Source organism: Schistocerca cancellata, chromosome 9 (genome assembly GCF_023864275.1).
Source record: "Schistocerca cancellata isolate TAMUIC-IGC-003103 chromosome 9, iqSchCanc2.1, whole genome shotgun sequence".
Classification (NCBI taxonomy): Eukaryota; Metazoa; Arthropoda; class Insecta; order Orthoptera; family Acrididae; genus Schistocerca; species Schistocerca cancellata.
In genome coordinates, this window is record NC_064634.1 from 139,151,545 (window position 1) to 139,223,633 (window position 72,089).

Here is a 72,089-nt window from a genome sequence, read left to right on the forward strand (position 1 = left end):
ATGTGTAGCAGAAGCACAGAACGCGTCAGAAAACGATTCATATACACTAATTAGATCTTTACATACTTGTTTATGACATTCATATCTCTCAGAAAACATTTACTTCGTGTAAATTCGAAAAGTGATTAGAAACATGCTGTTACGAAATATCCAGTTCTGTTCTGCAACGATTCAGGCAGGTACTTATTTTTCGCTGCATCACTTTTATCGTTTATCCATAAAACACTAAAAAGAGCATTCAAATCGATAGAATGTTGTTTAAGTTAGATATTATGCAAAATGAAAATCAAAAGAGTGATCTACTTCAAACGTCATTTTTGCCACCTATATACATTTCATGACTTAAATAAGTATACACAGCTTTGTTAACTCATACCAATGTTTTGGTTTAAAATGTAAAAGTGCAGACAAAGATCGGAACTGCAATTTTAATTATCTGACGACTGCAGACTGTCAGTTTACTTCAGAATCTCTGGAGAGCTTATAAATAGCAGCACCAACAGTTATCGAGGGTTCAGCTGGGTTCAGTTCAGTAGTGTCATAGTCTACTACTATACAGTCACGACACTCTCTGGTGTGAAAGTCAGACAACTGGAGCGACACTATCGCTCCAAGTGGTGAGAAAGCGCAGTCACGTGGGTCGTAAGAATGATGTTTGTTATGCATCCCTTTTATAAGGGATTTACGAAATATTTATTTTATTTTTTTGCCTCAAAGAGTTTGTGTAATATCAGAAGACATGAATGACTGTGAAAGAAATGTAAAAGCAGCCGAATATCACTGCGTGAGTGATATAAGCTACAATTTACTCCTGAAAAAATAATTTCGCATTTGCGTGAATTGCAGCTTATTCTGCTGAAAGCACATATTTCATGCCTGAGAAGAATATATTTCTGTTGTAGCCTGTTCTTATTAAAATAGATACTTTCCTTGACATGTAACATTTTGTATATTGTCTAATAACTGGCACATTCTTACACTTCACTCGACTTTCTAATACACAAATATTTTTTTAAGTGTAATTACTGTTGCTTTAAAAGCGAATGTGTTGAAGATTCTTGCCATTTGTGGCTCTGTTGTAACAAAACTGTGGAATTCATTTCTTCTGTGTTGGGGAACTGTTTCATTGCTTTTGAAGTTTTGTTATCACCTCTGTGTGGTTTTTTCTATCAGCTACAGCTGTTATGGTCTATTTGGTGCGATACATAGTGTAGGTATTGCGTTCCATACAAGTTTCCTACGTTCCACATTCGCTGATTTTAGTGCAAGTGTAGCGAAGAAAACGTTACTTTGTTGAGTAGATGTATGATATCTTCCTGCAAAATATCGGATGTTCTGCTGTTTATTAGCCGTTTTTTTCTCTTAAAAAAAAGTCATTATTCAGTAAATATCTTTAGGCATCAAGAGAATCGTAAATAAACTGTCCTATAATGTACCGTTTCATACCTGTCAGGGTCCTTATAAAACCTAAAAAAGACAAATGTGATGTCTTCTTCTTGTTATTGCTGCAATTAATTGCGATATAGACGTTCCCGTTAGTAAAAAACATTCTACAAACTAATATAAACCATTGCGATCTGCTGTCGCTTTCACAAGTATAAGCTTCAACAGTATAATTTCCTGGCCACTTGGGGCGCTACTATCGCAGGGGGCGACAAAAACAACAGGGAGTGTAGCGACTGTTACATTAGACTGTGAGACTGTCTACAAATTGTCACAGCTGGTATATGCTAATATGTGATGGGGATCTGTCAAAGAAGCGGAGACTCTGTAAAGATGTTGTTTGGTGTATGTGAAAAAGTACATAGACAAGAAGGCAGAATGGTGTTTGCTTGGAGATAAAAAAAAAAGAAGGGAGGTGGCACTTTGCACTTACGCTGTACGTTGTTTTGAAGCCAGAGTGGGCACCATTTTAATTAGCCAAAAACATTACCAGACTACTGTTTGCGATTGCTTCTTATTCATTATTTCTGTTGGGTGCTGGCAATAACTGTTTTAAATGCTAAAAATTAAAGAGGTTACATGAATAATATTGTGTCAGGGAGGTTTTTAGAACGCTTTTCTGTTCTTGAATGCGTATTTGCTCTAGTAATACGACACAGTCAGAGTGATGTCACATGGAAGGGTCACACTACAGGGGTGTGAATGCGGTGAACCCAATGTTTTGGGCTAGTTAAGATGGCAGACATCGGCTTCAAGTTTGTGCGATATTTTCGACGTGATTGAAGTGGAATATACTGTTCATTTCCTCAAATTAGAATCTGTATTACTTCACACTTTATTAATAATCTGTAGACCTCAGATCAACCCTGAGCCAACGAGAAGCCAACAAAAACGTGCAAAAAATGCTAAGTAAAATATTATTTAATACTATTTTAGCACTCTTTGCTTCACTTGTGTAGACTGTATGGTATGGTGAGAGTCTTTTTTAATCAAATTTTTATGTTGTTCACAAATTGCAACATCTTCTAATCTTTTACACTAATGAAGGCTGTAGAAGCGTGGCCTTTTTCTAATGTACTTCTGACCAAAACGCGATTCTGGAAGCTGGAGTCGGAGGTCGTTCTTAATCCTGCACTATGAGATAATTATGGTGACATTTCCGTAGAAGCTTTCATCCCCTAACATAATTGTTTTCACAGATCTAGCTTCAAAAATGTATTAATAGAACGAAATATTTATATAAAAATTATCATCCCCTTACAGCCTCAAATTCCAAAGGAACACTGAAACGCGTTTTTTGTTATTTCCAAACCGAGAAGTCACATACCAATTTCCATAGGTGTAGCTTTAAAAATGTTTTAATAGTTCTTTAAAATGATTTATATTAAAAAATGCTTCCACCCTGTATTTTATTCCTGTAGGGATTTCGAAAAATGTTGAAACACGAATTTCTTTATTTCTGATCGAAAAACCAAATGACAATTTTCGTAGTTCTATCTTCAAAATTGCCTTAATTGCGACATATTTAAAAAAAATCTTTTATCAACTATTTCACCCATTTAGAAAGGGAATTTCGAAACATTCCTTCTTAAACGGTGTGTACAATGTAACATCAACACACCTCACAATTTCAAGTTTCTATCCTTATTGGTTTGGGCTGGGCGATGATGAATCAGTGAGTCAGGACGTTTCTTTTTGTACATACAGGGTACTTTTCTTCTTTAAGACAGGCAACAGCACAATCCGCTGCTCTTCAGCCAAGTGATACATTTAATAAAAAGTTTAAAGTGAGACATATAAAAGGTGATAAAGGAAGCATAAGAACGTAGTAGGGGAGGCAGTGGGGGTTAAAATATACACGTACACAGAAACGTTAATATGCGACAGTTAAAAAAAGAAAGTCCACATAAAGTTAAAAACCACAGTTGTAAATTGGTGCAGCACATAAAAAACACTAAAGTCAAATGCACAAGTTAAAGGTTGGCCACAGTACTAAAATACACCAGAATGACAACATTTAAAAAGCACTGCATAAGAGGGAGCACACACTACGAAGAATAAAACCTGCTGAGAGGAATCTGCCGAGCGAGGGGAGGCCGCAGAGGAGGGAAAAGAGGGGGCAAAGGGGGAGGGGATCTGGAGAGGGTGGGAGCAAAAGCAAGGGGGTCAGGGGGCGCACTAAGGCACAGGTGATGCGGGGTGGGAGATGGAGAGGGAAGGCAAGTCAGGTGGGAGCACAGGGATGCAGAAGGGGTGTGCTGGAAAGTGTAGTAGTGGGGGAGGGAGGAAAAAACAGCTTAGGGGAAGGGAGGAGGAGGAGGAGGGAAAGTGGGGTTATATTTGGTAGGATGGGTAGATATCAGTGCGAAGCTCACTATTCGGGAGAGGTAGGTGCTGGAAGTTGTGTTGGGAAAGTAGGTGGAGGGTGTGGAGATGGATAGAGGGCGGGACACAATGGTAAAGGGGCAGCAACAGACTGGGATAGAGAGGACACAAGGGGATAAGGGGATCGAGGCTGTAGACGACGTACAGGTTGTGAATGTGCATGAGGAAAAGGAGAAGATGTGGGAAGGGAATGAGGTCATAGAGTATCCATGTGGGGAATGGGATTTGGATATGGAAGTTGAGGCAGAGTGCATGGCATTATGGATTTGGAGGACTTTATAGAATCTGGGTGGGGTTGAAATTCAGGCGACCCTGGCATAACAAAGGATGGTATGGATCAAGGATTTGTAGGTGGGAAGGATGGTGGAAGGATGCAGACCCCATGTCCGGCCAGACAGGAGTTTCAGGAGCCAGAATCTATGGTGGACTTTGTCTTGAATTATAAAGAGATGGGATTCTAGGTAAGGTGAAGGTCAAGGGTGAGGTCAAGGTATTTCAGTGTAGCAGTGAGGTGGATAGGACAACCATAAATGATGATGTAAAAATCATGGAGCTGGAAGGAGTGGGTGGTATGACCTATGATGATTGCCTGGGTCTTAGAAGGGTTGATGTGAAGGAGTCACTGGTTGCACCAGGCAGTGAACTGGTTGAGGTGGATTTTTTGGGTAGAGGGGAACAGGCATGGGAGGTTTTGGACAATCTGCAGTGTACAGCGATAGAGGAGAGGGGAAACGATGAAACCTTGGGGTAGGATAGAAAGTACAAGAGTTGGTATTGTGGATAGTGACATAGGAGGGACAACGGGAGAGGAAGGAAGCAACGAGATAGACGAAATTGATGGGAAGAGCATAGGTCTGGAGTTCAAAGAGATGCCTGGGATGCCAGACACGATTATAGTCGTTCTGTAGGTCGAGGGAAAAAAATAGCTGAGTGATAGGAGTTAAGTTGGAGGAAAAGAAGATTGATAAGGTTAAGGAGCTGTTAGTCAGCTGAGAAGGAAGGCCAGAAGCCACACAGGGTAATGGGAAGGAGGTGGTGCCGGTTAAAAAGCTGATGAATATGGTGGGAGATGATGGACTTGAAGACTTTACTGAATACGGAGGTGAGGCATATGAGACAACAAGAAAGTGTCAGAGGGGGGTTTGTTGGGTTTATGGAACAGCAGGACATGGGAAGTCTTCCACACATCAGGGTAAATGCTGGTGGAGACAATGACATTATACAGGGTAGCAATGATAGCTAGGAAGGAGGGGGGATTACTTGAGGTAGCAGCAGGAGACACCGCCGTGACCAGGAGCAGTGTTGGGTTTGAAGTGGAGCATGAGTTTGATGTCGTGTGTAGTAATGGGATTGTTAATGTCTGAGTAGCTGATCCAAGCACTGGAAAGTGAGGTGAGTGGCAGGACGTGTATTGGATGGTTCAAGGACCTTGAGGAAGAGGGAGTAATCAGAGTAAGGATTCCAGGAATGGAGAAGAACTTGGGGAGGTGGGAAGAAAAATGGTTAGCCTTACTGAGGTTGCCAGGGAAGGGACAGTTGTCATGGAGAAGGGGATAATGCAGGGTGCGATGGCTACCAGTAAGGCAGTGGAAGCCAGACCAGTACCTGGAGGTTGACAGAGGTTGGTGGTGGAGGAGTGCATCCTGGTCACAACTGCAGAGGAAGGAGTGGTAGAGCCTATGGGATTTATGGAGAAGAACGACGGCCTGTGGAGGAAGAGAAGGGTGGTGTGAGGGTGGATAAGTTTGGTAGGAACTTGGGTGTCCACAGCATCTGTGTTGGTCTTCTGGAGGAAGGATGAGGCATCAGTGATGTCAGCAGGATGGAGAAAAGTAAGTGGGTGGCTTTCAACATATGAAGCAATGGATTCCTGGTAGGCATTCTAGTTGGTGCGGCAGTAGTCATGGACAGACTTCGGAGGGGCAGCAGGATGGGGGGCAGGAGGGGGACGATGGGTGGAGGAGATAGTGAGAAGGACTGGGAGGTGGTCGCTACCAATGGCTCAAGGATGACCATAGTGACATGACCAAGGAGGTTGGGGGAAGTGAGGATGACATTGGGGATGGAGTTACTTTCAGGACAGGTGTGCTGTGGGAGGGGAAAAAGGACACCAAGGAGGGTGGTGAGGAACTGATGCCACCACCAAAGGGTGGCTGTGGATGCAGCAATCACGTAGGTGGAGAAGGTGCAGTCAACATGAGAGACGAAGTCATAGGGAAGAGGAGCTGTGGGATGGACATAGATAGTGGTACTGGTGATGGTAAGGGAGGAAAAAAAGACACTGAAGATGAGGTATTCAGCTGGGTCACTGAACAGGGGTTGTGGCCAGACAGGGATATGTTTCAGGTGGCCAATGGTGACCCCACCTTGTACATGGGGCAGGGGATTGTTGGTATGGTGAAGGAGGTAGGGAGAGGTGTGGATAACATGGTGAGGTTAGAGGAAGGTTTCATTAAGGATGAAGGAGTCAACAGTGCTGGGACAAGGTATGCATGAAGAGGTACTTGTTGGCAGGGAGGGAGGGAATGTTTAGGTATAGGAGATGATTCAGTTGGCTCACCGGGGGTGCAGGGGAGAGGGCAAGGAGTGGAGAGAGGAGAGTGGCTTAGACAAGGGTGCACAGGTGGGTGAAGGTTAAGTGGGCCTGTTTGTGGGAGTATGTGGCATAGGTATTCAAATGTAAGACAGAGTGGACAGTAAGGGAGATCTTCTGGAGGGTGTGGAGGCGTTGGAAGGGGTGGATATTCTGATCAGGAACTGGTTGATGTCTTCAGCCATATGGAGAGGGTGGAGGGAATTGTTGGGGTGGATGGAACTGATCAGTGGGGTGACTGGGAACGGTCAGCCTGGAATTGGTGGCAGGGGGTTTGTCCTTGAATTTGTAGGTGTAGATGGGGTGGGGTTCATTGAAGTTTTTGCAGGAAGGAGGAGAGATGAGGTTAGGACACTGTTTGAGGAAGTGGAAGGCTCTACAGTGAGGGCAGGTGGTTTTTTTACTGTTTTGGGTGAGGTGGTTGTTGTAGAGACAGCATTGGCAGCACTAGGATTGAGGAAGGGAATGGGAGGGGTCAGTGGGTGGCGACAGTTGAAAATCAGGGCTCCCTGAGTGAGGAGTTGATCTATGGAGGAGGCAGTCTCTGCAAACACACGCATCAGGAAGATTGGGCCAGAGTTGTTATAGATATGTTGGGCACAGGGCCAAGTTTTGTCATCACGGCAGTGAGAGTTGGCAGAAAACTGGGGGGGGGGGGGGGGGAGGTGATTGATGGGGAGAGGAGCAAGTAAGGAAAGGTGTGAGAGATACATGTGGACCAAAGCTGATGTGGGGAACTGTTCAGAATAGATCAGTGTGCAAAGAGGGAGAGGGGGAGCCTGTGTGGGGGTAAGTTGAGCAGTGGGAGTACTGGGGATATACTTGCAGATTTCGAGAGTGAGGGTGTGGACATTGAGGAATTTTGAATCAGTGTTGGAAAGGATGAATGTATGCAGAGCAGGGGCTGGGGATGCGGGAGGGCGGTGGTGTCCATGGTGGGATCTGATAGAAGAGGGGCTGGTGGTGGTTTCTTGGAGGAGGTGGTGGAGGTGATGTTGTCACTCAGGCATTTGGTTTTTTTTAGGTGGGGGTGGCTTGGGAGGGGTGAGAGACTGGTTGTATTGGGAGGTGGTGGGAGGCAGGCCCCTCATGTGAGGTGAAGGCACTTTGAAGGGAGGGTGGGTGCTCTGTGGTGGCGACTGTGGTGTGGTGGGCAGTGACAGGGGTGAGGGAAGCAGGGGTGGTTGTAGCAGAGCGAGTGAGGAGTGGGAAAAAATCATCCCTACAGATGGTAGCAGTGGTAGGGGGAGCAGGAGCAGGAGCAGGAGCAGTAAGAGGAGGAGGAGGAGGAGGAGGAGGAGGAGGAGCAGGAGGAGTATACAGATGGGGTTACAGGTATAGGGAGGAGATAGAGGGGAGGAGACTGTGAGGAGGACAGCTGGAGTAGACAGGGGAATCCTTGAGGAAGGACTCCAGGAGGTAGCGTTGGCTGCAGGGGAAGGGGAGGTGTATATGATTGTGGTGGAGGGGGAGTCCATGGTGGACTGTGTAGTCTACTGGCGACTGATGTCGCCGAAGTGGGGAAAGAGAACAAAGAAGGGGTGGTGGCAGCAAGCACTGGGTGGCGGGTGGTGGTGGCAAGCATCTGGCAGCAGACAGACAGACAGACTGACGGACAGAAGCACCAGCAGATGGTGATGGGGCGGTCTTCCAAAACTTCGATTTCGCCCTGAGTGTAGCCCAGGTGGAAGAATCTTCCAATTTTGAAGGTGTGGGGCTCCAACCCACAGGATGGACAGGATATTTGGAAATTCCAATAACAAACGACTAGGACTTGTAATGGGAAGTGAGTACACCATGCTTTGAACAGAAACCTACGTACCGTTTCCGTGCTACAGCCATTTGAAAACACGTTTGCTAGATAGATGTGCAACAGGGTAGTCATGGTGGAGGGTGTTTACGTCAGATCGACTAATATCATTTATCGACTATCCTACCTCTCTGACCAGGTTCGTGCCTCATTCACGTGTCTGTGAGTGTTAGAGCAACATGGTTGAGTACACGATTGCAGAAGACATCGGCATGGTCCTTCTGAATGGCGAAACGTACGGTAATAGAAGAGCAGCTCGTCACCTTTATCAAGATCATTCTCCACAAAGTCTGACTCCATCGCATACTCTTTTTGCAACAATTACGCAGAATTTACGCACACCCGAACTGGAAGAGGTCATACTGCTTCAGGCTGTATTGTGCACTACTGGCCATTAAAATTGCTACACCACGAAGTTGACGAGCTACAGACGCGAAATTTAACCGACAGGAAGAAGATACTGTGATATGCAAATGATTAGCTTTTCAGAGCATTCACACAAGGTTGGCACCAGTGGCGACACCTACAACGTGTAGACATGAGGAAAGTTTCCAACCGATTTCTCATACACAAACAGCAGTTTCCCGGCGTTGCCTGATGAAATGTTGTTGCGATACCTCGTGTAAGGAGGAGAAATGCGTACCATCACGTTTTCGACTTTGATAAAGGTAGGATTGTAGCCTATCGCGATTGCGGTTTATCGTATGGCGACATTGCTGCTCGCGTTGGTCGAGATCCAATGACTGTTAGCAGAATATGGAATCGGTGGGTTCAGGAGGGTAATACGGAACGCCGTGCTGGATCCCAACGGCCTCGTATCACTAGCAGTCGAGATGACAGGCATCTTATCCGCATGGCTGTAACGGATCGTGCAGCCACGTCTCGATCCCTGAGTCAACATATGGGGACATTTGCCAGACAACAACCATCTGCACGAACAGTTCGACGACGTATGCTGTAGCATGGACTATCAGCTCGGAGACCACGGCTGCGGTTACCCTTGATGCTGTATCACAGACAGGAGCGCCTGTGATGTTGTACTCAACGACGAACCTGGGTGCACGAATGGCTAAACGTCATTTTTCGGATGAATCCAGCTGCTGTTTACAGCATCATGATGGTCGCATCCGTGTTTGGCGACATCGCGGTGAACGCACATTGGAAGCGTGTATTCGTCAGCGCCATACTGGCGTATTACCCGACGTGATGGTATGGGGTGCCATTGGTTACACGTCTCGGTTACCTCTTATTCGCATTGATGGCACTTTGAACAGTGGACGTTACATTTCAGATGTGTTACAACCCGTGGCTCTACCCTTCATTCGATCCCTGCGAAACCCTGCATTTCAGCAGGATAATGCACGACCGCATGTTGCAGGTCCTGTACGGGCCTTTCTGGATACAGAAAATGTCCGACTGCTGCCCTGGCCAGCACATTCTCCAGATCTCTCACCAACTGAAAACGTCTGGTCAATTGTGGGCAAGCAACTGGCTCGTCACAATACGCCAGTCACTACTCTTGATGAACTATTGGTATCGTGTTGAAGCTGCATGGGTAGCTGTACCTGTACACGCCATGCAAGCTCTGTTTGACTCAATGCCCAGACGTATTAAGGCCGTTATTACGGCGTGAGGTGGTTGTTTTGGGTACTGATTTCTCAGGATCTATGCACCCAAATTGCGTGAAAATGTAATCACATGTCAGTTCTAGTATAATATATTCGTCCAATGAATACCCATTTATCATCTGCATTTCTTCTTGGTGTAGCAGTATTAATGGCTAGTAGTTTTAATATATTTTGTATGGGATCTAAAATTTAAAAACCTCTCTCACACCGGCCTGATTTAGCTTCACTGATCAGGATAGTAAAAACATGCGTATATTAAGGGAATTTTCATTGACAAAGCAGGCTTATCACATTCACACAGTTCAATACTGTTCTATCGTGATTAAATTAAGCTTAACTTAAATTCCATAAGGCAGTGAAGCAATTTCGAAGTCTCGGTGCGACGAAAATTGTCAGTCGATCTCCTTGAAACATTTGTAATAATTATTAACTTTCGGTGATCACATGGGGAAGACCGGAGATCTGCTGGTAAGACCGTGTTAGCCTATTTATTTGATGTAACTGGATATCTTGAGCATACAAAACGGCAGGTTCGTCCAGTGTAAATCAGACGTTCCCCACTGATCCCGTACAACACAGCGTAGTAAGCAGACACTGTCAATAATAATAATCCGTTAAATAATACGCGAACACACTTACTTTAGTTTAGTTCATGTATTAAATTCCTTCTCATACAGAATCTCATCAAGATGGCGACTAGCTCAACAACACATACATATACATCCTTCTTTCACGACTCATCGGCAAGAAGTCTCTATTCTTTTTCCTAAGAGAAAACATAGATAGCAGAGAAGCTATTTCATGGAGTAAATGGACGCTCTAAGGAATAATTGGGCTTGAAACTACTTTGCATTGATAATCGGTAAGATAAGAAGAGATATTTCGAGATATGTACTGAGTTATATAATTTATAAAATTTCTGAAAATATCACGGAGAGACCGCTGCAAGAGACATTACATAGTGTATCACATTGAAGAAAATCTGGCAACGAGTACACGATCAATTTTTTTGGCTATTAATGAGTGCAAGTGTAAAACAAGTGATGTACTGGGTCACGCCTAATCAGTTACTTGTAAATGTGGTCGTATTACCAACCTGTTCTCAAATACTTATAGCACGGAAACAGGCTATTTCTGATCTTGGGTTGCAAGTCAAAATATTATCTATTCACACCCTTCTACAAGTCATAGAAATTTGTAATGGGAGTTTCCAAAACGCTGTATAGGTTGAAATCGAAGTACGTCCACTTATTGCTGACATATACTATGAGTATGATGATGACATATGTACAGTGCATGTAACGTGGTTTTGAATATCGGTTCACCAAGTACACCGAGGAAGGGACCCTCTTCAAGTGGCCAGCCTTAATGAAGTTTTTAGGTGGTTTCCCAAACTGGTTTAGGCAAATTCTGGGCAGGTCCCATCTCTCACCTCAGAAAATACGATTCAAAAACAGTTGAAATACGCTCACCCATAGGACGAAGTTAGCACAATTCACATACAAGTGGCGCACTCGACTTCCCTCCCAGGCAACTTCCCACCCAGGTACTGGCCACTGTGTCATTACGAAGGGCGACCTGCCCCAAAGGTAAAAGGAAGTAAATTACCCAAACTTTACTACAGCGGAGCCCATTCTAGATCGGATTAACGCTAACTAAAGAAGAACTGCCAAAACAGAGAGACAAATCTGACTAGCCTAAGAGGGGGCTACAAAAGAAATTAGGGAAGGCTGCCCGTAGGAATTTGAAACTGGCTCTTGCATCTATGTCTACGTCTTCATCTACATGGTTACTCTGTAAATCACACACAAGTCCGTGGCAGAGAGTTCATAGAACCACCTTCACAATAATTCTCTATTATATCACTCTCGAACAGCACGAGGAAGAAACGAACACCTATGTGCGATCTCTGATTTCTCTTATTTTATTACGATGCTCGTTTCTCCTTATGTAGGTCGGCGTGAACAAAATAGTTTTGCATTCAGAGGAGAGAGTTGGTGATTGAAAGTTCGTGAGAATATTCCGCCGCAACGAGATACTCCTTTGTTTTAATCATGTCCACCCCAAATCCTCTATCACGTCCGTGGCACTCTCTACCCTGTTTCTCGATAATACAAAACGTGCTGCTCTTTTCTGAATTTTCTCGCTGTACTCCGTTAATCCTGTTTGGTAAGCATCCCACACAGTGCAGCAGTACACTAAAAGAAGACGGACAAGTGTAGTGTAGGCAGTCTCTTTAGTAGATCTGTTGCATCTTCCAACTGTTCTGTCAGTGAATCGCAGTCTTTGGTTCGCCTTCCTCACAACATTTTCTACGCTGTTTAATATTTTTACATGTGTTTCAGATCAATCACAGAAGACTAAAGAAGAAAATTAACGGAAAAGTTGCTAGTATGGACCATTCAAAGCATCTGAAGGAACAACAAATAAGAGCTCAGCCTCCAAAGGATAACGCAGGCCAACGTTCCTGCCATGATCCTGTGAAACTCAGACGGTAGAACCACCTCATCAGGACTTACTGGAATATCAAAAAGTGTGGAAGCTGTGAAATGGACAGATAAACTAAGAAATGAGGCTGTACGGCACATGATTAATGAGAAAAGAGAAATATTGTAAAAGAAAATTAAGTGGAGAAAGAGAGATTGGCTGGACGCTGGATGAGAAGAGACTGTATAACAGAGGATGCACTGGAAGGACTAGTGACTGAGAAGAGAACTAGAGAAAGAACAAGAGACCAACTAACTGACGAGATCAAGATAAATGCATCATACACAGCTACCAAAAGGGTGATGGAAAGCTGGAATGACTGGAGAACACTCCACATGCAGTAATGGACCTGTCCTATGGGCAGACCACGACAGCATCATCATTATAATCATCCTTATCACGATCATCATCATCATTATCGCCGTTATCATCATTGATGTCATCATCATCAACACACGGCAGATGCGCAAGAATTGTTCAGAATCTATTATCAACACTTGTGGATCTGCCTCACATCCAAATACCTGTCAAAATGATAATGCAAAATAAGTATAAGCATATCTTGACAGCACCTATGACCACAGTGTACTGAAGAGATACACTGCATGACACAAAAAAAAAAAAAAAAAAAAAAAAAAAAAAAGAAATGAAGCACCAAGAAGACATGGTCGGATGTCAATGTAAGTTTACACATGTTGTTGTTGTTGTGGTCTTCATGCCTGACACTGGTTTGCTGCAGCTCTCCATGCGACTCTATCCTGTGCAAGCTTCTTCATCTCCCAGTACCTACTGCAACCTACATCCTTCTGAATCTGCTTAGTGTATTCATCTCTTGGTCTCCCTCTACGATTTTTACCCTCCACGCTGCCCCCCCCCCCCCCCCCCCCAATACTAAATTGGTGATCCCTTGATGCCTCAGAACATGTCCTACCAACCGATCCCTTCTTCTGGTCAAGTTGTGCCACAAACTTCTCTTCTCCCCAATCCTATTCAGTACTTCCTCATTAGTTATGTCATCTACCCATCTAATCTTCAGGATTCTTCTGTAGCACCACATTTTGAAAGCTTCTATTCTCTTCTTGTCCAATCTATTTATCGTCCCTGTTTCATTTCCATACATGGCTACACTCCATACAAATACTTTCAGAAATGACTTCCTGACACTTAAATCTATACTCGATATTAACAAATTTCTCTTCTTCAGAAACACTTTCCTTGCCATTGCCAGTCTACATTTTATATTCTCTCTAGTTCGACCATCATCAGTCATTTTGCTCCCCAAATAGCAAAACTCCTTTACTACTTTAAGTGTCTCATTTCCTAATCTAATTCCCTCAGCATCATCTGACTTAGTTCGACTTCATTCCATTTTCCTCGTTTTGCTTTTGTTGATGTTCATATCCTCCTTTCAAGACACTGTCCATTCCATTTAACTGCTCTTCCAAGTCCTTTGCTGTCTCTGACTGAATTACAATGTCATCGGTGAACCTCAAAGTTTTTATATCTTCTCCATGGGTTTTAATACCTACTCCGAATTTTTCTTTTGTTTCCTTTACTGCTTGCTAAATATACAGATTGAATAACATCGGGGAGAGGCTACAACCCTGTCTTACTCCCTTCCCAACCACTGCTTCCCTTTCATGCCCCTCGACAAATAGCCTTTCGCTCCCTGTATTTTACCCCTGCCACCTTTAGAATTTGAAAGAGAGTATTCCAGTCAACATTGTCAAAAGCTTTCTCTAAGTCTACAAATGCTAGAAACGTAGGTTTGCCTTTCCTTAATCTTTCTTCTAAGGTCAGTATTTCCTCACGTGTTTCAATATTTCTGCGGAATCCAAACTGATCTTCCCCTGAGGTCGGTTTCTACCAGTTTTTTCATTCGTCTGTAAATAAGTCGCGTTAGTATTTTGCAGCTGTGACTTATTAAACTGATAGTTCGGTAATTTTCACATCTGTCGACACCTGCTTTCTTTGGGATTGGAATTATTATATTCTTCTTGAAATCTGAGGGTATTTCGCCTGTTTCATACATCTTGCTCACCAGATGGTAGAGTTTTGTCAGGACTGGCTCTCCCAAGGCCGTCAGTAGTTCTAATGGAATGTTGTCTACTCCTGGGGCCTTGTTTCGACTCAGGTCTCTCAGTGCTCTGTCAAACTCTTCACGCAGTATCGTATCTCCCATTTCATCTTCATCTACATCCTCTTCCATTTCCATAATATTGTCCTCAAGTACATCGCCCTTGTATAGACCCTCTATATACTTCTTCCACCTTTCTGCTTTCCCTTCTTTGCTTAGAACTGGGTTTCCATCTGAGCTCTTGATGTTCATACAAGTGTTTCTCTTATCTCCAAAGGTCTGTTTAATTTTCCTGTAGGCAGTATCTATCTTACGCCTACTGAGGTAAGCATCTACATCCGTACATTTGTCCTGTAGCCATCCCTGCTTAGCCATTTTGCACTTCCTGTCAATCTCATTTTTGAGACGTTTGTATTCCTTTTTGCCTGCTTCATTACTGCATTCTTATATCTTCCCCTTTCATCAATTAACTTCAATATTTCTTCTGTTACCCAAGGATTTCTACTAGCCCTCGTCTTTTTACCTACTTGATCCTCTGCTGCCTTCACTACTTCATCCCTCGAAGGTACCCATTCTTCTTCTACTGTATTTCTTCCCCCCATTCCTGTCAATTGTTCCCTTATGCTCTCCCTGAAACTCTGTACAACCTCTGGTTCTTTCAGTTTGTCCAGGTCCCATCTCCTTAAATTCCCACCTTTTTGCAGTTTCTTCAGTTTTAATCTACAGGTCATAACAAACAGATTGTGGTCAGAGTCCACATCTGCCCCTGGAAATGTTTTACAATTTAAAACCTGGTTCCTAAATCTCTGTCTTACCATTATATAATCTATCTGATACCTTTTAGTATCTCCAGGGTTCTTCCATGTATACAACCTTCTTTCATGATTCTTAATCTAAGTGTTAGCTATGATTAAGTTTTGCTCTGTGCAAAATTCTACCAGGCGGCTTCCTCTTTCATTTCTTAGCCCCAATCCATATTCACCTACTACGTTTCCTTCTCTCCCTTTTCCTACACTCGAATTCCAGTCACCCATGACTATTAAATCTTCGTCTCCCTTCACGATCTGAATAATTTCTTTTATTTCATCATACATTTCTTCAATTTCTTTGTCATCTGCAGTTGGCATATAAACTTGTACTACTGTAGTAAGTGTGGGCTTTGTGTCTCTATTGGCCACTATAATGTGTTCACTATGCTGTTTGTAGTAGCTTACCCGCATTCCTATTTTCCTATTCATTATTAAACCTACTCCTGCATTACCCCTATTTGATTTTGTGTTTATAACCCTGTAGTCGCCTGACCAGAAGTCTTGTTCCTCCTGCCACCGAACTTCACTAATTCCCACTATATCTAACTTTAACCTATCCATTTCCCTTTTTAAATTTTTTAACCTACCTGCCCGATTAAGGGATCTGACATTCCATGCTCCGATCCGTAGAATGCCAGTTTTCTTTCTCCTGATAATGACATCCTCTTGAGTAGTCCCCGCCCAGAGATCCGAATGGGGGACTATTTTACCTCCAGAATATTTTACCCAAGAGGACGCCATCATCATTTAATCATACAGTAAAGCTGCATGCCCTCGGGAAAAATTACGGCCATAGTTTCCCCTTGCTTTCAGCTGTTCGCAGTACCAGCACAGCAAGGCCGTTTTGGTTAGTGTTACAATGCCAGATCAGTCAATCATCCAGACTGTTGCCCTTGCAACTACTGAAAAGGCTGCTGCCCCTCTTCAGGAACCACACGTTTGTCTGACTTCTCAACAGATACCCCTCCGTTGTGGTTGTTCCTACGGTATGGCTATCTGTATCGCTGAGGCATGCAAGCCTCCCCACCAACGGCAAGGTCCATGGTTCATGGGGGGGGGGGGGGGTCCACCCAAAATATCTCAGGAACAATAACAGCTATTGGAAAACGACTTTCACTGGTATCAATGTAGGGCTGGGGCCCATGAATGTACATATTTGGAAACATTCTAAAACGAAAGCATATGTGTTTTTAACACAAACTTATGTTTTTTTAAATGGACCTCCTATATTTTTTCTTCAGCAGTCCATAGCATGACAAAGCACATACACAATGGCATTGATTGCATTGCAATATTCCCATTACGTCCCGAGATATTGAGACGCGAAGTTGATGCTTGAAACACCAGACATGCGCTGCTAGCGCACGTCCTGAGGCTCAGGCGTGAACCCCATGCTGTCCGTAATCGCGATGTGATTGACATGTGTAATCACACCTCCATACTTATCAAGAGGTCCAAAACGAATAATATGGTCTGCTGCCATCAACTTTCATAAGCACATAATGGTTTCCCTCTTGCACGTTTTACATATCTACGTACACAATTTCAACCAGTACCAATCGGTGTACACCTGTCAGGTTATTTATCCTGCACACCCAAAATAATGTTTGTCTAATGCGTTATATGACCCATTGTGCCTGTTGCGCAGGTCCTGGCTCTACCTAGTCAAGTGTCCAACCTAGTTCCCACTACTGCCACAGTAACCACTTCGCCTTGTAATGATTTGTGACCCATGCAAACTCCTGTACTCCACCACCCTCCGAGCATCCCATTTGTTGTTGCTTTGGCGCGCAGTACACCGCTTGCCAGTGTAGTCATGCATCAGAGTAATCTAGTGACGGCACGGAGGTAGTACACATTGTGAATAAACATTGTGTTGTGGAACTTATACTGTACAGTATAATGTACACACATGAAGATATGGTAGAAATGCTGCTGATCTATGGAGAATGTATGTTGACGAGAAATATGTTATGAGATTGCTTGTTTGTTGATAGTACTGTTAGCGAACATTATGATTATTAAGTTAATATGTCTGTTTTCTACCCTACTCTTCATACCTGTACTGTACCCTGTTGTAGGTGGACGAAATGCTGTTCAGGCAGAACGACTGTACGGAAGACGATTCTCTGACAAGCCATCACCTTCGCGCCAGATGTTTGGTCATCTCACATCTCGTCTACGTGAAACAGGAAGCTTAAATCCAAGACCTCGACATTGTCCTAGAACACGCACAGATGAATGTGCTGAAGTTGCTGTGCTCGCTACCATAGCTGTGAATCCTCAAATCAGCACACATCAAATTGAACATGAAGTTAGTGTGTCAAAATCAAGTGCACAGCGTATTCTTAAACGTCATAAATTTCGTCCTTACCATGTTCATTTACACCAGGATCTTCATGGAAATGACTTCCGCAATAGGGTAACATTTTGTCGGTGGGCTCAGCAAAAACTTCTGACTAATCCAAATTTTTTGCAGATGTTCTCTTTACCGACGAGGCATCATTTTCCAACAAAGGAATTGTCAATACGAGTAAAATGCATTATTGGTCTGCAGACAATCCTAAATGGCTCCGTCAGGTAGTTCATCAATGTCCGTGGAAAGTTAATGTATGGTGTGGGATTATTGGAGGTACCTTTATCAGACCTTTCTTTATAAATGGCATCCAAAATGGCAGACAATACTCCAGATTTATATGATACAATCTTCCTGTTCTCTTGGACACCGTACCTCTGAACTGGAGAATGGTCATGTGGTATCAGCATGACGGATGCCCTGCACATAACGCCTTACGAGCACGATGACTTCTGAACCGTAAGTTCTCTGGTAGGTGGATTGGACGAGGTGGCCCAGTTAGGTGGCCTGCCCGATCTCCGGACCTTACACCACTGGATTATTTTCTTTGGGGAGCAGTGAAGGATGCTGTTTACCAACATGAACCAACAACACCAGAGGACATGAAGCAATGCATTATTGATGCTTGTACAGCCATCACAGAGGAAACAGTAGCACGAAGTAGGGCATCCTTCATCCGCAGAGTGACCCTATGTATGCAAGCCAATGGGCATCACTTTAAGCATAAGGTGTGAACGCTATGTTTAGTATGTAGTGCTGGTATCATAGTGGAAGTTTCTACAAAGGGCCATTTTACCCAGTGATGTTAAGAAACATTTGTTTGCAACAATTTGTCATTTAACGCATTAGATAAACATAACATTGATAATTATGTGATAATAAAACTAATTGGTTAAACATGTTTACATTCATCTTCTATGTCCTACCTGACCTTCCCAAATCAAAACATTTTTACCTAAACAACAGTAAAACTTTTAGTCCACTTGCTCATTTCACTAAAACCATCAACATGAATTTTACTATTACAAGTGAATGATTAACTGTCACTTGCATTAGATCTACAGTAAAGTAAAGTTTTAACATTGAATGGCATTACCTTTTTAGTAATGGATTAATGATTATTGAAGTTAACTTTGTGACTAACATTGCGGTACACAGATATGTTACAGAACTGCATCACCCCTAGCCTATGGGATAAATACCTGCTGGAATGTACGACGTTAATGCAGGATGGCAGCAGACCGTATTATTCGTTTCGGACCTCTCGATAAGTATGGAAGTGTGATTACGCATGTCAATCACATCACGATTACGGGCAGCATGGGGTTCATGCCTGAGCCTCAGGATGTGCACTAGCAGCGCATGTCGGGTGTTTCAAGCGTCAACTTCGCGTCTTAATATCTCGGGATGTAATGGGAATATTGCGATGCAATCAACGCCATTGTGTATGTGCTTTGTCATGCTATGGATTGCTGAGGAAAAAATATAGGAGGTTCATTTGAAAAAACATAAGTTTGTGTTAAAAAACACATATGCTTTCGTTTTAGAATGTTTCCAAATATGTACATTCATAGGCCCCAGCCCAACATTGATACCAGCGAAAGTCATTTTCCAATAGCTGTTATTGTTCCAGAGATATTTTGGGTGGACAAGATAGCTGGGACACCCTGTATATACACCTACACACAACTACCATTGCAGATTCATCACCATTGTCCAATCAGACAGACAGAAATCCATGCAAAGTAAAAAATGAATCATGATCAATTACTGCAGCAGAAAAAGAATCTTAACATAAATACAATAAAAACAGATCCAGGTGCTATCCCTTTTTTTTTTTTTGTGCCCTTGGAAGAGAGCTGTGGCAGTGATGTGGCTCTGTTATTGTTCCCGCATAGCAATTTGCGAAGATGGAGAAAATCGAGATTCGAGCTGTGATTAAGAACTTCGTAAAGAAGGTATGAAAGCAAAGGACATTCATGCCATTTCCTGAATACACTAGGGGACTCTGCTCCTTCATACTCAACTGTTACCAAGTGGACAAATGAATTTAAATTTTATCGTGAGAGCTTGGATGATGATATGTGAAGTGGTTGGCCAAGATGTGTCACCACTCCAGAAATCATTGCAAAGGTGCACAAAATGGTCATGAAGGACCGCCGATTGAATGTGCATGAAATTGCTCATGCTTGCCAGATGTCATCTGAAAGGGTATACCATATGGTAACTGAAGAATTAGAAATGAAAAAATTATCTGCAAGATGGGTGCCGTGACTCTTGACACTGGATCAAAAAGGCATGCCATCACCATGGCAAAATTACTCGAACTAAGGTAGGAATTGTTCCCACACACACCTTATTCACGTGATATGGCTCTGTCAGACTTCCATCTTTTCCCAAAACTGAAGATTTTTCTTAGTGGATGAAGATTCCCTTGAAATGAAGAACTGATAGCCGGACTTGACAACTATTTTGTAGGCCTGAAGGAAACTCATTTTTGAGATGAGATCAAGGTGCTGGAACATTGTTGGACCAAGTGAATTAATCTACAAGGAGACTACATTGAAAAATAAAAAATGTTTCAGTGATGCAAGTACTTTTTTCTGTTGCGTTTCGAGAACTTTTCAAATCACCCTCGTACTACTGCACATCACATTACATAATTTTAAGAGATCCTTGATGCCCCTACTGAGAGTTTAATTGAGCATAAAGATCTGATTGGATGAGTAATACTGTAAAGGAGTTCGCTACCAGAGGGATAAGAATCATCAGTGAAAGCCAAAATTTTGACAGGTTTCCTACAGTTTTTGGAACTGGAGAGCTTTATGATGTGTTCTGTATTTAGATGTCCAAATATATGAATTTCATCCACTAAAGGGAAATCCATCTTATATTGTGTTACATACTGACATAAGAAGATAGTTTGCTGTTATACCAACAATCAATGTTTTGTGTGGTTGCCTCTGACTTGTGAGAGGAATTTATGGAATGGTGCACAGTGTGTACCTATATTTCATGTGAATAATATTTGTGGTTATTATGCACCTGATTGTATTAAGATTGCAATCAAACTTCAAGACATTCTGAAGCTTTAGAGAAAAAAGTGACATATTTCAGGAAACATGTATGACTTGGAGATCAAATCGTAAGATGAAGGTAAACATGAGGCTATTTGTTCCTCCCAGTTAAGCTCCTTTTAAGATTGTTCTGTTCTAGGATATTGTTTCTGATCTCTGACAATAGTAATCCTACTAAGCAACAATACTGCTTTCTCAAAAAAATATCCCAATGTCTCAGCTTTCTGCGCATAAAGTTAAATTACATATTTGTGGATGGTGTCAAATCTTGTTCATTGGATGAGTGCTGTTGATCAATTATAAGGTTGATTGTGCAACTAAAACTGTGGTGTGTTTTGATATGCCTATAATACAGTCAAATTCTTTATGTTGAATAATTACTTACACAAGAGAACAGGCATCACTCATGATCTATATGGACTTAGAATGTCTTCATTTTCCTGTGGCTATGATGGTAGCCCCAACACTTTAGACACAACTATTACGGACTGATGTGTGCCACTTGCTGCAGTGTTTAAAGTATTTTCCTTGAGATTCAAACTGCAATCATTTCCAATTAGAGGGAGAACACTGTGAAATGGAAGCTCTCTGAGCTTAAACAACTTGCATAGGTAGTTGATGTTATTTGAAAGAACATTATTCCTCTCGTCATGCCATTAGATGATGAACTGCAGTTTGAGAAAGCAAAGTGTGTCATATTTGTGAATAGTTATTTTTTAGGACAGAAGATCAATTTAAGGTCAAAACTACAGCCATCTGACTGAAAAATATCATTGTATGTGTGCTCTAAATGTAACCAGTCCATATAGCCGCCCATCACACAAATCTGTATTACTCGACAGCCTGGATTGGTTTGATGCCAAATGCATAATTAAAGACTTTCCAAACATAGTGACCTAGTTGGAGCACAGATGGAATGTATGTTTTTCAAATAAAGGTTAGAAAAATATTTCACTCTGGTTCTAGACCCATGCAACCACCACTAGGAAACTGCTCGATATTTTGCACCAAGAGGATATTCATCTCTCTTGAGCTGAAAATTCCAATGTAAAGGGGTTTTACCCAAAACTATCTGGATTTCCATGGGAATCTCTTCAATAACCCACTGCCTGCCTTTGTTTTCCATTAAGCTCACAGATGATGCCATAAAAGTATGAACACAAGTAACAAGTGTGACTGGAATTTAATATCTCAAATTTGGGTTTATAAGGAAGGCTATAAATGAACACAGACTTACACTTCCCTGTGGATGTGTCTGAACAATTCCAAAATGAATGATAGGAAACATACAGTTGGCATGCCGTACACTGTTATATTGCACCAGGGGTAGTGTGGGATGCAGTGCTCAACAACACTCTGTCGAATTGGAAGTATTAGTTGACACTGATAAGCTGCTGTTCTTTGTGTGGGGGATTTATGGGGGCTCCATGAACACACTGCACTAAGCAACCCATGAATGGGATGTAAAATTAACCCAGGCATTGATCATTCTTAATCATGTAGTTAATTTCAGTTTTTCATCATTTCATCCATATCTGCCAGTCATCCTGTTTTATTTTTGATAGCTGCAATAACCACTGTTGCATTTAAAATTAATTATATTAAATTTTTAAGAACAAGTCTTCAGAATCAACTAGAATGTTCAATATAGACATTAAAACACAAATAATATTAAACAGAGATTTAAACAGTACTGAATAATATGGCAAAGATATCATAGGTATAAATAAAATTACTCTCAAATTCAAATATTGAAACTGCTTTTCAATATTAATTCAGTGTTTAAAATAAGAACATGCACATTCTTCTTGTCAGTGAATAGTGAAATAACATTCTTTGGTAACTGGACATATGATGAACTTAGCTGCTGCATAAATGTTTTCCTCCTAACTTCATGTTTGCTGTGAAAGAACAACAAATTGTTTTTATCTACATCGTCTCATTATCAGAGTCACAAAAAAGTGTTGTAGAGATGTTGTTTGTATGTAGATGAATGGAAGGCACATATGTCTAAATACCAACCTGAAAATTGTTGAGGTGTTTTGTCTTGGACAATTGGAAACTTTAAACCAGGTGTGGGACAAGGTGGTAGGTTGTATCTCCATGTAGTGCCTTTGCGGAATGAGTTTTGATGTGATCCATCTGTTCTTACCCTTCAGTCATTATTCTTGCTGCCATTTAGATGCAAAATTCTTTTTGTGGGAGCTTAATATTGAGATATAACTCGTTTTAAATTCTCTCCTTTGACAGGAGCTCAGCCACTTCATTATCGGTTTCACAACTGTGACTTTTGGACTTTTGTCTGTATCATTACTGACTGTTCACATGATGACAATTTCAGCATTTAATTTTATTTCAGGTAGCCAGACCACATTTCATACAACTCCAAATTTCTGAAGGGACCAAGCCTTATATAGAACTAAATAGCCACTAAGAGCATTACACAAAAATTTAGTGAGCAATTAAAAAACATGGAATGGATACAATAGGACTATTATTCCAAAGTGTATATATATTTGTGTGCTTAGTTAATTTGTTGCCTACCTTAGCCAGTTCAAAACATATATATCAGCCCAGGATTAGGGTACTGAATTTATGCAGAAGCCCTTATTCTACTTAATCCAAGATATGAGTTAGGAGGGCATATTGAGCCATAAATAAAGAATTCGAATACAGTCTGTTTGTTAAACATAAGAAAATGTTGCAAAGCACCTCACATGATTTAAATCAAGCTTCAGTTGAACCAAGCATTGCAATCTGCTTCCCATATAATGGCCTTAGAAGAAAGATTTTGTACCATCTACTAATCCCTTGAAATAAGGTGACAACCTTCTGACACAGATAATAAGTCATATTTAGTTTATGTATTAATGACTAAGATTCTCTCAGTTGAACTGCTGAATGAAAGAACTCCATAAGAAACTCTCATTAAGACACTGCATTTGGCAATGAAGACACAGCATGCAATTTGCTTACTCCATGATTAGGCTTCATATAACAAACAGTACCAGTTAATTATAAGGCACTGGGGAAGGAGTACACATAGAATGAGAATGAAACAGTCAGCTCATCTTGCACCATTGTGCTGCAGCTATAGCAAAGAAGCCTCCAGAATAAATGTTCTGTAAATCAGAACTGCTTCTGAGAATTTGTTAATGGCCATTCAGAACACCAGCTCCAAAATCGTCAGCAGCTCCTTATTTTGTGGCAACAGAATTACAAGGCCATTACATGCTTGTTACCAAATAACCTTACTTGCTGCTTGTTCCAGTCAACACACTCAACACCAAGCAACTGACACCAACATACATGTAATATGCTGCTAGGCATATGAAATACTGATCACTCCATCATGTTTACCACTATAGCCTTATGCACACCACACAAAAATATACATTTCAAGATTGTTAAATATATCTCTCTTCATATGTTAAATATCCCTTTAAGTGGATTTAGTTGCTGCAATGACATTTATTGTCATGTACATATCCTCAGAAATTAACAAAAGAGTAATTAGCAGGAAAAATATGTTCCATAAAACACATTCAGTTATAAATTCATCTTTAAATAATAGGGATGCAATCTTAAGGGTGGTAAGAAACAAGAATTCACTTTTTACCTAGTCAAGATACAACATAATCTTATTGGATATAACATAGTCAACATTTACATTATTATCCATTAACATTACAGAATACATTAATTGGTTAAGATGCCATAGCCTTTCATTATTTACTTATTATTATTTAGAGATTTATTGACATCTCGTGGAAATCGGGTTTTCTGCCGGATATCAGCGTCTTCCAAACGTGATATTTCGACGTCATTACTTGACATCTTCATCAGGTGTTCCCTGAGACTGTCTCAGGGAACACCCGATGAAGACGTCAAGTAATGATGTCGAAATATCATGTTTGGAAGATGCTGATATCCGGCAGAAAACCCAATTTCCATGAGATGTCATCAAATTGCCAGGAAAGTCTTAGAGATTTATTCATCAAAAATTACTTAGTAGTGTAATCACAGCTTATCTAACTACATCCTCTAGAACAACAAAAGTAGTAAATCAGAAACTGATTATCACTCATTTATGTCCATTATATTGTAGTGATCAGTACAGTAGCCAAGGCATTTTTAATCAATGTATTTAATAGACTCAAAAACAGAATTAATTTGGGTTGGTGCACTCTTTTCTTTATATATACAGGTTATTCATCTGGCCAGGAATCAGATCACTTATGTCTAATATCTACCTGCTCCACTGTTTCTAAAGTCATATCCTTCTGTCTACAACTCATTCTATTATCCATACAAGATTTAGTACTGCTTTCTAGATTGACAATATTATTCACATCATATGTCATTAATCAAAAATAAAGCATCATTTAAGGTGGCTCAATGTCTAATTGATTTTGTGTGTAACAACACATGATTTGCTGTTAACAGACAAACAGCAGTGAAGGACAATCAATAATTTTTAATTTTTTGTTACAGTTATCGTAATTATAAAATTTTTCATGTGGGTTTGATTTCCCATTCATAAGCAGTGCTAGTAACCAGTAAAACATTACTTAAAACTATAAATTCACACTGTGGGAGCCACCAGAAGAACATCTGTTAATGCACAGTGAAGTGCAGTACTATTTGTGGTGATGAGCTCAGGGGCAATCTTTTTTACTCTTTATGAGTTTCATTACTATTCTTTATATTGACTTAGATTTTTCAGTTCATTTTGTTTGAGCTTAAAAATAAAAAGCTATTGCCTAACTACTTCATTGAATCTCTTAAGTGGACAGAAATAAGCTGTAGTTGGCTGACACTCATTTAATTCTGGAAAGGGAAAATTTCGTCTTTGCACAGGAATGGTATGTGTCCTCTTCACCACACTATTTATCAAGGTCATCTTTTATTTTATCCTTTTTATGGTTTTCTCTTTCCTTGCTTCCAAATCATATATAAAAAATCTCTGCTGAACCCATACCTAGAGTTGAAAGAAACAACTATTAATTTAAAAGTATTCACTAATTAAAAATATCATCAACTCATCATTTGTTTTATTTCCAATTAATTATTCTGTCTATAGTAATCTATCATCATATCATTTGATTTCATTATCACATCTTCTCATTTTATTGTAATACTGTTATTTCAGATAATCATTACATCCCATTAGTTTGCAGTATCAGTTATCTTTATTACACCAGAACATTCCGGGACTCAGAAATAAAGTTGATGAACTACTCATTTGTATTGATGAAATGAATTAATCTAACCAAATTGAATGAACTTACACTTAAGCTGAAGGGTAATCAACAGAACTGATAACAACACAAGAATTTTGTATATTTCCCTCATAAGGGGTGTAATTTAAATTACCAGTAACTGCTTTTTAAATCTATCTACAAAATTTTTACAGCTGTTCGTTTAGTGTTACTGGTCTATCAGTCTCAGGGATAGTTATCATACTGACCTGTCCAGAGTCCAGTACTAAGCGAATATCACAATTCTTTCTTTGTGCAACAAGTAATGGAGTATTGAAGAATTAGCTGCTGGTTCTATTACTACTTGTTGTGACATTTTTTTCTATTTCAGCTTCCACTTTTCTTTATATACAACAGGTGTTGAATATGGTTTAAGAAAATACCTTTTACATTCTTCAAGCTTGAATTGGTACAAAAAGTCTTTAATAGTTGCAGGGCAGTCATAAAATGCTATTGAATGGTGACATAAAATCTCTTTTTATAGCATCAGTGTTTTCTGCAGAACTGATCTTATTCCAAATTTCTTCTTTAATGATATAGTCCTTACAACTATCTCTTAACAGAATGGAAGTCAACAGATGCTCTTCTACTATGTACCTACACTTAAGTGACATTCTTAACATAGCTAAAGACTTAAGACCATCAGATATATTATTTTCTCCTATAGCATGTTCATAAAATGACAACTTGGAGCTGACCCTTTATAAGCCAAAATTAGATTACTACCAAAGCCCATCATTGTTTGTTGCTTAGATAGGAAGCACACTCCCAAGATGGAATCTACTATCAAGTTCAGAATTATCACAATGCTTGCCAATAACTGTTTACCCTGACATTAGAATTAATGCATCTTTGTTTTCTTACTATGTCATTTATTCCTGGAAGAGGTTCCATGGTTTTTGTTCATTTCCTCTACTGCACTTGCTATGCACTGTTTCATACATTACTGATACTTGTCTTCCAGTATCAAGTACACATGTTGTAATAACACCACTTACTTCTAAGTGAAGCACAAACATTATGGATGTAATCACTATGTTAATCCGTTCATAAAGTAAAATCTCTCTTATATCTTCATAACATATCACCTTAACTACAACATAAGGATCCATCACAGGATTGGCAGCATTCAATGCAACTGCAGGATTTTAAGTGTCAGTCTTGTGGAGGGGGATTTCTTATCTCATTATTATTCCTGGGATCAGGAGATCTAACTTCTATGATGATACCTGGTTCTGAGGTGGGGTGTCTCCAGGGTCCTGATCTATTTTCAGTGCCTGAACCTGGGTTGCAAAGATGCCTCCTGTCCCAATTATTCCTTTTCCTTAACCTTCATCAGCCTGATTCCTTACATGTTGACTTCTCTCCAGTCCCCAAAAATCATTTCTGTAATTGGCATTTTGCAAATAAGTTTTATGTCTCCTATTATTGCATTCCAATTGAAAATTTGGATTCCAGTTCCAGTCATTCCTACTTTTTTACCTTCAGCTTCTTTATTCCCACTAGTTCCATTACCCACTGACCTCCTGCTCTCATTCACAGAACTATGAATCTGTGTATCACTTTCCCTTTTATCTCTATTCTTCCTTTTGTAGGGCAATGGATTTGAATTATTATTATAAGACATTGGAAATGGCAATGATGGGTGGCTAGGGCCTCCCGTCGGGTAGACTGTTTACCTGGTGCAAGTCTTTCAAGTTGACGCCACTTTGGTGACTTGCATGTCGAAGGGGATGAAATGATGATGATGATGACATCACAACACCCAGTCTCTGAGTGGAGAAAATCTCCGACCCAGCCAGGAATCGAACCCCGGCTGTTACGTATGATGTTCTGTCGCATTGACCACTCAGCTACCAGGGGCGGACACCATAAGACATTTGTAAATTATTTTAGTCTCGCTCCACTATGTCCTATTCCAACTCTTGCAAAATGGATTGAATAGCTTCTATGTAATCTTTCACTCAATCAACCAGAATGATCTGGCGTAAGTGTCTGAGTAGTTTAACAGTGTATTCATTATGTGTTCTAAGGACTATACTGTTTGTAAAAGAAAATATGGAGCAAAGTATAATAAATAGTGATATCCATACTTATAATACAAGGAAGAAAGATGATTACCACATAAAATTCAGAAATAAAAAAGCAACCGATCATAATTCATTTTCTGCTGGAAAATTTTTTTTACAACAGACTGCCAAATAGCATAAAAATGTTAAAAGGAAACATATTTAAAATAAAATTAAAGCAGCTGTTAATTGCTAATTGTTTGTACTCCATCAAGGATTTTTAATGTTGTATGTACTTCATTTCTACTGTTAAACTATTATTATTGTTCATGTATGGACTGACTGACTATGTCCATGACTGTAAAAGTTATTATAGACAAATAAACCATTGTTATTATTATTATTATCAAGAAGATGTGAATAAACTCACCAGGACAGAAATGGTTGTGGAGGAATTGATTCCTTTGCAACATCAATCCAGAAAATTGGAGTGGGCTGTCAAACCAAGAAATGTTGAACCTTTGCATCATTAATATACCATCTTTGACTCTATCTTGTGTTCTTGCTGATCAGTAAATTGTTGGAATACTTGCCTAAACTCTTCTTAGGTTGCAGAAGTGCCAATTAATGTACAAATTCACACTGCAGTTTCACCCTACAGGTGTCCAAAGATGAACTCAAATTTAAAGTTATCTGACCAAGTTAGAGAGAGACAATAATGAAATTGATCCAACAAGGCAGGAGGACATATGCTACTGTCTATACTTCTAAAATCTACAGTGACAAATAGCAGATGTCCAGTGTTCCACCAAGGCTGTTTCCATGTCAAACAAGTGGTGTCAGCTAATCATTATGTCGTAATCAACAGTGTACTGTGGACTGATGGGATGGAAAAGACAACATTGATATGGGACAATGTACTGTAATAAGCATTGCTGTTGATAGTGAGATCAAATTTAGCAATTTTACCAATTGTTTCGTAATTTCAATGCCAGCCAGTCCCACATCAAATGCTTCCCAATTGATGTATCATTGCTAAACTATCCCTCCACCACTTTGAAATATGATATACTAGGCTACAAAAGCAGATAGATGACTGTGCAGTACGTCCATTTGGTCATATACCCAAAGTATATGAGACAGCATCCTATACTGATGCAGTTAGGTTATCACATATTTCTAGTTCATCGATCATAGTGTGGAATGTCGGATATTGACAGATCCCTCTGCAGTGTCCTTGATAAACCCTTCCTGCAACACAGTTGCTTATTTAATCTGGAATTTACCAGAAGTGGAAGGGTACTATACAGTAGAACCCCTCTAATTCATGACCTTCGGGACCGGGACCAAGGTCGGAACGAAAAAAAGGTCGGATTGTCCGAAAAATCTAATATTTATTGCAAAAAATATAAAAAGACATTTAGTACAAAAAATTAAATGCTTTAAGAACTAAAAGACGTCTACAGCAATATAAAAAGATGTTTTTATATGGTGTTAAACAATATATTAATTAAAAAACGTCTACACACACTATAATATGTACTGGTTCTAAAAGGAAAAACGACAAACAAATTACAGTACTGTACTGCACTTAATAACATATAAACGATGTCTACTGTAAACTAAAAAATGTTTATAGCACTGTATATAAAAAAGAAATTTTTTACAAAGAAATAAACTACTGTATGTATAAACTAAAAAATGATTATACTGTATACACTGTTTTTACAGTAAAAACGAAAACAAATTACTTGGAAAAATAGTCAGTGATACATTTTTGTTTAGCATATGTTATTCTAGATTTAGCTGCAGTGTCCCTCCATTTTTTTATCCACAAAACGTCCATTGGATTTGAAGTTGGATTCTGCTCGATGTATTGAAGGCCGATGTCAAAAGCGTTTTTTGCATCGTTGTGTGAAATCCGGGTGGGGGGGGGGGGGGGTTCGTCTTTGACGTCCGAGTCATCATTCACAGTTTCCTGGCTAACAGCGGCAACAATCTGGTTGTCATTGACCTCTTCAAAAGTGTCACAGTCTTTGTCACATTCGTTGCTCCACTCTTCAACTTCATTGGCAGGGACATTCGGCTCCAGAGTTTGTAGATCTTTAACGGTTTTTAGTGCATCGTTGTTTTGCTCATTTTCGGTATGCTCATCTTCAGTCATAACTTGTGGCCAAAGATCAAGCCACAATTTCCGCAGTGGCGGATCATCATTTCAGATCATCCCATGCTGCAGCGATTGTGTAGATAGCATCTTTGATGTTCAGGGATTTCATTGCCTCAATTAAGTTATGACCTCCTTCAGATTTTTCCAAGATTGAGCTGATATACTTTCTGCGATATCGCCTTTTTAACCATCCGATAACACCCTGATCCATTGGTTGGATGATTGAGGTCACATTAGGAGGCAGAAAGAGAGCTTTTATGTCCCCTTTCACCAAATCTTCCTCAGATGGGTGTGATGGTGCGTTACCCAACAGCAGTAGAGCACGAACAGGCAGATTTTTTTGCTTCAAGTCTTTTACGGGCTATGGCACACACTCGTCGAAAAACCAAGATTTAAAAAGGTTGCAGTCCATCCAAGCAGATTTTTAATTGCAGTAATAAACCGGCAAGGAAGGTAAGTTTATATTTTTGAATGCCCTTGGCTTCTTAGATTTACCAATGATGAACAAGGGGAGCTGGTGGGTACCATCAGCGTTGGTACAAAGAATGACTGTTATTCTATCTTTTATAAGTTTCGTTCCTACTACAGATTCATTTGAATCTACGGGCATTTTTGCTGGCAACATTTTAAAGTTGAGCCCTATCTCGTTGATGTTATACACTTGGCAAGGTAACAGTTCATTTGCTCCTACAATATCTTGAAACTTAACAGAAAACTCCTTAGCAGCTGCGCATGGGTAGATAGTTTTTCACCAAAAATAGAAACAAATCGGACACCATGACGAGTTTTCCAATGTTCAATCCAGCCTTCACTGGCAGCAAATTTACTTTCGGCTTCCAGTTTTTTGTGCAAAACTATCGCTTTTTCTTTGAGAATTGGCCCGGATATTGGAGTTCCTTTCCTTCTTTCTTGACAAAACCACATCCACAATGCGTTATCAAGCAGTTCAGGTTTAGACTTTTTAATGTTTTGCGATTCTTCAGAGAGTTTTTAGCATCAATTGTAGCTGTATAGGATTCAATGTCTTTCCGATTTTTCCTCCAATCCTTAATTGTCGTAACACCTACATTCAGTTACTTTTTAATTTTTTGGAGTGATTCTTCTTCGTCCAGTCTTTGTAAGCACTGCTAATTTTTCATTTAGTGAAAGAGTTACATATTTACGTTTGAATCCAGACATGTTGAAAAACAGACAACTATACACACAATGAATCTACAGTAATAAGTACTGTAGGGAACACAGAATAAAGCAAACAACGATGTTTTTTAATCCCAACAAAGGATAAAACTGAACAATAATGTACAGTATAAAAATGCGCACAGCGATAGACACCACAACAATGGCCCGACAGGAGTCCAGTTAGTGACAAGTTGGCACAGGCTCGCGAGCCTGAGCATGGTCAGACTAACCGGAGTGATGGACCATCCGAGGTTGGATTAGAGGGGTTCTACTGTACCTGCTACATTCCATGTCTCATGAAGGAACAGAGCCATCTGTGTGAGTAACTGCTGTTCAGTGAAGTCCGTTCCACACCAGTCTTACTCATAGCACCAATTCAAGAGCACAGGAGCTCTCTAGGTGCATGCATGTCGAGGAGGTTAGCAGCCCTTATTGGTGTGTAGTAGAGTGCTGGGTGATATAACTGACAGTTAAGAAGGAACGCGTGATTTATACATGATGGAGCTCCACACAGATGGCTTTTCAAACATTATATGTACCATAAATCATCTGTGCTATCAATTCTGGAGTATTATTCCAGTGTCTAGAGTCAGTACCAAGAAGGTACCACCATGAGAGAAATAATGGTTGAGCATAAACATACACTCCTATGACTACTTGGATCTCCAGATAAAAACAATATATTGTTAAAGCCATATGGTTTCCGTAGTATTAGTAATGTGGAATGAATGCTCTTAATACTTGAATGCAGGACATATATGTCCAACATATGACACACAACCAGCCTTCAGGTTTTCTACCCAAATCACCATAGTGAAAAAAATGAGATGATAAAACTACATGCTTCTACACTATTATGGTGTCCTAGGAAGTCACCAAGGTGTTACTCACTATGAAGTTATCATTGATGCATATCTGCCCTTTGACCTGCCTATAAAATAACTAGAATGAAGTTGAGGAATGCATCATTCTTTAATACTCTATTGCAGGGCCTATGTGTCCAACATCAGACGTACAACCATCCTGCAAATTTTCTACGCCAATCACTATGGTAACAAACTTTAAACAATAAAACTACTGCCTTCTACACTGTTCTTGTGTCCTAGGAAAAGACTGAGCTGTTCCTCACTATGAAGGTATCGTCAATATATATCCATCACTTGAGCTGCTTATAAACCAACTAGAATGAAGATGAGAGACTGTTGTACTGTCTCTTGGGACATTGATGCATTTCATAGACATCTTTCTAAGCAATTGATTGCTGCCATTTTCGAAATTCTCACCATTATTTTAAATTACCACCAAAATTCGAAATTACCACCAAAATTCAGAATTCCCTCCAATAGGGTTGGGGAAAACACGACACATCGTCTGGGGGTGAGAATAATTAATTGATTAATTTAATTAATTTGCATATCAATTAGAGGTCAAAAGTGTCCTGCGAGCTCCATCATCTCACTACTGCTCAGGTATTTGTATGAGTTGCCAATTCCAACAGTGACTCACTGATATTATAATCATAGGTTATTACATTTATTCGTTTTATTAAGTGCATAATTTTACATTGCTGAACATGCAGAGCAAGTTGCCAAACTCTGCACCATATTGAAATTTTATCAAGATCTGATTGAATATTTATGCTGCTTCTCACAGATAGTACTTCATTATAGATAACTCCATCATCTGCAGAAAGTCTGATTTTACTGTGAACATTGTCTGCAATGTTGTTAATATACAACATGAACAACAATGGTCACAACACACTTTCTTGGCACACATCTGTAGTTATTTCTACAACAGATGATGACTCTTCATCCAAGGAAACATGCTGTGTCCTTCCTACAAAAAACTCCTCAGTTCAGTCACAAATTTCACTATGATTGTACTTTTGACAAGAAGCTTAGGTATGCTACTGAGTTGACTGCTTTTCAGAAATCAACTAACACTGCATCTACATGGTTGCCTTGGTCCAAAGCTTTCAGGACATCATGTGAGAAAAGTGTGAGATGGGTTTTACATGATCAATGTTTTCCAAATCCATGGTGGTTGGTATCAAGAAGGTCATTCTGTTCAGGATACCTCATTATGTTTGAGCCCAGAGTATGTTTTAAGGTTCCACAACAAATCGATGTCAAGGACGCTGGACAGTAGGTGTATAATCCATATACCTACTGTAGACGGGTGTGACCTGTGCCTTTTTCCAAGAACTCTGCATGTTTGAGGGATCTGCAATAGATTATTGTTAGAAGAGGGGACAATTCAGCTGTAAATTCAGTATAGACTCTGACAGGGATTGCATCAGACCCAGAGCTCTGTTCAGTTTTAACAATTTCAGCTGTTTCTTAACACCACTGACACTAATGCTTATTTCATTCATCTTTTCAGTTCTACAAGGATTAAATTAAGGCAATTCCCCTGAATTTTCCTTTCTAAAAGGAACAATTTAAAGTGGAGTTAGCATTTTAGCTTTTGCTTTGCTATCTTCAGTTTCAGTTCCTGTCTCATTCGCTAGAGTGTGGACACAAATTTTGGTGCCACTAACAGCTTTTATATACAACTAGAATTTCCTTGGATTTTGCAAAAGATCACTTAACAATATTCTGATACAGTAATCACTGAAGGCATTATGCTTTGCTCTCTTGACAGCCAAACATGTTTCATTCAGCATCTCTCTATCTGTAGCCCTATGCTCTGTTTTACACCTATTATGCAGTAATCCCTATTTCTTTGGAAGTTTCGTTACAGTGACTGTATACCATGTAGGTTCCCTCCCATTATGAACTGTTCTACTGGGTGCATATCTATCCATCCATCCAAGTCTATTCTTTTAAACTTGAGCCAGAGTTTTTTGTTTGAGGAATCTATGACAGATTGCAATTAGAAGAGAGGCTAACTCAGCTGCAAATTCAGTATAGAATCATATGGTGATTCCATCTGGCACTGGGGCTTTGTTCAATTTTAGTGATTTCAGCTGTTTCTCAACACCACTGACACTAATACTTATTTTGATCATCTTTTCAGTGTTGCATGGATTGTACTGGAGCAATTCTCCAGAGTTTTCCATTATAAAATAACTTTGAAAACAAAGTTAAGCATTTCAGCTTTTGCTTTGCTATCCTCAATTTCATTTCCTATCCCATTGCCTAGGGACTGAACACTAACTTTGGTACAACTAACAGCCTTTACATATGACTAGAATTTCTCTGGGTTTTGGTAAAAGATCATTTGACAACATTCTGCTATGGTAGACACTGAAAGCTTCTCACATTACTCTCTTGGCAGCTAAATGCGTTTCATTCAGCATCTCCCTATCTATTGCCCTTTGCTTTGTTTTACATGCAGTAATCTCTGTTTCTTTAGAAATTTCTTTGCAGTGACTGTCCCTCCCATTATGAACTGTTCTACTGGGTACATATCTATCCAACATTTGATCAATTATTCTTTTCAACTTGAGCCATAGTTCCTCTACATACTCCTGCTTTGTGCTGAAAGTTTCAACTTCCTCATTGAGATATGACACTACTGGCTTTTAATCTAGCTTACTAAACATATCAAACAATGGAAAATCCTGGATCCTGAAATCACACTGCAAGCAGCAGTGCCAGTGCGTGATGGGAGTGGTGACTGGAGGGGTAAGAAAGAGCCTGGGGCAGGGGGGGGGGAGGGATAGTATGGGGTGGTGGCAGACAGTGAAGTGCTGCAGGCAGGTTAAATGGAGGGCAGGGGAGAGGTGGGGAGGGAGGGGGGTGGAAGTAGTGGAAAACTAGAGAGGGATGGTGGAATGACAACTGTGTAATACTGGAATGGGAACAGGGAAAGGACTGGATGAGTGAGGACACCTCTCCCCAGCCCCCCATATAACTTACAGCACTTCACTGTCCACCACACCCATCATACTATCCCTACTCCTCTCCACCCCAGCCTCCTCCTTACCCTACCCAGTCGCCACCCCCATCATGCTCTCATGCTGTTGCTCGCAGTGTGGTTTCAGTTGCCTGAGACTGCAGTCATATGTGTGTGTGTGTGTGTGTGTGTGTGTGTGTGTGTGTGTGTGTGTGTGTGTTGATGAAGGCCCATGGCTGAAAGCTTTAACTGTGAGAATCTTTTGGTTGTGCCTATGTGCGACTTAGCATCTCCACTATATGGTGAATAGAAACTTTCCTTCTCATAATATTGTTAGTGAACATATATATCTTTCTGCTTGTTTTAGTTGTCTTTTGTACTTTGGTAATAATTGCTGCCACAACTGTGACATGGTCACTGATACCAGTTCCGCTGTGGACATCCTGAACAATGTCATGTCTATTTGTTTCAATTAGATCCAATATTCTTTCATCATGAGTGAGGTTCATAACTATCTGTTCTATGTAGTTTTTACAGAAGGCTTTTAGTAAAGTTTCACAGGATGTTTTATCACACCCATCACTAATAAAACTGTAATTTTTCCAATTAATTTGTTGGGTGATTTAAGTCTCCACTAGTGATTACAGTATGATTGGGGAACTTATGTACAAGTGAGCTGAAGTTTTGTCTAAAGTTTTCAGCTACATCAGTAGATAAGTCTGTTGGGCAACAGAAGGGTCCAATTATCATTTTATGCCCACCCCAGATTTTGACTCTTAACCAAACAGTGTCACAGGCAGCTTCAATTTCTACCTCTGTGTGTATGAGTTTTATGTCTAATGCAATACACCATCTCAATTTTCCATTTTCCTATCCTTTTGATTTACACTTAAATTTTCACCTAAAATCTCAGTGCTATCAATTTCAGGTTTCAACTATCATGAGCACTTCAAACTCGGCACTTTTTTGTGAATGCTTCAGCAGTTAACCTTTAGGATTTTAATACTCTCACCTGTGAGAGACATTTCTTTCACTCTTACACTGATACTTCTGGGTTTGCTGAGGCTATCATTATCTGAACTGGATGGAGAGTCCCCTAATCTATAAACCCTTTGTGTGTATCCCACACACAGTCTGCTACCTGAGTAGAAGCCTCTGATGTGTAGTGCCCACCTGACCTATTTAGGGGGACACTACAGTTTTGAACTCTATGGTGAAAGTCCAGGAAGCTGTAGCTTAGCTTTTCACAGAACCTTCAAAGTCTCTGGTTCAGTCCTTCCACTCAACTCAGAACCAAAGGGCCATGATCAGTTCTGGGGACAGTGCTGCAAATTCGTTTAAACTACCTGTGCAGGGCTGGTCGTCTCAACTGTCTCTTCCAGTCACTGGAATGACCCAAGAATGACCTTGGAGCCCAGACAACAGGCATAATTTGTTCCAATGTGTGTCACTATCTGCATATGGTTGCATCCTGTTCCCTCAATTGGTAACACTTTAAATTTTCTTTACACTTCAACAGTTCAGTCCTTATGACTCTACAGTTTGTCATTTGACCCTGATAGTTCTAATGCAAACTTTCCATTTGCTCCTTAAGTTCTAAGTGCAGTTGTCTCAAGGATTTTTCTGTTGTGACATCCTTGTTCTCTAAAATAAGAAACTTATCTTCACATTCCAGATACAACTCTTGCCTCACTACTGCATAACACTCAGAGTTAAGTAAAATCCCCTTTGTAAAGATTCGACCATTACTTCTTTACTCTTCATCATTGCTTTTAAAGCACTAACATTGGCCTGGAGTTTCTCTGTTACCTCTAGGCCAATGTTTTCAAATTAATATAGCAGTAAATCATTACTCTTGCTTATACTCTTTTATCTAACTTGTGTAATTCCAATTTCATTTCCCTCATTAATTTGTGAAGATACTTTTCACTAACTAGTCCCATTAATTTTAAAAATCCATCTTGGTCTTCCCTTAATGCAGGAGAAGGATCTCATCCTGATAATTCATTATCCCCTGACACTGTGTTCGCCCAGTCACATTTAAGGATCATTGACATATAGCTTGTGGGTCAAGTGGTTTAATAGGTCTATATGACTTAATGATTCTTGTTGTGAAAAACATTCATCCAGGTGATCTTCAGTTGTCATTTTCTTGCTAGTACTTCCTAATGGTTCTCTCATCTCACTACTCTTCGCACTATCTTGTTTTTGCACAACTGAGAAGCTGATGGTAGTTAGAACTGTCATGGGTTAGGCTGGCTGCCAACACTCTATTGCAAGTAAGTGAGTTTACCACTGTGAGTTCAAAACCTTCTAGTCCTTGAACACTGACAGATTGCCTACTGCTATTGCTGCCACCTCAGCTTGTGGGTGGTCAATCACTAACTGGTTTCTTCATTTTATTTTTTACCTCTTCTTCAACTGGTGATTTTTAAATATTTCAACCAATAACCATACATGTGCTGGTAACAATATTCTGTCTACAATGGTAACATTAAAATAGACATTCCTTTCAGCTGTGATAAAAAATTTAAAAGAACTTTGACAAGTCAAATATTAATATAATCACAGTAAAAAACCAGGCAGGGTCACCAGATGCAAGACATCTGTACCATTGTTGACTGTTAACGTGATGACAATTTCAACATTTCACACAGATTCAGTAAAACGGACCTCACTACATGTATCTCGAAATTTTTGTGCTCACTGAATATTATACATAACTGTGTATCTACTATGAGCATTACACAAAAATAATAGAGAACAGCTGACCAGAATTAGAGTACTGATTTTATGCAGAAGCACTTACTACTCCTTAATCCGAGATAGGAGTAAGGAGGATCAATTGGGCCATGAATAAACAATTCAGATCCAATCTATTTATTGAACGTAAGGAAATGATGCAGAGTACTTCATATGATTCAAATCAAGCTTCAATTATATTTGAACAAAGCACTGCAATCCATTCCTTGTATATTGGCCCTAGAAAAAATATTTCTGCTCATCCACAGACCCCTTCAAATAAGATGAAAATCTTCTGGCACAGTTAATAAAAGTCATATTTAGTTTATATATCAATGTTAGTAACAAAGATACCCCTCACTCGAGTTGGTGAATGAAAGAACCCCAAAATAAATTTTCATTAAAAATTAAGTTTGAGCATGAAGGCACAGAGTAGCAGTTTGCTTAATCCGTGATTAGACCTCATATAACAAATAATATCTATTAATTATGAGACATGGGGAAAGATAGACACACAGGACAAGAATGAAACAGTCAGCTCACCTCACACCATCAAGCAGCAGATAGAGCAAAGAAGCCACCTGAATAAATGTTACATAAACCAGAAATGCTTCTGAGAATTCATAAATGCCCACTCAGAACACCAGCTCCAAAACCATAAGCAGCTCCTCATTTTATAACAGAATTACCAGGCCATTATGTGATTCTTCCTTCCAGCTCACCATGTCCAACAACAAGAAACTGAAACCAATAAGCACCTGCTCTGCAGCTGGGCATAAATATAGTACTGGCCTCTCTGTTGTATTTACCACTAAGACTTTGCTCACACTACTAAGAACAACTTATTATCATTGCTTAGGGATGAAGTTCATACTGCTCACCATTCACATTCCAACTTCTTTGCTGTTCAGAATACTCACTTCCGTATGGATAGCCACGCTCCCATAGTGATTGGCTGGAGGAAAAGCTCCAAAGACATCAACTATAACATAAGGACATGCATGTCAAATGAGGCTATATTGATATTAATCATCACAGAGTAAAGATTATTGGTGCATGCCAAAACTTAGACCTTCTCCTACTGGCTGGAACAGCAGGCACCCAGGGACAACATATCTGCCGTGACAAGAAATTCCTTGCCCAGTATACTGACGGTCTCACAAAGGCCTTTACAGATGGGCACTGCCCCTCAAACCTAGTCTACAAACAGATTTTCTGTGCCATATCCCTACATGCCACCAATCCTCCCACCACCTCCAAGAACCAGCTACAAAGGAGTGCCCCCTTCATCGCCAGATGCCACACTGAGCTAAAACAATTGAAGCACGTCCATCAGGGCTGTGATTATCTATTGTTATGCCCTGATATAAAGGACATCCTTTTCACGATCCTTCCTACCCTTCCCAAAGTGGTGTTCCATCACCCACCCAACCTCTGCAATATGCTAGTCTATCCCTACAGCACTCTCAGTCCCAAACCCTTGCCACAGGGATCATATCCCTGTGGAAGATCAAGGCATTCCTAATCCACCCTCCCAGCACTTCCTATTCTATTCATGTCACAGGCTTATCATACCCCATCAGAGAGTGAGCCACCTGTAAAAACAGCCATGTCATATACCATCTCCACTGCAATCAATACACAGATATTTAAATTGGTATGAATACCAGTTAGTTGTCCACCAGGATGTGGTGAAGAGCAGAATGGACCACGCTATGACACAACATGCAACTGAACATTACATGCTTGATATTTAATGGGCACTTCATTACGTGGGCCATCTGAATCCTCCCCCTCCACTACCAGCTTTTCGGAACTGTGCAGATGGGAGTTATCCTTGCAACACATTCTCTGCTTCTGAAATTATCCCAGCCTCAACCTATGGTAACCACATCCTCCAACCAGCAGTTACTGCCCCCTATGTCCTATCACCTCCTCCCAATTGACATACCTTCACCCTCTCTGTACACATGTCTCTGACAATGCACTTATTGGTCCCTTCCCCTTCTTTGCCCCTCTCTTTTTCACCTCCCATTTTTCCACTGCCCCTCCCTCCCCCAGAGCCTCCTGACACTGTGCCTGTTGGCCTTGTCCTGGTGCTATCTAGTCCTTGCATGCTCTGACAGTCAGTGCTCTTCTCTTCTCCCACCTGTACCCTACTATCCTCCCCCTTCTCAACACCGATCCAGATTGCTGCTTTCATTCAGTGTGTGGATTGGATTCTGGCCACAGTGGCCAGAGATAGCAGTCATGTGTGCATGAGATGTGCCTGCTTGTGTGTATTTTCTTTTCTGACCAAGGCTTTGGCCGAGAGCTCAACATGTAAGAATCTTTTAGTTGTGCCTGTCTGCAACTCAACATGAGTAGCAATCTATATTTCTCATAATATTACTGATATTCCAGACTGGGCTTTCAATTGTCTAAGAATTGTTAGTAGCATGACAAGCAACAAAATTAACTGCCAGATGTACTGTATTCTGTAGAAGGCAGTAGTAGATAAATAACAACTCTTTAGTTTAGTTGTGCAAGCAGCAGCCATTTTTTGAATGAACTGCTTTCTTACCCCCTCAATTCTTGTTTTATGCAAGTAAGTATGAACAGTATATAGGGGTTCAGAATAGTTAATTGTTCATATACAGTAAAATATTAATTTATGACAGCTACTTCTGCTTGATGATGCCCTGTGTACCAGGGTTGGATTCCACATGCTTGATAAAGGGCTATGTAGAACATTATGACTCTCTTCACCAGTTAATTGAAAAACTGAAAATATTTCAAACTGGGTAATGAACTGTAAAATTATCTAGCCAACAGTTAACAAAGTAAGTATAAATGTATCTGAAAAGTCAGTTAAACCATTAATTTTAAAGTAAATTTATAATCTAGAACTGTTCAACTGGCATGGAGAAATAGTGGAATTAATCAATTTCAGCTGTCATTCTACAATATATTTTCCTCTTAGTAAAGAATTATTATGTCTAAGATCTGTGATTGATAATAATATTCTCCTTTCATCTTGTAACGTTTGAGAGACCCTAAAGGATATAATGGAATGTTAGAAAGAAGTATTGTTATTTGAAAATTGTGTGTGTGTGTGTGTGTGTGTGTGTGTGTGTGTGTGTGTGTGTGTGTGTGTGTGTGTTTTTTTCAAGACTTATAGACTGATCCAGGTCAATCAGGTATCAAGAAATTCATCTAAACATCATATAGGACTTGAAGGCATAAATGAAATCACAGTTGAAATGGATATTTTTGAAGAAGTCTCAAGTATTCCAATATGCTGCACTTAATTAACATGCAAGCCACTTTTTATGATAATTATTACAGAGCTGCAATTAGTACCAATTGCTGACATAAGATCTGAACTGTTTCCATTTCCCTAAATTACTTCCTGAAGACAAACTAAATCCAGGACTGTATGTCATTCAGTAGGCAGACAAGATATCCACTTACCAAGTGGCAGAAGCAACATGCACATGATTAAGACGAGAGGTTTGTTTTATGACATAGGAAAGACAGGTTGAAAAAAATGAGACTACATGGCTACTGTATAGAGGAACTTGCAAGTGAAAGAAACTCTTCTGATAGCTCAATGTGATTTTACATTTACTTGAAACTATAGCACCACTTTCTGAATGAATTGCTGTGCTTATAATTATAACACAGAAACAGTTTACTTAGACACATTTTGCTGTTTTCTTTAATTAGGACTGGAGTTCTCAGTAGTAGAATGGAGAACATTAACAAGTTTCCAACTAGTTGATGTTTTGCATAATTCTCTAAATTGCTGAAATTGAGAAATTCAGTAACTGAAATCTAACTTAAATATGCAATTATAACAACGAAGACAATCAGTTTTCGACAGTATAATGTAATTGGATAGATAAAAAATCTACTCACCGAGTGGCAGCATAACACACTCATAAAAGATGGTTATACTTGAGCAAGTTTCCAGAACCAGTGGCTCCTTCTTCAAGCAGAAGGGTTAAGGGGGAAGGAGGAGGGGTGAAGAAAAAGGACTGGAGAGGTCTAGGAAAGGGGTAGATTTGAGAAACGTCATCCAGAACTGTGGGTCAAGGGAGACTTACGAGCTGGGATGAGAAGGAAAGACTTATTGTTGAGGACTGCACCAGATGAGATTTGGAAACCTGAGAGCGTAAGATGGAAGACAAGATAATATGCAAGACAGACAGTAATACGCAAGATAGAGCTTTATGCTCATAGATTTTCAAATCTTGTCTGGTGCAGTCACCAAAAATCATTTTTTCCTTCTCAATCCATCCAGTAAGTCTTCCCTGACCCACAGTTCTGAGTGACATTTCTGAAATTTGCCCATTTCCTATATCTCCCAGCCCTTTTCCTCCACCCCTTTTCCTTCCCCCTCAACCCCTGTGCCTGAAGAAGGAGCCACTGGCTCCAAAAGCTTGCCTAATTACAACCTTTTATGTGTGTGTTCTGCCACTGCTTAGTGAGTAGATTTGCTACCTATCCAATTATATTAAATATTAAATTAATGACAGTCACCCAGAAATGGTAACATTTTTTTCATGGTCATATTACATACACATTGAAGTAATACTAGAATAAATAAGTGAACATAAGATAATATAACTGGACTGCCCACATTTTATGAGTTTTCAGTTGATGTATCTCTATCTGAACCAGATGAAGTGTGCCCTTTCTGCTCTGCAAGGATCTTTTTTATATTAGCATACACACACTTTCTTGAGTTTTACAGCTGCAGAGTGCCTTTAATTAAATGCATTCATAAAAAATATTTTAAGAGAAGATTGAGTCTTAGCCTTTTTTAAGTGTACCATTTTGTGTTTTAAGATTTTTTAAATTTCTGCTTTCTTCCATATAACTTTAATGTTACAAGTTTGAGAGTCTGCACTGGCCTTACTTAATCTTGGCTCTGCAATCAATAGCAAGGGGGCAAGTGGAAAGGAGCCTCCATTTTTTTATGTAGCACAGGTAGTACAGGAAGCACTGGGAGAAACAGACAGTTGCTACACTCACTTCATACAGTAAATCAGTGTACTTGGAGATCATGATGTTTCTCTTTGTGCTGTGTATAAGCAGAACATTATGAATGAAGGGGTTGTGCATTATGGCCACTTGTGCTACAAAAAGAATGAATAAAGATTAGTAATTAACGTTGCATAGATGGTGAGATCAATGGAAATACTAGATTAAAGAAAACTCAGTATTGAGATGTTTATATTTTACCACCTCCACATTGCAAATGTTTTGAGTGAAATGCCCAGTCGATGCACTGTTGTTTTCATGTCAATTCCACCAACATTGAGAGTTGTTTCGTTCTCGGGGTTTTGTAAAATTCCTGGATTCATGTCTCGTCGCTGTGCAGCCTATGAAAAGGATTGCGGAAGACTCCCAAATAAATTCCAAAATACAGTGCAGTTTTAATACCAATATATTTCCAGGACTCTGGTGTCCGAGCCTGGTGAACCGTACCGGTTACATCAGATGTACCCAAAGTTGACATCAAATGACACAGAGTTCACAACAATCAACAAAGGAGTGAGCCTACAATACATTTGCTCGCAACCCTAGCCAAAAAATGAGTGCCCCAAGGCGCTTGCGTGACCTCTATTTATACTTTTGTTAACAGTTACCTACAAAGAAAATTACAATTTTATGTAAAATCACAATTAAAAGTTAAACTGAATATGAGCTACACATTGCTAAAATTTTACAATCTCAGTGCTGAACAAGGTGAACCTATTTTCAACTTAGTTACGAGTTAATATAACATTTTCTGACTAATTATGTTACAGGTAACAATTACATTTCTAAATTTGTTTATAACAAATCAACTAGTGCCTGAATTTTAGTGCTAACATATATCGGAGATTCAATTAACATGCTTTATTTATATGTCCTATTTAATTTGCTGTAGTAATTTTATGCTGATAGGTTTACTGGTACATCCTGATCATGTGCTACATTTATTTTGATTAGTTACAGTATTAATTTCACATTTATATTATGTTTCTCACATAAGAACAATGTTAATCAGCAAAGCATCATTTTTGAATTATATGTATATTGAAATAGTAGTTATTTTTGTATGTAATTTTTTAAACAGGTCACTTTACAATTGGACAATTAGGACTGGTGTTTATCTTTAATGCTCTCCGAAGGGTTCTGATAGGTAGCAATGAGATACAGTAATATTTCAGTATTGAGACTTGGATGAGGACCAAACTCCACTTCTGCTGAAAGTAAGTGAAATTCCTCAACTATCACTCATCTTCCTGTTGATTTTTTGAAGCAGTTTCCATGAGACTATGACATTAGAATAGCACAAGTTTTTTTCGCTTTGGGTTTCAAAATTCCTTTCTGAGAATGATGAAATTTACTGGAAGATCACTTTTCTGTACATTCCTTTTCTTTATCTGTAGGAAAAGAATGTCTACTAAATAGAAATGTGGCTTACAATAAGACAGGGCTTTCATGTGATAAAATGGAGACAAAAAAGTAGTTTATGTTGTGAGGGTCTATAATCTTCATAAACAAACCAAAACAAGTGTTCCAAAATGTGTCAGTCAGAAATGTTATGATTATCATTTTTTTTAAACTTTCAAGGAAGTTGGTTGTGGAAACATGGAATGATAATTCTGGAGCCTTCTTTGAGCCACTGAGGAAATAGAGATAAGCCATCTAAAATAAGCACCACAGTTAAATGCTGGTGTCATGCTTTTCCACGATAATGTTCAGCAACTCAAAACTAACAAACACAACAATGAAGTGTTCTGGACAATATATCATGTTGCGTACTACTTTGGTCTATATTCAATGTTAATATTAAACCTGCGCATTCTTCGACAAATTTTGATTCTAATATACTGTGTTACTGTATATTTTGCAGAGTAGAATGTTATAATAAAAATTATTGTGGAATACTTATCTCATTTAGAGGAAGATTTTCGGTCCTGGGATCTTGATAAATAAATGTGGATTGTTCTGTGGTCCAACAACATGTGATGCGTGTTCACGTTGTCAAAAACTGCACTCATGAATGCTATCAATCTTGCACACCCAGTGTTCGACACTCCAATATCAACCACAGCAGATGCAAGTGATACAGCCATCAGTGCTGTGCTTCTTCAGCAGATCAAGGGTTCCATGCGACCACTTCGTTCCTTCTCGCAAAAGTTGTCTGCCTCCCAGCATACATGGTCCACATTCGACCGAGAACTTTTTGCCATTTACAAAGCAGTTCAACATTTCCATGAGGACATCTAGGGTGGGTCAGTGACTGTATATGAACCACAAGCTACTGGCCAATGTGGTGCCTAACCCTACAGCTGATCTCCCCCTACCTCATGACACTTCCGACACAGGGATGTAATACGTCAATCCACCACTGATGTCCGTTACATCAAGAGCACAGACAACGTTGTCACTGACTAAATTCCATAGGTTGGTAAGATCTCATTCTCTTGGGACTTCAGTGAACTAACAGCCCTGCAACAAACAGATGACCACATACAGCAGTTACTACCCAGTGAGTCTACCTTGCTCTCAACTGAGTCGCACCAAATTCTGGGTTCTTCTCTACAGGTCCTCTGTGATATTTCCACAGATACAGCCTGCCCCCTACTTCTGGTTTTCTTGTGCCATAAGGTATTTGCTGCTATCCTAGTATTCAGGCCACCACTTGCCTAATAACGGAGAATTTTGTATGGACAGGGGCTAGGGCAGACTGCAAAAATCTGGACCTGTGCATGAATACCCTTCCAGCATTCCAGGCTGGTCACTATGCATCAGTGGCGGATATATATCAGGGGCACAGGGGGGCGCAACCCCCCATTGTGGGGCTGTCCACATTGCCACCTGTGCCGCCCCCATTAGTCAGCCCACATGCTATTTGTTTGTTCCTTTCATCAGTCAACTTGACTCAACTGCGTCATTGTATTTTATATGTTTCTGACTGGCACATAGATAACTAACACATACCTACAAGAAAAGTCATGGCCATTGCCATTGCCATTGCCATTGCCAGGAAGAATATGTGCATAGAATTCGTCATATAAGGAAGAGAACCACAATTGTAACTTTTTTATATCATAAGATGGCATTGTCTTGTATATGTGTATAATCAGTGTAAATAAAACTTTCTTAAACTTTGCATGTGACTTGATTTTTTATTATTATGGTGAAAGTAAAGGTAGCTCAATATATCTTTAGGCCCCCCTCCTTGAGGTTTTTCTGTACCCAGCACTGCCATCATGCCCACCGTTGGGCTTATTTGACATTCCTAAAGACAGATTCCGTCATGTACATCTCAACCTGGTCAGCCCCCTCCTCTCTTCAGAGGGTTTTTGATACATTCTGTCTATCATCGACCATGCGGGTCGGTGGGTTAAGGCCATTCCAATTTTGGATATAACAGCCATCTCTGTCGCACAGGCTTTATTGCATCTGGACCACGTGGTTTGGCTGTCCGTCTTTGGACACAACAGACCAAGGATGACAATTTGAGGCTGTTCTTTTTTCCAAGCTGTGTGACCTGTGTGGTACAAACAAAATACATACAACAGCCTACCATCTGCAGAACAATGGGCTGGTTGAGTGCTGGCACTGCACTTTAAAAGCTGTGCTGATGTGCCATGACACATCTTGGTCAGGAGCTCTCCCCTGTGTCCTACTTGGAGTGCATATGGTCTACAGAAAGGATTTAAAAGCCTCCCTAGCAGACATGTTGTACAGGGAACCTCTCATCCTCCCAGCACAATTTGTCAAGGACTCCAACCCTCACGCAGAGTCCAAGTTCCAATATTGGTAGAATACATGCAACACTTCACCACGCAGGTACAGCCTCCATCAACAAGGGCACACACGGGCCCTTGCGTCTTCATGCACAAAGACCTACATGTTTGTGACTATATGATGTTGCATGACAACAAGGTGTGACCCACACTGGACCGCCCCCCCCCCCCCCCCTTCCCCTACTTGGGCCCACATAAAATACTACACTGCTTGCATCAGACCTTTGGCATTCTACTCCTCAGCAAAAAACAAAGTGTCCTCTCATATCTCAAACCAGCTTGGTGGCTCAACGACGATGATGCAAACTTGGAGGATTGGAGGGCAATGCCCCCCAAATGATGCTTCCACATGGCCTCTCACTTCCAGTGCTCCTAATGAGCTGAGCTCTCTTTTCCGGCTCTGACAGTGTATGTGACGATCCCTGTGACTTTAGTGCTTCATGTCCTCCATGCAGCTCGGAGGTTGCATGTGGTGATGTGTGTGAAGGATTCCCCACATCTTCCCCCCACCTGAGTAATCCCACTGACTGGCCGATGCCATCTGACAATGCCTGTGTCGCCATTTTCCTTGTCGACATTTCACCCTTTCCCATTGAGGACCTTTCCGTGCAGCTATGCAGTAGCACACTGTTTGTCCTGCACACCCCTCCACGCACACTGGATGGTTCGATCACCCATGTCATGCTCCTCTGCATGTTTGTGATCCCTCCAAATGCAGAGAGACAGCTGTCATTGCCTCAGTTGATGATGATGGCCCTATTCACATGCCACTCATGGCGCGCCATGCCCCACTTGACTGGGCTGCCTGATACAGGTTTCCTGGTTTGGCCACCCACTCCGCCAACTGACGTGGCAACGTGACTTCATCATTAATGGGACCTACACCCACAGCTATATCTTTAGGTGACAATATAACACTCCTAACTGCTACTACTGTACCATAACCTCAATGCCAGAAACAGGTTGTGATAAAACTATTTTGTAAAATCAACTATGGCACAAAGCAACAGAGCAGTGCTACCCTCTGAGAGGAATTCTGTTATGTTGACTGTGTCGTTCCTAACGGAGGTGGCTTATCGGAAATGAAAGTCAGAATTACGTAAATATTGGAATAGTGACAAACAAAATTTTGCCTAGCTATACTGCTTATAGAATAAGGGAAACGGTCGCCAGCCTAATTAGGCAAGAGAAAGATTAACGTTCTCGTTTAAGAAAGTAGGTATAAGTAACTATAACGGACAAACACAACCTAGACTTAGCCACACGCGAGTGCAATGAACTCTGACACACACATATGTTTTAAGATTGAAGCTAACAGAGCAGCACAAACTATTTGCAAAATTATAAGAGATAGCGAAACACACTATTACTTTCAGGGCTTACACAAAGTGAATGGTCTTTATAACATTACTATTAATATGCACTTCTAATACACATGAGAGACAAACGCTTAGCAATCATGAACATATAGTTTTCTACTATTGCAGTTTTCTCACTTTTACTACAGCGAAACACAATACTGACAAAATTGCAAGAAACTGACTCACCTTTTAGAATTTACTACAGACAATAATGTGATCATTTGCCTTATAAGCCTCAGTCTTAAGAACTTTTAATATTGAAGTTGGCAACAGCACTTTAATAAGCAGTTTTAATAGGAATATTTTCAGCAAACAACATTTACTTTAACTCACTCTCTTGCCATATTAACTTTAATTTTCTTTTTACTAAGTTCAAGAGGCATTAATTAGCAAAACTCCAGGCTTTAATTTCTTTTAGTAAGAACACTCGGATATCACTTTAGCTCAAACGGAGAGGAACCTGAGAGGTGTTATGATGAGGAGAAAAATCAAGGTAGGTACATAAATTCAGATACAAATTACCTTATATTTCAGCACATTAGCACGTCCATTAAGCTGATCCTTCACTGTACATCATTATAGTCTTACGTTACAGTGACTGCGCAACGTGGTGGCAACTGCATGTTGGTAGGTGGATTCACAGACAGAATTGCTGGACTCTGTCATTTCTTGGTGGCGATGACAGGTACTAATTCCAGAATAGTTCCAGCTATTTATCCATCCATCCGAGGCATTGGAAAGCGGCAGGAAAAGCCTCTCTCAGAACAAGCACGATATGCCACATTTACATGACAGGGCACAGTTTGGTAGCTCGTCCCCGACTGCTGGCTCGTCCCCGACTGCTGGCTCGTCCCCGACTGCTGGCTCGTCCCCGACTGCTGGCTCGTCCCCGACTGCTGGCTCGTCCCCGACTGCTGGCTCGTCCCCGACTGCTGGCTCGTCCCCGACTGCTGGCTCGTCCCCGACTGCTGGCTCGTCCCCGACTGCTGGCTCGTCCCCGACTGCTGGCTCGTCCCCGACTGCTGGCTCGTCCCCGACTGCTGGCTCGTCCCCGACTGCTGGCTCGTCCCCGACTGCTGGCTCGTCCCCGACTGCTGGCTCGTCCCCGACTGCTGGCTCGTCCCCGACTGCTGGCTCGTCCCCGACTGCTGGCTCGTCCCCGACTGCTGGCTCGTCCCCGACTGCTGGCTCGTCCCCGACTGCTGGCTCGTCCCCGACTGCTGGCTCGTCCCCGACTGCTGGCTCGTCCCCGACTGCTGGCTCGTCCCCGACTGCTGGCTCGTCCCCGACTGCTGGCTCGTCCCCGACTGCTGGCTCGTCCCCGACTGACTATCGGTTCCACCTTTTCTACCTAGGCCAACCACAATTTGCGCGCGCTACACAGTTCCGTTCCTGAGGGGAACCACTACACCTTTTACATACAAATTAACTAAGCACCCTAAGTGAGGATCAGCAGTTTACATAACAGCAACCAAATTCGTTCAATAAAACAGAACATTTGCACATATTGACATTTCTACCAAAAATTATTCACACAAAATTACAATCATATACAGTAAGTTTTGTTCCTTCCAAATGGGACAAAGAAAGCAAATGACAGACACACTACTTTGCATAGAACCAAACCATGACATCAAAGTTTTTTTATAAAGAAAGGAGTATACAGTCCCGTGTTATCGATTCAAACAAACACATTTACAGGAGCTCAACGATGTAATGTTAAATAAAACAAAAAGGGGAAAATAAATTCGTACAGCATTAGAGCTATGGTGTTACAACAACAGACTAATTGTAGTGCCAACTTACATCACTACCTCTCCCTGTGCTCCACACTAGGTCGGTATCTCTCTCTCTCTCTCTCTCTGTCTCTCTGTCTCTCTGTCTCTCTGTCTCTCTCTCTCTCTCTCTCTCTCTCTCTCTCTCTCTCTCTCGTCTCTCTCTCTCGTCTCTCTCTCTCTCTCTCTCTCTTGGAAGACAATTGAATAGGTACAGCCCCATGTATGTATGTTACATTGCTCTCAGTTTCCAATAATTTCATTTTTCTTAAAGTTACTAGTGTTTTCCTTAGTGTTTTATATATGCAAATCTTTGTCACTGTTCAAATCTTTATCCATTCAAATTTTGATCTGCAGCTTGTTTGTTGCTTTGGATTGGTCATTATGCATATAGCTCTTTTCTGTGTGATGAGTACCTTCTTCCTTTCCCATGGTTCTGTTCCAAATGACATTATTAATTCAAGGTGTGCAAAGTAAAATGAGAGCTTAATACTTACAGTTTTGGCTAACATCCATAGTGTGCTCTGTCCATGTTAATTTATCAACCAGAAATTTTACACATCGGTACTTGTTCAAGGATGTATCCCTAATAAAGGCTCAAGAAGTGAGATTTTTAAGAAGAGTGGAAGGACGTACAAGGGAAGACCAAAAAAGAAATGAAGATATAAGGGAACATTTAGGAATATATAACATAGACTAGAAAGTAAAGGAAAATAGGGGAAAATGGAAGGAATGTGGACACCAGATAGGTGGAGAAAGACTATCAGTACAGGCTCTAAATCATAAATGTTATGGGAGAAGAAACGTAGGAAGACCATGTAAGAGATGGGTACTATAACCAGCAATTTGACTAATATGTGAAGTGAAGAAGTAGTATGATAGCTGATGTCTAGTTCAAGTGTCTGCCAGGCCAGATTGGGAAAATAGTTACCTCTCTGTGTACCTCTATTGTGTAACAATGTGGCCATCCTTTCATAATAATGACTTGGCTGGATGAAGATAATATATTTTTCTAATTACCATGTGCCAACAAAAGTTCAAAAATATGAAATGCCATCACAAAGGTGGATTTTGACACGAGGGTGCATACAACTAATAAAAAAGAAGAAACTGATTTTAAGAAATGAGAGTATTTAAATTTAAGTGGTGCAGCAACTCCACTATCTGAAGGACAACAAAACTGAAATGTCAGCAACAGATGACATTTGAAAAGCCTGAAAAAATAGTAAGAAAGAATTTGACATCTCAAATGTCAGCTATATTTGATGTGAGATATGAAGACAAACCAAAAATGGAAAAATATGCTATACATGGACTGATGTTGACAAAGAAAGACAAATGAAAACTCAGATAGTAGGTTAATAAACTAAGGAAAAGAAAGAGAATTAAAGGCACAAAAAATAAAATAGGAAAGAAAATAAGCAAGTAATGAAATATAAAGAGGTGGAGACAAATGTGGAAATATAGCAATGTAATGGGGTATGAAACAATAGAACATATTACATCAATGTTAACACATTGGAGTCTAATGGGTCGGTAATCTGGTTAGTAACCAGATCCTGAGGAAATTTATTACAATTTAAAAATTTTCAATAAATTTACTAATTCACTTACCTCTTTTGGCTGTATATCAGCTTAACTTTCCATCCTTCCTCTTTATGAATATGTGTACGTTTAGCACAAATAAATTATACAGGGATTTGTAGACATTACTCTAAAGATAGTGCTTTTCAGCATTTTTATTTTTCCCCAAAGTGGACAAAATTTTGTAAGTCATAGGGAATGGTAGGCTACTGATTGAAAATCACTTGCCGGCAGAAAATAGTAAATGCTTCATATATAGGTAAAGTGTTCTATTGTGAATTTTTTTCTCATTTTTACAAATTAGAGAACTTCACTCAAGTATGAAATCTTTCAAAACACTCGGGAAGACAAAGGCCTGTGTTACATGGCCTACAGCAGTAGCTGATCTGTTTCCACACTACTTTTGCTGCAGATTTGCCTTGTTCCTAACAGAACTAACATCTTCTAACTGTGTTTGTTTACTTTTCTGTTAGTAGCAATTTCTCAGGAAAATGACATGCTGTGAGTCTGTTTGCACTTGCAATTCTAGATGCTGAATGTATGTCTTTATTTAGTCCTGCTCCTCCTTTTTGAACCAATTGCTTTGCTAATTTACAGATAAAATCTGCAAATGCTGGCCTTTTTGATACTGTGAATAATGTTGGCATTCACAACTGTCCTCATAAAAATATAGAAAAAAACTTTTTCCACCATTTTACAGTCTTTCACTGGAAGGGATAGCAACTCATGAGCTGGTCTCCTCTTTCAACACCTGTTCTGAACAAGTTGTAGTCCAGTACAATGTCTGGCTGTACTACCTCAACATATCCACTCTTGGATGTTACACTGACATGCGAAGCAGTCATGTTATCAAACTTCCAGGCAGATTAAAACTGTGTGTCGGACCGAGACTGAAACTCGGGACCTCTGCCTTTCGCGGTCAAGTGTTCTACCAACTGAGCTACACAAGCACGACTCATGCCCAGTCCTCACAGATTTACTTCTGCCAGTACCTCATCTCATAACTTCCAAACTTTACAGAAGCACTCCTGCGAAACTTGCAGAACTAGCACTCCTGAAAGAAAGGATATTGCGGAGACATGGCTTAGCCACAGCCTGGGGGATGTTTCCAGAATATTTTCACTCTGCAGTGGAGTGTGTGCTGATATGACACTTTCTGGCATATTAAAACTGTGCGCCGGACCAAGACTCGAACTCGGGACCTTTGTCTTTCACTGGCAAGTGCTCTACCAACTGAGCTACACAAGCACGACTCACACCCTGTCTTGACTGCTTTACTTCTGCCAGTACCTCGTCTCCTACCTTTCAAAGTTTACAGAAGCTCTCCTGCGAACCTTGCAGAACTAACACTAGTGAAAGAAAGGATATTGCCGAAACATGGCTTAGCCACAGCTTGGGGGATGTTTCCAGAATGAGATTTTCAATCTGCAGCGGAGTGTGCTCTGATTTGAAACTTTCTGGAAGATTAAAACTGTGTGCCGGACTGAGACTCGAACTCGGGACCTTTGCCTTTCGCGGACAAGTGCTCTACCAACTGAGCAACCCAAACACGACTCACGCCTCGTCCTCACAGATTTTCTTTTGCCCGTGCCTCGTCTCCTACCTTACAAACTTAAAATAAGCTCTCCTGCAAAACTTGCAGAACTAGCACTCCTGAAAGAAAGGATATTGCGGAGGCATGGCTTAGCCACAGCTTGGGGGTTGTTTCCAAAATGAGATTTTCACTCTGCAACGGAGCATGCGCTGATATGAAACTTCCTGGCAGATTAAAACTGTGTGCCGGTCCGAAACTCGAACTCAGGACCTTTGCCTTTCGCGGGCAAGTGCTCTACTAACTGAGCTACCCGAACACGACTCACACCCCGTCCTCATAGCTTTACTTCTGCCAGTACCTCGTATCCTACCTTCCAAACTTAAATGAAGCTCTCCTGCTATCCTTCCTGAACTAGCACTCCTGAAAGAAAGGATATTGCGGAAACATGGCTTAGCCACAGCCTGGGGGATGTTTCCAGAATGAGATTTTAACTCTGCAGTGGAGTGTGCGCTGATATGAAACTTCCTGGCAGATTAAACCTGTGTGCCGTACCGAGACTCGAATTCGGGACTTTGCCTTTTGCGGTCAAGTGATCTACCATCTGAGCTACCCAAGCATGACTCACGCCCTGTCTTCACAGCTTTACTTCTGCCAGTACCTCGTCTCATACCTTCCAAACTTTACAGAAGCTCTCCTGCAACCCTTGCACAACTAGCACTCCTGAAAGGATATTGCGGAAACATGGCTTAGCTACAGGCTGGGGGATGTTTCCAGAATGAGATTTTCACTCTGCAGCGGAGTGTGCGCTGATATGAAACTACCTGGCAGATTAAACCTGTGTGCGGGACCGAGACTTGAACTCGAGACCTTTGCATTTCGCGGTCACGTGCTCTACCAACTGAGCTACCGAAGCACGATTCACGCCTCTTCCTCACAGCTTTGCTCCCGCCAGTAAATCGTCTCCTACCTTCCAAACTTAAAATAAGCTCTCCCGCAAAACTTGCAGAACTAGCACTCCTGAAAGAAAGGATATTGCAAAGACATGGCTTAGCCACAGCCTGGGGGATGTTTCCAGAATATTTTTAATCTGCAGCGGAGTGTGCGCTGATATGAAACTTCCTGGAATATTAAAACTGTGCATGCAACCAAGACTCGAACTCGGAACCTTTGCCTTTTGCGGGCAAGTGCTCTACCAACAGAGCTACAGAAGCACGACTCACGCACCATCCTCACAGCCTTACTTCTGCCAGTACCTCGTCTTCTAGCTTCCATACTTTATAGAAGGTCTCCTGCGAACCTTGCAGAACTAGCAGTCCTGAATGAAAGGATATTGCGGAGACATGGCTTAGCCACAGCCTGGGGGATGTTTCCAGAATGAGATTTTCATTCTTCAGTGGAGTGTGCACTTATATGAAACTTTCTGGCAGATTAAAACTGTGGGCGCACCGAGACTCAAACTCAGGACCTTTGTCTTTCGCGGGCAAGTGCTCTAATAAGTTAGCTACCCAAGCACACACACACCCCGTTCTCACAGCTTTACTTCTTTTTAAACCATACATGTGGCTGGTAGCTGTTTTTTTATATAAATTATAAACCTTAAGTACAACAGCCACGTTTCTTAACATGTCGACTTTCGACAAAATAGCGTTAAGCTTACCTAGCCAGGTAATGAGAATGTTACATGTGTTCAAAAAATGTAAGATTGATGTAATGAAAACAATTAACAACATAAAATTCAACAAAAGATGTCTGTTAGAAAAAGTGACCCCAAATTATGTTAAAGTTAAGGTCAATAGTCAAACAAAAGCTGCTAAGCTTGCTAAAGTAAAATGTGAAACTATTTGGATAAAAACAGAAATCAAATTACAATATAAGAAGAAAGATAAGCTGAATAAATCTATGTACAAGATGCATTTACAATTAGGAAATAGTCTCACACCTCTACAGTTCATATATGTAACACACCATATTAATTATGCTCTTAGCAGAGAACAACAACAAATCTCCTCTAGGCACAAGAAGAAGTTAAAATCCCTCATTCAACTAAAACTAAAGGAACTACTTAACAATGGTGAACAGCAGAAGCACATATTTTATAACAGAGTGGTAAACACAACAGATATTTCTTTCAATCCCAATGAACTTAACCTCTTAGATAAAGGCTTCAAGCATAATATTGCCCCAAGATTAACTAATAAGAACATAAAAGACCTAATAGCAGCTACAAAACTGGCATGTGACACTGCCAAACTTAAGTCTAATGAGAAAAATGCATTGGCATATAAAGCCAACAAACTCATCACTAAACACATGCTTTCAAAAAATAATATAATTAATAATGAACAAAAAATTCTTAAAGATATCAATGATAAACTTACTGCTAACAAAGCTCTCATGGTAAAGGCTGATAAAGGAAATTCAGTTGTTTTGTATGAATCAGAATACATTGAAAAAACTCTTGAATTTTTTCAGTCCAATAACTTCACAGAACTAGAATCAGACCCCACAGCAAAATTTCAAGCTAAACTTCGTAAATTACTCAACAGTTTTGAATCCCTTTTAAGTAAATATGAAATTCGGGACTGCATTACCATGAATCTAACTGCGCCAAAACTTCGGTCACAGCCTAAGATCCACAAAGAAAATTCCCCCATATGCCCTGTTGTGAACGCAAGAAACAGCCCAGCATACTACATAAGCAGAAAATTGAAGGATCTCCTTACCACTTACTACACGTTCGAACATAGTTATAGAGTTAAAAACACAATGGACCTTATAGAACATATCAAAGACATCCACATACCACCAACAGCTAGATTTGCCTCACTAGATATTGTAAACCTATACACTAACATCCCAGTAGATGAAACAATTAATGTAATAAAAAGTGACATTTTAAAACACAAAAAGATCAATCTACCAGAAATATATGAGTTAATAGAGATCCTCACACTCATTTTGTCTAATAATTACTTCACCTTCAGTAATAAAGTCTATAAACAAAATGATGGCCTTGCAATGGGTAGCAGTCTTGCTGGATTATTAGCCGATATTTACATTAACCATCTTGAGCAAAAGTTCTTCTCATCCAATAACCAAATGAACAGTAAAATAATTTACTACAAGAGAAACGTAGATGACACTCTATTACTTTTTGATGGTAACAGCAGCGAAATTGATGCCTTAGCTGAAGATCTGAGCAAATTACACAACAATATCAAATTTACAGTGGACCATGAAATAAATAATAGCATCAATTTTCTGGATCTCAAAATATCAAACATAAATAACAAACACCATTTTGGTATCTTTCGAAAGCCAACAACCACAGATGTTACCATCAGTAAAACATCCTGCCACCCGAACCAACATAAGATGGCCAATTTCCGGTCAATGCTACATCGTATGCATAAAGTCCCCCTCACCCCAACTGAACAGCACAAAGAAATCAACATAATCAAATCAATTGCCCAAAATAATGGCTATGATGCTTCAATCATAGACACACTCTCTCAAAAAACTAAAGTAAAAATTGCTAGCAATAAGTCTTTGCAACAAGCAACAGCCACAATAACTATGAAAGATAAAAAATCAGTAAAATATGTAGCCCTACCATATATAGGCCCACTTTAATATAAAATTTCCAACTTATTCAAGAAGAAGAATGTCAAAATTAGTTTCTCTACCAATAACAAACTCCAACACAGAGTCATACACTCACTCCCACACAATAGAATACCCCATAGAAGATCTGGAATTTATAAACTAAAGTGTAACAACTGTCCTAAATTCTACATAGGCCAAACAGGTAGAGCTTTTGAAACAAGATTCAAGGAACACCTGGATGCCCTACATCTGAAAAACCTAAGCAAATCTGCTTTTGCCACCCATCTTGCAGAAAACAATCATACAGTTGAGAATATAGAAAACAACCTGCAGATATTACACCTCAAAGACAAAGGTTTCACATTGAATCTCCTAGAGGAGATTGAGATTCATACACATAAAAACAGGTTCCCTGATCTCATTTTGAATGAACAGACAGAGTCAGTTAACACCCCATTCTTAAATAACTTTGAAGAAGCTTTTACATTTTTTTAAATAACTTAAGCCCAATATTCCATCAAACACATTCAATATACAGGGCCCAAAAACTGTTTATATGTCATTGAAAAATTGCATAATGAAAACATGTCATGAATTACACTCCTGGAAATGGAAAAAAGAACACATTGACACCGGTGTGTCAGACCCACCATACTTGCTCCGGACACTGCGAGAGGGCTGTACAAGCAATGATCACACGCACGGCACAGCGGACACACCAGGAACCGCGGTGTTGGCCGTCGAATGGCGCTAGCTGCGCAGCATTTGTGCACCGCCGCCGTCAGTGTCAGCCAGTTTGCCGTGGCATACGGAGCTCCATCGCAGTCTTTAACACTGGTAGCATGCCGCGACAGCGTGGACGTGAACCGTATGTGCAGTTGACGGACTTTGAGCGAGGGCGTATAGTGGGCATGCGGGAGGCCGGGTGGACGTACCGCCGAATTGCTCAACACGTGGGGCGTGAGGTCTCCACAGTACATCGATGTTGTCGCCAGTGGTCGGCGGAAGGTGCACGTGCCCGTCGACCTGGGACCGGACCGCAGCGACGCACGGATGCACGCCAAGACCGTAGGATCCTACGCAGTGCCCTAGGGGACCGGACCGCCACTTCCCAGCAAATTAGGGACACTGTTGCTCCTGGGGTATCGGCGAGGACCATTCGCAACCGTCTCCATGAAGCTGGGCTACGGTCCCGCACACCGTTAGGCCGTCTTCCGCTCACGCCCCAACATCGTGCAGCCCGCCTCCAGTGGTGTCGCAACAGGTGTGAATGGAGGGTCGAATGGAGACGTGTCGTCTTCAGCGATGAGAGTCGCTTCTGCCTTGGTGCCAATGATGGTCGTATGCGTGTTTGGCGCCGTGCAGGTGAGCGCCACAATCAGGACTGCATACGACCGAGGCGCACAGGGCCAACACCCGGCATCATGGTGTGGGGAGCGATCTCCTACACTGGCCGTACACCACTGGTGATCGTCGAGGGGACACTGAATAGTGCACGGTACATCCAAACCGTCATCGAACCCATCGTTCTACCATTCCTAGACCGGCAAGGGAACTTGCTGTTCCAACAGGACAATGCACGTCCGCATGTATCCCGTGCCACCCAACGTGCTCTAGAAGGTGTAAGTCAACTACCCTGGCCAGCAAGATCTCCGGATCTGACCCCCATTGAGCATGTTTGGGACTGGATGAAGCATCGTCTCACGCGGTCTGCACGTCCAGCACGAACGCTGGTCCAACTGAGGCGCCAGGTGGAAATGGCATGGCAAGCCGTTCCACAGGACTACATCCAGCATCTCTACGATCGTCTCCATGGGAGAATAGCAGCCTGCATTGCTGCGAAAGGTGGCTATACACTGTACTAGTGCCGACATTGTGCATGCTCTGTTGCCTGTGTCTATGTGCCTGTGGTTCTGTCAGTGTGATCATGTGATGTATCTGACCCCAGGAATGTGTCAATAAAGTTTCCCCTTCCTGGGACAATGAATTCACGGTGTTCTTATTTCAATTTCCAGGAGTGTAGAATTTATCTCCTACTAAAGTAACAACTAATTAGTAACACACAGTAACTCTGTACTACATATAATTTTTGTAATCTTATTTGTATGTAATTTTATTTATTCCATTTTAGATTAATTACACACAATAGCAAAGTGATATTTTACTGTACCCATATCGACTACACAGCATCTGTAAGTTATGACTGTAAGCTCTTTGCAAATATTGTTCTCGTTTGTAATGTGAAGCTGGGCCCGTTTTGTAAACGTTATTCGTGTGTGCTGCATGTGTAATTAGGATGATGAGGTTGAAAGTGACGTCCATTGACTGGCATAGCACTCACATAGTGCATATTGAAAAGTGTATCAAGCTTGCGTTCGAAAACATAAATGCACGAATATTTCATCAGGCAGTACTACACAGCTCGTAAGTACACTAACCTGCAAGTTTACTAATGTTTATAAAAACCATCTCTGAGCAAGTAGATCTTGTAAAAGAAGTAAATCTTTCGTAAAAATACCATTACCGATATGACAACAAATCTATTTCTTTTCTTTCCCAGTGCAGAAAATTAAGAACATAAACAAAACTAGGTCCAACTAAGAATGCTTGTAATCTGCCATCTGAAGATGGATTTGTAAAGAAAAATTGAAACTGGTGATGGTCTGAAGATAATAAACCTTTTTAAACCATTCATGTGGCTGGTAGCTGTTCTTTTATATAAATTATAAAGCTTTACTTCTGCCAGTACCTCGTCTCCTACCTTCCAAACTTTAAAGAAGCTCTCCTGAGAAACTTGCAGAACCAGCACTCCTGAAAGACAGGATATTGCGGAGATATGGCTTAGCCACAGCCTGGGGAATGTTTCCAGAATGAGATTTTCACTCTGCAGCGGAGTGTGCGCTGATATGAAACTTACTGGCCGATTAAAACTGTGTGCCAGATGGAGACTCGAACTTGGGACCTTTGCCTCTCGCGGGCAAGGGCTCTACCAACAGAGCTACACAAGCATGACTCACGCCCCATCCTCTCAACTTTACTTCCGCCAATACCTCATCTCCTACCTTCCAAACATTACAGAAGCTCTCCTGTGAACCTTGCAGAACTAACACTCCTGAAAGAAGGGATGTTGCGGAGACGTGGCTTAGCCACAGCCTGGGGCATGTTTCCAGTATGAGATTTTCACTCTGCAGTGGAGTGTGCGCTGATATGTAACTTCCTGGCGGATTAAAACTGTGCGCCGGACCGAGACTTGAAATTGCGACCTTTGCCTTTTGCAGGCAAGTGCTCTACCAACTGGGCTACCCAAGCACGACTCACTTCGCGCCCTAACAGCTTTACGTCTGCCAGTACCTTGTCTCCTACCTTCAAAACTTGAAATAAGCTCTCCTGCGAAACTTGCAGAACTATCATTCCTGAAAAAAAGGATATTGCCGAGACATGCCTTAGCCACAGCCTGGGGGATGTTTCCAGAATGAGATTTTCACTCTGCAGCGGAGTGTGCGCTGATATGAAACTTACTGCCAGATTACAACTGTGTGCCGGTCCAAGACTCGAACTGGGGACCTTTGCCATTCGCGGGCAAGTGCTCTACCAACTGAGCTACCCAAGCACGACTCACGCCCCGTCCTCACAGCTTTACTTCTGCCAGTACCTCGTCTCCTACCTTCCAAACTTGATATAAGCTCTCCTGTGGAAGTTACAGAACTAGCCCTCCTGAAAGAAAGGATAATGCGGAGACATGGATTAGCCGTAGCCTGAGGGATGTGCAGATATGAAACTTACTGGCAGATTAAAAATTTGTGCCGGACCGAGACCCGAACTCGGGACCTTCGGCTTCTGCGGGCAAGTGCTCTACCAACTGAGCTACACAAGCATGACTCACGCCCCATCCTCTCAACTTTACTTCCGCCAATACCTCATCTCCTACCTTCCAAACATTACAGAAGCTCTCCTGTGAACCTTGCAGAACTAACACTCCTGAAAGAAGGGATGTTGCGGAGACGTGGCTTAGCCACAGCCTGGGGCATGTTTCCAGTATGAGATTTTCACTCTGCAGTGGAGTGTGCGCTGATATGTAACTTCCTGGCGGATTAAAACTGTGCGCCGGACCGAGACTTGAAATTGCGACCTTTGCCTTTTGCAGGCAAGTGCTCTACCAACTGGGCTACCCAAGCACGACTCACTTCGCGCCCTAACAGCTTTACGTCTGCCAGTACCTTGTCTCCTACCTTCAAAACTTGAAATAAGCTCTCCTGCGAAACTTGCAGAACTATCATTCCTGAAAAAAAGGATATTGCCGAGACATGCCTTAGCCACAGCCTGGGGGATGTTTCCAGAATGAGATTTTCACTCTGCAGCGGAGTGTGCGCTGATATGAAACTTACTGCCAGATTACAACTGTGTGCCGGTCCAAGACTCGAACTGGGGACCTTTGCCATTCGCGGGCAAGTGCTCTACCAACTGAGCTACCCAAGCACGACTCACGCCCCGTCCTCACAGCTTTACTTCTGCCAGTACCTCGTCTCCTACCTTCCAAACTTGATATAAGCTCTCCTGTGGAAGTTACAGAACTAGCCCTCCTGAAAGAAAGGATAATGCGGAGACATGGATTAGCCGTAGCCTGAGGGATGTGCAGATATGAAACTTACTGGCAGATTAAAAATTTGTGCCGGACCGAGACCCGAACTCGGGACCTTCGGCTTCTGCGGGCAAGTGCTCTACCAACTGAGCTACCCAAGCACGGCTCTCTCCCCATCCTCACAGCTTTACTTCTGCCAGTAGCTCGTCTCCTACTTTCCAAACATTATAGAAGTTCTCAAGCGAACCTTGCAGAACTATTATTCCTGAAAGAAATGATATTGTGGAGACATGGCTTAGCCACAGCCTGGGGGATGTTTCGAAAATGAGATTTTCACTCTGCAGCGGAGTGTGCGCTGATATCAAACTTCCTGGTAGATTAAAACTGTGTGTAATCTCCTTTCTTTCAGGAGTGCTAGTTCTGTAAGGTTTGCAGGAGAGCTTCTGTAAAGTTTGTGGGATAGGAGACGAGTTACTCGTGGAAGTAAAGCTGTGAGGATGGTGCGTGAGTCTTGCATGGGTAGCTCAGTTGGTAGAGCACTTGCCCGTGAAAGGCCAAGGTCCGGAGTTCGAGTCTTGGTCTGGCACCCAGTTTTAATCTGCCTGGAAGTTTCATATCAGCGCACACTCCGCTGCAGAGACAAAATCTCATTCTAGTCATGTTATGCTGTGTTGACAACATGCGTACATCGCATTTGTCTTTCCATTTCAAGCAGAAAAGGTGTCCTTTGCAACACAATGTCATTTCTCCTTTCTTTAGTATTTGATTTATTAGGTTTCTAGGCAGACATATTTTGTTCTCCAACACAGTTCCAACTCCCAATGTATTTCTTTCCTACAGTTCTTCAAGGACTGCAATACTGGTATAAAATCTGTCCATGTATACCACATGTCCTTTTCCCAAGTAAGAGGAACATAGAATCAGCAGCAAGTATTTGACAGAATTGTTAACATTTCCTTTTCCTCCAGTATAAACTTCAGCATTGCACATGTAACCTGTTTGAACATCACATACTACATACAGTTTTATCCCATATTTCTCTGGCTTGTCTGTCACATAAACATAGAATCCAGTTCTTCCTCAAAAAGGACATACTTATTCATCCACAGTCAAATTTTGTGACGGATAAAAGACTTTTCTGCATCTGTCTGTAAAAAAGTCCCAAACAAGACCTATTTTTATGCAGAAGGTCATGACTTGGTTTTTATTGATGTATCCATAACACATTATTGTTCACATGCAGCATCCTGGATATGGCAAAAAATCTGCCTTGTGACATTAGCTGAGTAGCAAATGGTCAAGCAAGCACAGGATCTGCAGACTAATAATCCCTAAGTTTAGGTTTCTTTACAACACACATATGCAAAACGATTGCAAATAGTTGATATACTTACTGTATCCTCACAGCTCTCCATTTCTTCCATTAAGATTTTGGTTTGATTTTGTTCTGATGGTGAAGTTCAGAAATAGGATCAGTAGCATATATATTTGACTCTAATGTCCGCCTGCTTAGCTGGGTGGTAATGTGCTCGTCTCCCATGCCAGTGGACCCAGGTTCGATTCCCAGCTGGATTGAAGGTTTTCTCCACTTGGGATTGGGTGTCGTGATGTCCTCATCATCATTTCATCCTCATTACCAGCCCACAAGTCACCCAATGTGGTGTCAACTGAAGTAAGACTTGCATTTGGTGGCCGAACTACCCCAGACATGGCCTCCCGGCCAGCGATGCCATATGCGCATTTCATTTTTTTTGTCTCCGACTTTAGTTTTAGAAACATGCTGTGATCAAAAAATTGCACCAGTCTAGTTCTGTTGATAATCTATTGACAGGAACCTGAATTCCACTCGTTTCTTCAAACAGAGGTAATTCAGGGAGATGATCAAAATGACATCATTCATTATGAAGGGCAGGCTGTTGAACTGAATGGCAAACCTGACTAATAGACACTTGTGCATTAGCTTCTTCATACTCACTACCATTGTTTCTATCAGCAGCATATGTTTCGCACTCCAGCTCACGTGAGTCATCATTGTCTTCTGTAAAATCGCCAATGTCTTTCAAAAGATCGTCAATTCAGAGCCATTGTTCCAGAGTTCTTCAATCTCTAAATTTGACAAGTGACATCTATTAGACATATTCACTAATTATATGTTTTTACACATGGGAAGGATGCACACAATAGCACAGCATGGCATCCGACATAGAACAAAAAGGCCTTCAACAATATTCCTAGCGCGCTTGCAGTTCACGTAACACTGGTACCATTCACGAGAGACTGGCATGTACTAGCCATCAACAATGCATTTACAACAAGCCAAACAATTAGTCTCGCTGCTTACAAATGTAAAACTTGCATTTAAATCACAAATATATGAGTCGGAAGTGAAGAACATATGACATACGTCACTTGGATTTTATGGTTAAAATGTAGTGAATGTATCTAGTAAATCCACCAGCTACAATGTGTTAATTGTGTAATGGAAACATTAAAATACTAGCTCATTTTTCTGAGTAGAACCTGTTATCTATGTCACAGTTTCGTATTGTGTAGAATTACCCACATAAAATGCCATTTTAGGCTTCACAAAATATTGTGTATTTCATTCTGTGATCTTACTAAGACCTCACTATATGAGCAACTGAGTTCTACTAGGTATCTAAACTGTAATCATAGTAATAGGATTCTTATTACATGGCTGGAGTCTCTTCATCATAACAGAAAGCGGAAGGTCACAATAACAATTTACAAGGGGGATCACAAAATATGGAGTCACATAGAGATGAGTATTGTGTCCACTCCTGTTTTTAACTAACATAAAAGACCTTAAGGATAATTTAAAGTATTGTTTAAGACTATGCTGTATACTGATGATTTGACCATACTGATCAAGGGTTCAAGTAAGTTATATAACATAAAACACAGATTATAACTGAACAGGCCTGCATGTAGTTTACAGCAAACAATTTAAGTCTCAGGAGAAAAAAAATTCTGAGGACAACTGCATCAAATGTTGCTACTGAATGATTATTGTTACAGTGTGTACAGGAGTGAAGATTGCTTTTAATCTCATTAAATTTTGGTTTTAAAAGAGGTCTCTTTGTTTTATGACGGGATTTACAGAATGTAATAAATTGTAGGATATAATGAAAGGAATTTCTGAGTTATCTGAACTATGAATGAACAACTCAGTCATAGAGCACATCAAATAATTTATTAAGCATCAAAACACTTGTGGGGAGCACAGATACATATACACTCAATGTACAGTGAGAAACCACGAATACATCTCAGAGAAGTTTGTACGCACTCATTTCACTGGAGCTGATCGATTAGTCAATATTGTTGTCATCACACAAGCTCCCTCCATTAATAAGTTGTAAAGACTACAGCTTGGTGAACCATGATTTATTTTCAAAGAATATTCTTAAGAATTTATTTTATTTACTATTGATTCATCAAGAGATTTAAAATTATAATCTGAAAGCACCCTCTAAATATCAAAGTTACAATTTATTCCGAGGCAGAAAGAAACAAGTTTTGACTGTATGAGCTTTCAGGCAGAGAACCTTGCCACTCCCTTTTGACACGGCTGTAGTTATGACCGCTCACAACAGCCTCTGAAAGACTACACTGGTGCAAATCTGCAACACACCAGATAACTTTAAACTAAGAGTTTTAACAATTTACCCAAGCACACAAACTATACACCCACTAACCTCCCCATAGGAGGGATAGAAATGGTACAAAACACTAACAATTAAAATATTAACCTTGCCACTGAAAGTGCAACTTGATTTTAACTTCTAAGAAAAGTCTTGCGGTGAAAGGGTGGCAACTTTATATACTAAAATGATCATTTAAATAGAAGCCCATGAAATGCAATCTTATACAAAATTCTACAAGGTTGGCCAAACAATAGTTAAGATGCTCTACAGTACACAGATACCACCTCTCAAGATTATAGGCAATAATATCAAAGTTTCCAAAGATCAAAACATATTTTAGGTATTAGGCCATTACACTCCAAGCAATAACTTCGTTAACACACCAAATCCGACAAACATGACAGAGGCACCTACTAATGTATGGTAGATTGATAGGGAGATTACCAAACAACTTGAACTGCAGGTTGCTCTAACCCGCCTCTACTCCACAAGGGAAAAATGGACCACCCAATTTATTAACAACCACCTTCCCGCAGGTGAGCAAACAGAGAAGAATGGTGGGACAACCCCAAAGCAAAACGGTTGGTGACCTCACCAAGAAAACAAGTAGAATTTAACAATTGTAAATCAAACAACATATCACCAATCACTTAACTTCTAATAAACTGCGATTTCTCGAGAAGACCTGGTTTAGCACCCTTAAATCACCCTCCCGAACCGTCCGCTGCCAGCCGCTTCAATGGACACAGGAAGGCGCACTGATCTCCCGTCTCACGGTGTCACAGCTCGCACCACCAGACTGATGTCGTGGGTTGACTCCTGTTGCTCTCTTGTTGACCGCGAAGTCACTACCCCTCGCTATATGCCGCGGCCCACTGGACTCACATGGCGACCTCACATGCACCGATGCTCAAGATGGACAAGTCATCTTGTGTCTCAGTGCACGACCAACCAACCAATTGATCCAACCGCCAAATGACAATTGCCTGAGCAAGCCCGAGCAGACTGGCAGCCTAACATGCAGACTCAGATGCAGGAACTAAGCCCCGACCGGGTGACCACTCGCTGAGTTCTCTTACTGGCAGAGTGGAAAGACTCTCATTTTGCCGGCTTTAAAGGTTGATCTTAACGACAGACATACTAGCACTCTGAATGACAGACAGACACTAACTGCCTAACAAATGCAGATGAGAGACAGACTAGCAAGCCGGGGATGAGAGACAGACCCAGACTGACCGAGTGGTGAGCTCATTGCACCCCTTAAATGCATGTGAAGACTCAACCTTTACCTTTTCCCACCAGAGGGAGACAGCAAAGCTGTGATTGCCACAGTGGTGCCACCGCCAGAAACGGAGGGCGACTGCTTCACACTACGCGCTGTGGCGTGCTCTTCAAAACAGCAATTTTTACCACTGCTCACTTGGATCGATGGCATGTTGTACTTCATCTGACTTCTGTCCTTCCTGAGAACTTTGGGGGAGGTGATTAACTCATGCTTGTAGCAGGCCACCTGGCTGGAGACATAGCTGACCCATTTCTCGAAAGAGGTGGAAATAACAGGAGTCATAGTGAGCACCTGGTCATAAGTTGGCACAGAGGGAGACAGTGCTGTTAGAGTTACAGAGAGCAAAGCCTTCTCAATGCCCTCCTTTATTGTCCACATGATAACCTGGTGCACCAGGAGTCTCTAGAAATTAGCGTTTTATTTGTCTGCCAGTGTGAGTGAGTAGTGGTGTAGGAGTTGGTGGGGCAGGGGTGTCTGCATCTCCTGATGAGGCTGCCACTTGAGATGAAGTGGAGAGGGGTGTAGCCACAGGGATATTTGGCGCAAGTGTCAGCACAGCTGGGGTGCATGGTAGTTCATCTTGGGTAGAAGTAATGAAGGCCGGTTTGAGTCTTTCTATTGGTACTGTCTCAGTGCCTCCTTGCTTGCAGATGATGAAAGTGTTAGGTTCCCTCAAGAACACTTTTTATGGACCAGAGTATGGGGGAGTGACAATTGACTGGACTGTGTTGTTGTACAGCCAGACATGTTGATGTGTGTAGTTCTTTGAAGACGAACTGATCATGTTGACCACGGCATTGTGGATTTTGTGGCCAGAGATGACTGACATGTTGCTCCAGTTTTTGAAGAAAGTTCACCTCATTCCCAAGAATTTGTGCTGGTGAAGTTGTTCAATAAGAACTAATTGTGATGGAGTTCAGGACAAATCCTCTTTTAATGCTGTCTGGAGGCCAAGCAGCACCCCGTATCAGTCCACGACTCTTTGTGGCACATGATAATAAATTTGAGTGACTGATGCATGTGTTAAACCTTGCCATTGCTAGCAGGGTGACAGCTTGTGGTACAAATGTGATGGGTACCACACAAGTTGAGTAGGTTGTTGAATAGTGATGCTTGAAATTGTTGGTCGAAGTCACTTGTGATGGTGAGAAGAATCCAATGATGAGAAAACCGTATGTTGATCAGTGCTGTGACACCTGATTCAGTGGTGACGTTGGCAAGAATTTTGGTCTCAGGTCACCTTGTGTACTGATGAACAATGGTTAGAAAGTGATGAAAGGGACTTCAGTTATTCAGCTATGAATGAACAACTGTGTCATAGAGCACAGCAAATAATTTATTAGGCATCAAAACAATTGTGGGGAGCACAGATACATATACATTCAACACATATTGAAGAAACCATGAATACATCTCAAATGAGTTTGCACACAACCATTTCTACATCTACATCTACATCTACATGTATACTCTGAAAATCACATTTAAGTGCCTGGCAGAGGATTCATTGAACCACCTTCAAAATTCTCTATTATTACAATCTCATATAGAGCATCTTTCCATATAAGTTCTGATTTCCATTATTTTATCATGGTGATCATTTCTCCCTATGTAGGTTGGTGTCAACAAAAAATTTTTGCATTTGGAGAAGAAAGTTGTTGACTGGAATTTTGTGAGAAGATTCGCCTTTGTTTTAATGATGTCCAGCCCAAATCCTGTATCATTTCAGCGACAGTCTCTCTCATATTTTGAGATAATACAAAATGTGCTCCTTTCTTTGAATTTTTTTGATGTATTCTGTCAATCCTATCTGGTAGCAATATTCTACAGGAGGATGGACAAGTGTAGTGTAGGCAGTCTGCTTAGTAGATATGTTACACTTTCTAAGTGCCAACAAAACACAGTCTTTGGTTAGCCTTCCTCACAACATTTTCTGTGTGTTCCTTCCAATTTAAGTTGTTTGTAACTGTAATTCCTAGGTATTTAGTTGAATTTACTGGAGTTAATCAATTAGTTGATATTGTGGTCACCACAAAATTAATGAATAAAACATATCAATGAAAATAATCAATTTTTGAAAATGTAATTGGATACATTGCAAGGTTCTGATAGTGAAGTTCTCATGTGTGGCAAAGCAAGCTCCAAGATCATGGTATTTGCCATATATCATTTTTTAAAAGTATTAATGATAGATTGTTTTCTATGGATGTTGAGTGGGCATGAAATTATTCTTTTGGTTACAGCCATTTCTCTCTGAGAAAATATCTTTTTAGAAAAAACAACAATATTAAGAGTGGATAGATTCCCATTCTCTGTAAATATGACCCATTGAATGTGGATAGGCACAACAAAAAGACTGTTACAAATGTAGCTGTCGGCCAAAGCCGTCTTCAGCAAAGAAAATATACACAAATTCCCACAGGTAAGCACATCTCAGGCACACTCAGCTGTCACCATTGGCAACTCTGACTGGAATCCCAACATGGACATTCCACTGTTTGTTATAAGAAACCATTATTCTGTCTCTTACAAGCATAATAGGAAATACACACTTTAATATGGCCAACAGATAATTCCGCAACATTAATTAGTCTAAATTTTGTCTGACTCAGTGGATTATTATAATAAATAGCTGGATAAGTATGTTATGACTTCATTTATAGTAACTATGTAAGGTAATAGCACTAGTCATTTGCAGTAAGGAGCTGCATCATATTAACACGTGGAAAGTGAACTGTTGGGGTAGCAGCTTTCTATTTGGGAGAAAATATGTACATAGCGTATTAACATAAAACATTGAAAATAACTGTGTGTGTGTCATCATCCTCATCCTCACCACCACCACCACCACCACCACCACCACCACCACCACCAATAGCAGCAACAGCTGAAACAACAATGAAAACAGCCATTTGACATTAACTGCTGGATAAGAACTTCCTGTATCCATCAGTTGTTATAGTTGTGATGTTCAGTACAAAAACTGGTTTGGTGCAGTTGTGTACTCCAGTGTGCTCCGTGTAAATTTCTACAACCCATATCCACTTGAACCTGCATACTGTGAGCATACTATAGGAGGCATGGAGTATCAGAATTAGATCCAAAGTATTACCCCTACAGACAAGAATATTATAATCTTATTGGTTAAATGCTGAAGCATTCATAATAATGTGCCAAAGTTTGAAACACTCCTCAAAAGCAGTGCAGCTCACATCATGTTAGGCACAGAAAGCTGGTTAAAGTCTGAAACTGATAGCACATAGATTTGAAAATTTAAGTGTATAGCAAATACACTCCTGGAAATGGAAAAAAGAACACATTGACACCGGTGTGTCAGACCCACCATACTTGCTCTGGACACTGCGAGAGGGCTGTACAAGCAATGATCACACGCACGGCACAGCGGACACACCAGGAACCGCGGTGTTGGCCGACGAATGGCGCTAGCTGCGCAGCATTTGTGCACCGCCGCCGTCAGTGTCAGCCAGTTTGCCATGGCATACGGAGCTCCATCGCAGTCTTTAACACTGGTAGCATGCCGCGACAGCGTGGACGTGAACCGTATGTGCAGTTGACGGACTTTGAGCGAGGGCGTATAGTGGGCATGCGGGAGGCCGAGCGGACGTACCGCCGAATTGCTCAACATGTGGGGCGTGAGGTCTCCACAGTACATCGATGTTGTCGCCAGTGGTCGGCGGAAGGTGCACGTGCCCGTCGACCTGGGACCGGACCGCAGTGACGCACGGATGCACGCCAAGACCGTAGGATCCTACGCAGTGCCGTAGGGGACCGCACCGCCACTTCTCAGCAAATTAGGGACACTGTTGCTCCTGGGGTATCGGCGAGGACCATTCGCAACCGTCTCCATGAAGCTGGGCTACGGTCCCGCACACCGTTAGGCCGTCTTCCGCTCACGCCCCAACATCGTGCAGCCCACCTCCAGTGGTGTCGCGACAGGCGTGAATGGAGGGACGAATGGAGACGTGTCGTCTTCAGCGATGAGAGTCGCTTCTGCCTTGGTGCCAATGATGGTCGTATGCGTGTTTGGCGCCGTGCAGGTGAGCGCCACAATCAGGACTGCATACGACCGAGGCACACAGGGCCAACACCCGGCATCATGGTGTGGGGAGCGATCTCCTACACTGGCCGTACACCACTGGTGATCGTCGAGAGGACACTGAATAGTGCACGGTACATCCAAACCGTCATCAAACCCATCGTTCTACCATTCCTAGATCGGCAAGGGAACTTGCTGTTCCAACAGGACAATGGACGTCCGCATGTATCCCGTGCCACCCAACGTGCTCTAGAAGGTGTAAGTCAACTACCCTGGCCAGCAAGATCTCCGGATCTGTCCCACATTGAGCATGTTTGGGACTGGATGAAGCGTTGTCTCACGTGGTCTGCACGTCCAGCACGAACGCTGGTCCAACTGAGGCGCCAGGTGGAAATGGCATGGCAAGCCATTCCACAGGACTACATCCAGCATCTCTACGATCATCTCCATGGGAGAATAGCAGCCTGCATTGCTGCGAAAGGTGGATATACACTGTACTAGTGCCGACATTGTGCATGCTCTGTTGCCTGTGTCTATGTGCCTGTGGTTCTGTCAGTGTGATCATGTGATGTATCTGACCCCAGGAATGTGTCAATAAAGTTTCCCCTTCCTGGGACAATGAATTCACGGTGTTCTTATTTCAATTTCCAGGAGTGTAGATAGTGTAGTGGGAGATGGAGGTGGTGTATTTATCAAAGTAGACAAAGGAACTCCAATCATCCCAGGTAGTAATTGCAGCTGCATGTAAGAATCTTTGGGAAAGAGTCAGAATCAATGTTGCACAAAAGCATATGATCAGATCCTTTGGTCAACCATCACACTAACCTCCAAATGTAACTGAAAACTTTAGAGAAGAACTAAATTCCCTAGTATGTGAGTTCCCCAATCATACTGTCATCAGACGAGACTTTAATCATCCAAAATCAATAGAGAAAATTACAGTTTGCTCTGCAAACTTCCTTGGACAGATAGCTTGGAAGCCCACTCATGATGGAAATATATTGTACTGAATGTAATGGCAACAAATTGACCTGACCTCTTTGAGGATGTCCACTTTGAAATTGGCATTGCTGACTATGAGGCAGTTTTAGCAATAACAATTACTAAAATACAAAGGGCAACTATCACAGTGACGATATCATGTGACAAGGGCCTCCCACCAGGTAGACTGCTCGCCTGGTGCAAGTCTTTCGATTGGACATCACTTTGGCGACTTGCGCCGGGAATCGAATCCGGGCCCTTAGGATTGATTATCTGTCGTGTTGACCACTCAGATACTGGGGGCAGACAATTATCACAGTAAAAGGGTTGTTATGTTTTCTGTAGGCAGTAATGTCATATCTCAATAAGGAACTCAAAACATTTAGCTCTGGAGAGGAGCATGTAGAAGAACTGTGACTGAGTTTTAAAAGAGCAGTTGACCATGCACTTGATAAATATATGCATGATAGAACAATTCATGATGGAAAGAGCTTTCCATTGCATACAGTCACTGGAAAAAGACTTAGGCGGAAAACAAAGTGTAGAGCTATAAATAGAGTGAAGCTGAATGAAATACATTTGGCCATCAAGGGGACAATGCATGAAGCTTTCAAGAACTATGGTAGCATATTATCATCAAAAGATATCTCATAAAACATCGTCGACGGGACTGACTGTGGACCTTTGGTACAGAGCCGAGTGGAGGGTCTGAATCAGAGGTTGAGACGGTTCTGCGACCATGTGGGCTGTAGATTCCTCAAGTTGCGCCATAGGGTTGTGGGGTTTCGGGTTCCGCTGGATAGGTCAGGAGTCCACTACACGCAGCAGGCAGCTACACGGGTAGCAGGGGTTGTGTGGCGAGGACTGGGTAGTTTTTTAGGTTAGATGGCCTCGGGCAAGTACAGAAAGGGCAACAGCCTCAACGGGTGCGGGGCAAAGTCAGGACATGCGGGGAACAAGCAGCAATCGGTACTGTAATTGTAAACTGTCGAAGCTGC